Source organism: Sphaeramia orbicularis, chromosome 24 (assembly GCF_902148855.1).
Source record: "Sphaeramia orbicularis chromosome 24, fSphaOr1.1, whole genome shotgun sequence".
NCBI classification, from domain to species: domain Eukaryota; kingdom Metazoa; phylum Chordata; class Actinopteri; order Kurtiformes; family Apogonidae; genus Sphaeramia; species Sphaeramia orbicularis.
This window is the reverse complement of record NC_043979.1, coordinates 21,738,729-21,810,817: the sequence shown is the minus strand read 5'-3', so window position 1 is coordinate 21,810,817 and position 72,089 is coordinate 21,738,729. Positions and strand designations below refer to the sequence as shown.

General features: G+C 35.1%; 1 protein-coding gene across 3 annotated transcripts; it reads left to right on the top strand.

Annotated features, from left to right (window-relative positions):
* Nucleotides 1–18,785: 18,785 nt before the first annotated feature.
* LOC115415250 (triadin-like) lies at nucleotides 18,786–66,488 on the top strand. 3 transcript variants are annotated; one of them, XM_030128762.1, is made up of 6 exons: nucleotides 18,786–19,209; nucleotides 35,945–36,144; nucleotides 47,243–47,284; nucleotides 59,738–59,785; nucleotides 65,224–65,349; nucleotides 66,250–66,488. In XM_030128762.1, exons 2-6 carry the CDS (start codon nucleotides 35,958–35,960, stop codon nucleotides 66,270–66,272), a joined length of 426 nt encoding a protein of 141 aa, XP_029984622.1. In that variant the 5' UTR covers nucleotides 18,786–19,209; nucleotides 35,945–35,957; the 3' UTR covers nucleotides 66,273–66,488. The 3 variants fall into 3 exon arrangements, with proteins under 3 accessions (XP_029984622.1, XP_029984621.1, XP_029984623.1); XM_030128761.1 differs by having other exon boundaries at nucleotides 65,224–65,379; XM_030128763.1 differs by lacking the exon at nucleotides 47,243–47,284 and having other exon boundaries at nucleotides 65,224–65,379.
* The last annotated feature ends 5,601 nt before the right edge of the window (nucleotides 66,489–72,089 follow it).

Genomic DNA, 72,089 nt, shown 5'->3' with positions numbered 1-72,089 from the left:
CTGGTGTGTGACTCCTTATTGTAAATCCCTCAAGACAGCATCATTTTCCTGAATATGAACGTATATATGTCAGTCATTCAGTTCAGATTGTAACAGAACACTTGGTTTGACTGTTAAGTGCTCATCCCACTTCATACCTTGATATAGTCATACACGACTTGAAGTAGAACACTCGACATAGTTTAGATAACAAACAGGAAGAAAACTCCAAGATGCTCTCTTTAAACATTAAATTACCTTTATTTTATTCGACATAGTTTGATTCAAAGCAAATCATTGTGAGAAGAATGTGGTTGAAAATTTGCCAAATTTTGCTTGTTCCTTTCTTCATGTAGAAGGGTTGAAATAAGAGGAGCAAATGCTGGAAATAGAATAAAGAAAGATGTTTGCCTGGCCAAAAGACTGAATGTGAAGGATGAATCTGTCAGATCTGTCTGTCGTTCTCTCAGGCAGCTGGTCAGATGATTTATTTATTATTAATAATCAGAGGATTTATTCTCTTGTGGCAGCTTTTTTTTTCTCAGATTTTTGTGTGTGTGTGTATTCAACAGATGGTTCTAGAGAAGAGACAAGAAACAAGTGCAAAGAAACAGGTCACCCAGACCAGGAGCTGAAGTGAGGATGTCATGGTCATTGGCATTAACCACTGGACCAGGTCAGTTAATTTTGAACAGACTTTCATCAGGTTTAGATTGTTTGTCACTTCTTTTTAGAAGAGAATAAAACAGAACAACACAGCGTTAACATTACAGAGAACAGTGGTATAGTGGTCCCCGGGAAGTGGGTATACTCCTGACACGATTTCTCATAGACTGCAAGGGAAGCCTGGCTTCCCCTAAAATTGCGAAAATTAAATGGTTAAATATGTATAGTTGTGTTGACATTTCATTAACTACAAATGTGTTAAAACACGTTCATCTCAAAGACGAGTTCATTCAGAATCAGCTTTTTCACAAATCAACAGACTTGATGTTGTTCACTTCTCATACATTCCCGTTGCGCTGTTTTCTCATACATCTCTGCTCAGTGCATTTGTCCGTAGACGCTGGGCGTCTCTGGGCTTCAATGGGACTGAGTGGAACAGTTTTTTTCATTGCCTCAAAACTGGACGGTAATTGGATAAATGCCACGATGTTGTCCCGCCCCCAGACGCCGGGCATCTCTGGAGGTGAATGGAGCTGTGGGCGGAGCTCAGCTGGGCTGGACGCCAGAATCCCATGTGCTGATTGGAGGATCAGTTGAAAGGCTGAATCCCGTTTGATTGACAGCTATTTTGAGATCTACTCCTTCACTTGACAGAGTTCAGTTTAATACTGTCACACATTCTGCTGTGAAATCGAGAGAGAAGCCACTATGAAATTACTCGTTCATTTCTTACACTGTAAATAAAACACACTCATTGGACTTTCTTGTTTCAATTTAACATAATGTCAGCGTTTTCTTGTTTCAGTTCCATAATTTAATCATTCCTTGTTCGAGTTTAATATCGTTTTGAAGATAGTTAAATCAATCATACTGTTGGCTAGGTTGGAGAGAAAGGAGCATCTCTTGTGTAAAAAGGCTGAAGTCTTACACCCGCAACACAATGGGCCAAGGCAGTCTAATAAGCAGCCTAACTCTGCTGGCCATTGAGAAGACGTTCGTGAAGTCCCTGGAAAAGACACTGACTTGGTACGATAAGGTCACTGACCATTTTCTTAAAAAGGAACGGAGGGAAGAATTTATGTTTAAATGACTTGACAATTTTTTTTTGATGTAAGCCGACAATGAGCTTCCCCTCTCTGAAGGACAAGCAGCCGCCACTGATATACTCTCAATTTTTGGCTTTTTTTAAAGTAGTCCAGAAAAACGCCCTGTTTTAGAAACAGTGACATGTAAGACTACTATATTAGTTTACCCAAAAATCTGCCAGTAGTGTTTGCTCACTATTATAAAATTATCATGACTTGATCGGGAGCAGTTTGTAGGTATTATTGGTCACACAAGCAGCTGCATCAATGTTAAATGACTCATTTGGAAACCACCTTAAGACTTACCTCAGAATTATGTATTCCATGAAAACTTAAAAATGTCTAAAAACTTAAAAATATCTTCTTCAATTTGTCCATTTAAAAGGAAGTATAAATCCACTATAATAACAAAATATAGAACATTATAGAAATACACATAAAATAAGATATTATTGTAGTTAATTGCTTATCATGATAAGAAGATACTATCATATTTACTGTTCATTGTATTTGGAGTAAATATTTAAAGTGCATATGAATATTATAGTTTATATTAAAAAAGGTTGATTATGCAAATCTGATTGTGTGTGGGGTGACTAAGAAAGTGTATATGAATGGTTTGCATGGATGTTTTTTGTTATTGTAAAAAATATACAGCAGAAAATGTGTGTTAACAAAGCAAAGGAAGCGGATCTAGTTTGATTATTAGTTTGTAAAAAGCGGGTGGGAGTCAATAAGTTATACTTCTTCCCACTCCTTTTCGAGCACAGAAAAATTTTATTTATTTATTTGTTTTTTTGACTATGTTGTATGATTCTTTGTTATCTGATGATTCTATGTGCTCAAAATAAGCTACTACTATTACTACTGCTACTGCTACTAAAGTAGGTTCTCTCGATATGTGCCACTGACTTGAAAGACATTAATTCTGCCTTTCTCATTCGCATTTCCAATAATCGTGCATCTTTCAACAAGACGTGCAATGACCTGTCAATCAGCTGGGGTGGCACTGGCACCTGATGTGTCCAGTCAGGTTCCAGTGGTGGCCAGCGCTAAGTTAGCAATATTTTCCTCTGTATGACCCACCCTACTCTGCCTCTGATTGGCTCATCAGTCCTCATGCCTAAAGTAAACCAATCAAATCAGCGAAGGCAGTGAGTACTAGCCAATTAGATTCAGAGTAGGGTGGGTCATGGCCACACAATCCCAGGGGGAAAAAACTGGCAATTTATTGGCAGATATTACAGAATGGTGCGCATCAGGGGGGATTTACAAGTGGGTATACGCAATGCTGACTAAAAAATAAATAGGTGTATGCCGGATACCGCCAGATACTGTGGACTACACCAGTGGCAGAGAAAGTACGATGTTTAGTTTTTTCAGAATGGCTGACTTTTTGGCACTTTGACAGAACAAATATAAGCATCAACCAATCATTTGTGTAATGGTCATCACACGATAACAATGATATAACACACAAATGATATAGATCAGGGGTGTCAAACTCATTTTAGTTCAGGGACCACATTCAGCTAAATTTGATCTGCAGTGGGCCGAACCAGTAAAATAATGACATAATAATATATACAGTAAATAACGTCAACTCCCAACTTTTCTCTGTTTTAGAGTGAAAAAAGTAAATTTACATTATGAAAAGGTTTACATCTACAAACTATCCTTTAAAAAAAGTGAATAACATGAACAAACTGAAAAAATAAGTGTAATTGTAATAATATTCTGCCTCAGTTTATCATTTACACATGTACATTATAACTTACAGATCACAGTGGATCTACAAATACACAAAAACATTCAATAACATACAGAATATTGTTAAAATTGTACTTACTTCTCTCAAGACATTTCAGGTTTTCACATTTTTTTTGTAAAATTACACTTTGTTTTAGTGTAAATAGATGAAAATATTTACATTTACAAAGAGAAAAATTTGGAGTTGTCATTATTTTTATGTTATTATGATAGTATTTTACTGGTCCTGCCTACTTGAGATTGAATTGGTCTGAATGTGGAACCTGAACTAAAAGAATTGCTAACATCAAAGAGTAATTTTTGCATTTCACAAATTCATCCTGGACCCTTTGGTGGGCCGGATTTGGCCCCCGGGCACCTGCGATATAGGTGATGATGTGAAAGACTATGTATGAAGCATCAACAAACAGCTAGTCTGTCTGGATAGTGAGGAGTTTCTGTATTGCGAAGATAATATGCATCAAATACAGTTTAAATCTGTGTGTCTTTTTACTTGGATACTGGACATAGACCCATAGGACTGAATCAGACACACCGACTGCAGACGAATACAGGTGACACTGAATCCATCACTATTTCTGCTGAAGGCCTCGGTGCGAATATAATTTCATCTTCTATTGCAGTGTTTCAACTGTTACAAACTTGCACTGCTGTTGGTATGAACAGTATTTATGCAAACTATTAGTGGTTGACTATTTAGCACATTCCTATTATTTGCTCATTACACCCTCAGTGTTTAAACACTTTAAAATGTAGTGTTGAGGTGAGAGCAAAGCACAGAGTGTTTATGTCACATTCAGAACAGAGTAGAAATGATAACAATGATTCACTTTTGCACAATTAAAGGATGTCTGTGTGTGTTCTTGTTGTGCTGGGGTCCTGTTGACATTAGCTGACTGTGTTTCTGTGCTAAAAATGTCTACCGTTGAGGCTGTAAAGGAACAGAAGAGATAAACAGAAGAACTCAAGGGAGAGGATTTATCAAACCTAAAACCTAAAATAGAAATCAGTGCATTGTGGTTGCTATCATGGACGTACACAAGTGTGTCTTGTAATGGAGTTAGTCAATGTCAGCGAATGGCTGACTCCAGCACAAAACTCCAACATAAACTTTAAGTAGGCACATGAGCACATACAAACCTTCCATGATGCACATTTCACTTAATCACAAAGAAACATATCCAATATATATAATAAGTTTTGTCCACATGTACATTTTCAACACTTATAGCACAGCATAGCACTGATACATACATATACACTCATAGGATAACACTTATATGTATACTAACCCTAACCCTCAACAGTACAATCTCCATTAAATCTGAGGTAAAAAAAAAAAAAAAAAAAAGTAGCAGTAAGCAAATGAGAAAAGTAAAGTCTGTGGTAATGATGTCATTTAATTGCAAATAAGCAAAATGTTTGCTACACAGCCAGATTAACACAGAAATAAAACATTAAAGTTCCTGTGTGAGAAGATTTAAGAGGATTTAAGCACAGAAATTTCATAAATATTCAGAATTATGATTTTATCAGAATATCACCTTGAAATAAGAATCAGTTTCAAAACTCAGCAGCAGGCTGACTTTTCTAAAATCATTTGCAAAGTGTGGATGCAGAGTTTTCCCCAGTCACTATCTCCTCATCCTTACTGATGCAACTGTTTCTCTCAAATTCACCCCCTAAATGTGGACAATTTCCTTCATGTAAAATTACTCACAAGACTGAATATGTTTGGGATTAATTATTTGGGATTCAATTGATTTATTTATTTCAGTCTGTTTTATTTCAGTCTGATGAACAAACACAGTCCACAGATCCATCCAATCCATAGATCTAACAATCACTCCATGAAACAAAAATTCATAATACAAACTTCACTAATTAAATGATTAATTTATGCTGTGAATTTAGTCAGTTTAGGTCAGTATGTTGGATTGCAAATCTATTTTTTCTCTTCTGTGGAACTCAACTGCTTGGTATGAAATGAGCGACAAACTTGCTGTTATTTCCTGGTGCACAAGTCATGGAGACCTTACATTGTATTTGTATTTATTTATTAAGTTACAGGACAGTGTGTATTGGCATTAGCTGCAAAGAACAAGATGCATACAACAGATTTAGCAGAGAAGCTAATTTCCATCTGCTGTCCTGGATAATAAAACATCATATTTCATTGAAGGTATGGTACATCAAAATAAACATATTCAAGTAAAACTAAAATTGTGTTTTTTTAATGTTTAATACCCAGAATGTATACAATAGTCCTCCTCTTAACAGTAATTGTATGAATGACTTCCATGCCTGTGTATTGTATCTGTAGTTAATACTGAAGTGTTAGTGATATTGGTCCCTAATCAGTAAGTGTGATTCCTGACTCTGTGACTTTAATTTCCACATCTCCCTGCTCTCTGCTGTCTTTCCATCTGTCTGGCTGCTTCTGCCAATACTGCGATTGAAAGTGTGTGTATGTACGTTCATGTGTACTGTGCAATCAGCAGTAGGTTTCCAGGTCTGTGAACTTGTAACCACACACAGCTTGATTTGGCATCTGAGGCCGGGTTTGAGAAACACAAACCTGGCGGATCAGAGTCATGATGATGCGACTTGTACCTCCTGGCCGAGCCACAAAGCCACCTCTACTCTGGCAGAATAGAGGCCGCCCAGGTACTTGTTGGGTACATCCACCTGGCCTGCTTTCCCATCAGTCTGTTTCCTCTTAATAGCTGTTCATTTGTATTCAGCCAAATGTGTTTGTTAAGGCTGGCACGGAAAATGTTGTTAAGAGCCAACTTTTTTTCTGTCTTTCCTTTTTTTCTACATTTAGCTGATCAGAAATCACTGTAATTGTCTTTCATATAAAAAATAAAGCGATGAAAGCCTTTGTTTGTGAAAAGATTTTGTTTGCACTTTACATTAGCAGCTCAGCAATAACACTAATTACAGTAATAAGTAAGCCTGGACTGTCATTAATAATGGGTTTGTCTGAGTATAGACATTTGTATTTCTCATAATTTTCACGACATGCCACATACTCACTGTAACACCCACTCCAAGGCGATACCAGCTGCCTTCCACATCTATTCAGCTAAAATGTACTGTTGTTGTTTTTCAGTTGGATTCACATCTAAAGAATCTGTATTGAGAAAGAAAGTTCAGACACATACAAAAAGATTTACAATTCTACTAATGCTGCCATACATATGAATACAAATCACAGCTTTAATCTCATCTTATCCACATATACTCACGTTAAAAAACAAGTTAATACCTGGTTTGGCAATTACATGGTATTACCAAAGAACAAAAACTGCTGCTTGAAAGCTACAATAACAGAACTATCTATAAGTGTAATACCACCGATGGCCACTAGAGGCAAGCTCTCATAGACTTACATTAAACTTCCTCTAAAAATACTGTCAATAGTCGCTTTTCCATTTGACATATGCACAAAACTTTACAGATATTTACTAAATGTCAAAAAAACAGAAGTGCACAATGTCTGTTTTTCCATGAAATCACAAATGTGATGATTTGTTTATTATTGCGAGATGACAAGAGAAGTCATTCCATAAACATGGCGACAAATGTGAATATCATGTTGATTTACAGATATATTCATTATTTTGATATATTACCTTTCTATCCTGTACTAAATTTAAAAATGATTTGGTTTCCTGGTGTGTCCAAACATGCTGTGCCATCTTTCTTGTAAAACTTTTCATCTTCACTTGTCATAACATCTGTCAACATCCGTTTTTTTTTTTTTTTTTTTTAAATTCATGTGACTGTAGTTTCAGAAAAATGTCTTTCCATTGCAGTTTTGTGTGAAATACCAATTGCACCACACCCGAAAAACCGCCTCTTGCCAGCGCAAAAACTTTTAATCAAAAAACAAGAGTTTTAACAAAATTGTCATTTTTCCATTAGGTACAAGTTATATTTGCACAATTTTAGGGTCAAAGGAAAAGCGACTAGTTATTTTTATTCCGTTTATTAGGAGTCATTAGGGTCTCATTTGATTCATTTGTATTAGATGTTGTTGTGAACCTTTTGTAAATTATTGCTCCATAAAAATATTTTAGTGTTGAGAGAAGGCTTTGGTATGTGTTGATAGACAGGTGTGATCGACAGCTCTCTACCTGTCGCAGCTGCCGTTTGTATTGAGTTATTTATTTATTTATTTTCCCTTCCTGACAGACAGCTTGAATGGAGTTATAAGAAATAAGCTGCACAAACAGCACCATCTTATGATTTTATACAGATGTTTAATGGGCCTTAGCTCACCTATTCTATTCTATTCTATTCTATTCTATTCTATTCTATTCTATTCTATTCTATTCTATTCTATTCTCCACTAACACACTGTCAGTCTGTGACAGATATACAAAGCCTTGGGCCCATTGGATTTAGCAGATTTCATGCTAATACACATATCAACTGCACTGGTTGACATAATTATCTGAAACAGCAAGAAATTTTTCCTGGCCAGCGCGCTCGGCCTACAAACAGTGTGTGTGTGTGTGTGTGTGTGTGTGTGTGTCTTATCCCATCAGTAGTAGCTTTAGGCTGGTTTACATTTGCATAATGAAGTCAATAACACTGGCCTCCTGGGAGAGAGCATGGTGACATTATTACTAATTTAATAAGAAGAGTTGAGTATGTGTGTGTTTTGGGAGGGAGGGAAGATGGATAGGGACAGCATGAGGTAGAAATACCCAGAAATAGGTAAACAGAAAGAAGAGGAGCTGGGCTGAAAGTAAGGTAGGAAGAGAATCCAGGGGTAGATGCGAGAAGGGGAGAAGGTGTACTGTAACTAGAACAGGTAAAGAAAACAAAAAGAGGACAGAAAAGGTGAACATGTTCTAAGGGAAGAAAGAAGCAGAGGGGACCAAAGGGTGGAGGGTGAAAGGAGGACGCGAAGTAAGAGGGAGAAGTTTGGAGGCTGAGATCAGGGGAGAACGGAATAAGAGAGATGCAAAGAAGGGAGATGGAGAGGGGGGAAGGGGGGGGGGGGGGGGCGTTGTTGAACAAAAAGAGAAGCTGCAGAAACATGGGCGGAATGTGAAGGCGTCAGACAGGAGACGGAGATGCAGAGAGTTTTATAGAGATGCTAAGATGTAAGTTTGATGTGCTGAGCTCTTCACTTCTGCTTTAATCACAGTCTTGTGTCCTCACTGTCCTCTGCTGGTTAAAGGCCTGCAGCTGTGCACAGTCTAAAATGGGAAACATGGAGCATCAGCCAACGTTAAGTCCAAATGATGCATTCAAATTCACACTGAAGTGAAATATATATATATATATATATATATATATATATATATATATATATATATATATATATATATATGTATACTGACAGTCAACAGAAACTTTGAGATAGAAATGTATGCATATTTCTATTTGTAGGGGGATTGTAATTATTCATTGTGGATTTATTGATGACTTAGTGCTCGGGTAGTTGAGATAATGATGAGTTGTCATGTTGTCACAGTTCATTGCACATGTGGACCAAATACACATTGAGCAATACTCAGAGGATATCTGCACAATTTAAGGATTGGTTTTGAAGGCCTATATAAGGGCCCAAAAGGCCACCATTGTTAGTCCAGTGAACGGCATGATGCCACGTCTATCATGTGAACAACGTCTCCGGGCACTGGGTATGGTGGAGGCCAGTTTGAGCTACGCATATGGGCTGTTCCCAACCCACAATCAGAAACCTGGTTGAACGCCACAACACCACAGGCTCTGTTGACGATAGACCGCGTCCAGGGCGAGAGAGAGTGACAACTCCTGACCAGGACCGCTACTGTTGTGACTTTGTGTTTGTCAGGTGCCATTTTCTTTTGTTAAGTTTTTTGTTTTGAAATTATTCTTGAAACTTTAGATTTTTGTTTCTGTATGTCAATATCCTAAACAAATGATTCATATGAAAAAATTCCAGTTTAGGGTTTCAAAATAAAAATTATGTTGAAAAATATGGTCTCAAAGTTTTCATTGACTGTGAGTGTATGTGTTATTTTCTGATGTTTAAGACAAAAAAAAGTTTAGTATGTGAGGTTAGAAGTCCATGGTGCAGGACTGATACAGCCTCCATTCTCCGTCTTATAATGACTTACCCAAATTCTGACATATTACAACAATTTTGGTTATTTCTGTCATGTTGCTTCATTGGACACAAGTACATGGAAAACAGCAAACACACAAACAGATGTAAACTGCTTTGGTTGTTTGGTGAGTTCAGTCTGGACTGGTGTTCATATCTGTCCAAATCATGTCAATGCAGTCCAGATGAAGCAGATCAGTTGTTAGGTGAGTTTCTGGACTTTTATTTACCCATACATACCCAGTGCTACTTTTGTGGCAATTCCCAAATGAAATTTTATCTATTTTTTAACCTTTCTTAAGTGATTTATCTCCATTTATTCCAATTTTATCCTCTGTATTTGGCATTTTCAGTGAAAAATCAGGTGCTTTTCTATATTTAATTCACTGAACATGATGATCATAAAAGCTCAGATTGAAAGTTAAGGGTTATTATATCAAAAACAGAGAAAACTGAAGAAAAAGTGATATAACTAAACATAAACCAAGTGTCTCCATCCAATGTAGTTTATCAAAATATGTGGGTTTTACCCTTGAATACATGTTATAGAAGTTGACAGTGTTTCCATGTTCACTATGGAGCCTCCGAATGTCTAAATGGGTCATATCTGATGACCATGAAAAGATGACAAACTGAATTTTACAACAATTATTTACATGGATTGATAGGATTGGTGGATCAACAAGTATTAAACACTTTACATCAGTAAGTGGTTTTGGTTGCTGGTGGATGTTTGGGTCTTTAAGGGTTAAAAGTATAAGTACAATCATAGTGCAGACCTTCACAAAAGCCTGTAGTTCATTCTTCCAGTTCCGCAGTATTTTTAACCCAGAAAGACCCAAACATCCACTAGTGACCAAAACCATCTACTAAAGTAAAGTGTTTAATCCCTGTTGATCTACTGACCCATATAAATAACAGATGTAAAATACAGTTTGTCATCTCTTCATGGTCATCAGATATGACCCATTTGGACGTTCAAAGGCTCCATAGTGAATGTGGAAACACCGTCTTCTTCTACAATATTGATTCATCAGTAAAACCCATAGAGTTGGATCAATGACAGTGGATGGAGACACTGTTAATAATAGATTTTACCAGAAATGTAATTTTTTCTTCAGTTTTGTTATAATAACTGTGTTGAATTTACTGAGTTGTCATTAACATTTAAATTAAATATAGGAAAATACATGATTTACCGTAAAAAATAAATAAATAAAGAGGGTAATATTATAATAAATGGTGCTAAATCACTGAACAATGGTTAAATAGAGAGAAAAATTCATTTGGGAGATGCCACAAATGTAGTTCTGGGTCTTTATGGGTTAAATGAAAATGACCATATGGCTGTATTTAGTACCACACCTGAAACACAAAGGACATGATCTGCGAGGTTGATAATAACACTGAACAGTAGGGAGTGTCACACAGTACTAAATGAACAGTTAATTTAACCCATGGTTTTAATTGTCTCTTCGATCTGATTGGATTAGAGTCATAATGTGCTGCTGTTCACACACCTTGCCTTGTTCTCCCTCTGTCCTCAATGTGCAGACAAGATATCGACAAACCAAGACTCACAGACATATTTTGCCAAAACTATCTGCTTCTGTCTCCTTTAGGAATGTGCGTACGTGCATCAATTGCTATGTTTTCCTTAATGTTCGGCACAAAAATCGGACTATACAGACTCTGTACATGAGGAAGTGCATTCAGAACCAGATTCTTCAATTTCCTCTACTGAACAACCTATTCTCACAAGCTCGTTCCAGTAACTATTTCCTGAGTAGTACATTCAGAGTCTTCTGAGTGTTCCTCGGTCTCCAGTGTCTTTCTACACCTGCTCACAGAAAAATTCTCCATAACTGTGGCTGTAGTCAATTGTAATATAATAATAAAAAAAAAGAAAAACTGATTTTTACCACACAGCAGCTATTTGCAGACACAACAAGGCCTGTAATTCAGTGTCCATGTTCAATTTACAGCTTTCGCTCCCTAAAGTCTTGTTTTCTTTATGAAGTGATCATGTGACAAGAGCATGACCAATCAGGGGGCAAGGAATACAAGGATTTCTCGCATTGTTTCCAAATGTCTCTTTTTTTTTTTTAGTCTTTTTACATTACAGTGAAATTCTGGTGTTTCTAAACTAGAACAAGGTCAGCAGTGATAACGCAAGTCTTCATTTTAATGATGGTAAAATGATGAAGTTATAAAGATAGCAACAGTTATGCACTTTTAAACAAAATATAACCTTTTTTCTTTTTTCTCCTTAATTTAGCTGTTCTAAGTTTGCCTTGGATGTTTCTGTGTTAGAGAATGAAAAGCTATTCAACTCCGCTCCTTTTCATGAATCTACCTTATCAAGACAGCTGTATTTCATAAGATTCGCGATCACACAAAGTTGCCTTAACACAAGCTAAATACATTTACATATGTTTGTCCTTTAAATACATTCAAAGTCATTTTCATTGAATGAGAAAAGGATAAATCTGAAAGTAGATGTTTTTCTAATTGATAGACTCAGATTCTGCTTTGAGATGCTTTAAAGCACAGGTGTCAAACATTCAGCCCGGGGGCCAAATCTGGCCCGCCAAAGGGTCCAGTCCAGCCCCTGGGGTGAATTTATGAAATGCAAAAATTATACTGAAGATATGACTCATTTTAGTTCAGGTTCCACAAACAGACCAATTGAATCTCCAGTGGGTCAGATCAGTCAAGTACTACCATAATAACCTATAAATACTCACAACTGAAAATGTTTCTCTTTGTAAATGTAAACATTTTCATGCCATTTTACTATATTTACACTAAAACAAACTAACATTTCACAAAAACACAAATAACCTCAACAGATTTGAACATTTTGAAATGTCTGAAGTGTAATTTTAACAATATTCTGCCTGTTATTAAATGTTTTGTGTATTTGTAGATCCACTCTGATCTGTACGTTGTAATATACATGTGTAAATGATAAACAGACATAATATTGTTAAAATTGCACAAGTTTTCTTAAGGACTTTCAGTTTGTTCATGTTATTCACACTGTTTTAAAGGATAGTTGGTAAATATAATAGTTTTCATTGCATAATTTTACTTTTTTTGCTCTAAAACATAGAGGAAAGTTTGGAGTTCACATTTTTTCTATATTATTCTGTTATTATTTTACTGGTCTGGCCCACTGCAGATCAGATTTGGCTTAATGTGGCCCCTGAACTAAAATGAATTTGACACCCCTGCTTTAAAGGAACATTATTGTATACTTTTAGTAGCTTTTAAAATAATTGTGGCGTTTTATATGTATGTCCTTATTTTAGAGTTTTATGTATGGTTTTAGAACTGACTTTTATTATGTTTTATGTATATTTTTAATGTGGATGTATGGCTGTCATTTCTATTTTGTGTAACTTCTACTGCTGCTGTCTATCCAGGACACTCTTGATTAGAAGATGTTTAATTTCAATGAACTTTTTTCCTGGTTAAATACAGGTTATAATAATAATAATAATAATAATAATAATAATAATAATAATAATAATAATAATAATAATAACAACAACAAGACATAATAACTAAAGATATATTTTCTCTTAGGTTTTTCTTATTTAGGCCTTCTGTTATTTAGAATATGTTAATTTCATGAGCTAAATCAAGCTTTAAGGCACTATGAAAGTTTAAGCATATTTAATTATTTGAGATAAAGCCTGGAGAATGACGCGCTGAAGTTACTTTTTCACAGTTAATAAACATTGAGCTCTTAGTTTATATGTGTGACAGCTGGCTTGTGGGCTTTTGGAGAGTCATTTTGGTCCTGGGCAGCCCAGCTGTGTCTTCTGACAGAGACAGGTGTGTGTTTTTGCCTTTTCACTGTCCAAGGATCTGAAAAAACACTGGCAGGACTAACACCACTGCCACTTTCAGACACTCTGAAGCTCAGCCAGCGCCCGAGGAGCAGTGCAAGGTCTCCAAGCTTTTTCTCTTCAGTGTTTCAAAATGTCCTTTGATTTTGACAGTCATACTCAAAAGAACTGTCTCTAAAAACCTTTAAAAAAGTCACTATTACAGGATGCATAAGTCTATTGCCTTACTAAACCTTTACCAGGCAAGTGACTATTTTTGGTAATTTCTGCATACATAACAAAACAGTGACAGCAACGGTTACAGTGAGGATAGTGAGTCAGCAATCTCAGGTCCAATGGGGTCTACAGGGTCTGTAAGGTTCACCGCTGCATGAGTGAGTGCACCTACTTTGTTAGGTACCATGAAGTAATGGTACTAATGTAAGGAATGATGTTCAAAGGGAGAATGTGGATGTGGACAGGGGTCTGGATCAGCACTTATGCTGGTCTAATGTTTGAAAATACATGTTCCTTTTTACCTTACATGTGTTTTTCTTGTATTTTAAAAATTTGCTTCTTGTATTTTTTTCAGGACTGTAAAAATTAACACGTTAACGCAGATTAATCCATCATCGTGATTAATTAACTCATCTGGAGTGCAGAATGACTCTAAATGTTTCTGGCAACACATTTGAGGCGGTTTGTCCAAGTAGAGTTACTGTCATGCATGCTCAAATTGGCAGTTAATCTGGTAGTGACAGGCAGCAGAACCAACCTATAACGGTGGAAGATGCTAAACAGCATGTTGCCCCTCTTGGTGGGAAATATGAGGATAAAAAAACCCAAGACGGAACAGTCAACCGACATAAAGTATTATGCACACTGCAGGAGGGAGTTTTCTTTTCACCGAAGCACTTCCATCTTAAAATACCACATTAATGTGAAGTATACATTAGTTAGGGATTCTGCTAGCACTTCTGCTAATGTGTCACCCAGCTTGCAAGAAACACATTAAGTGCATATATATATTCCCTTCTTTATTGAGTCTGTTTGTTCATGCAAAATGAAACACGATTAATATAGATTAAAAATGAATGATATTTAATCATGATTAATCAAAGTTAATCCACAGCAACCCTGTGATCATTCATTCATTCATTATTTGAACCCACTTTATCCTCACTAGGGTCATGGGGGTCGCTGGAGCCTATCCCAGCTACTTATGGGCGAAGGCGGGGTACACCCAGGACATTTCGCCAATTCATCGCAAGGCTGATATATAAAGACAATCACTCTCACACCAATGGGCAATTTAGATTAACCAATTAGCCTATCAGTGCATGTCTTTGGATGGTGGGAGGAAGCCGGAGTACCCAGAGAGAACCCACGCAGACACGGGGAGAACATGCAAACTCCACACAGAAAGGTCCCACCCCCCTCGACTGGTATTGGAATCGAACTCAGGATCTTCTTGCTGTGAGGTACGAGTGCTAACCACTGCACCACCGTGTCGCCGCCCTGCACCACTGTGTCACCCTGTGATTAATCGGAATAAAATTTTATTGTTTGACGGCACTATTTGTTTTTCTTTTTTTTTTGTCACTTACAGGTAAGGAACCAAAAATGGTAACTTCATGGAACTTGATTCTCTACATTATAATATAAAAAAAAATAAAAAATTGGAAATTTTCGCAAACTAATAAAGTCTTGTTAGGATCCTCCCATAAAACACTAAGGTTGACATTTTGAATTTCAGAGTATTTCTACACATGCCCTATAAAGGGTTAATCTAGAGTTTCAGACTGAAGGCAGAATAGATGAGTCTCTTGCTGGTGCTTACACAGAGGAGCGAGACATGAGCGTTGTTCTTGTTGATTGCATTTAGTTTCATCAGAATTACTTTGGATGGCTGATTTCATCAGAGCATTTCTCATGGGTGTACGCATTTATGTGTGTGCATATAACAGCTAACAGACAGAAAATAAATGAAATGACACACAAGTATGCAAACATCAAAACGACCAAATGAGGATAAATGGTTATTAGTTGACTGAGATGAAGCACCTGATCCTGAGTTCAGATAAAAATAAGTATGTGTAACAGAATGAACACACACAGTCATTTCACAGAATGTCATATGTACACAAAGACTGCATGAGCTCTGTAAATATTTTTATTCTCTTTTATTCCTAGCATTTTGCATTATTAAAGGTTCAAGCTCTCGTTACGGCAAGTGTTGTTTTTGTTCATTCTGGGTCGTTTAGACAAAGGGAGAGTAAGTCAAACATAGTGGGTGACGGTAATGCACCACAACGCTGGATGTCATGTGGAAAAAAGGACGAGAGGAAGTCAGATCTGAGCTACTGTAGAGACATCACAGACTCAGTGGAAGGAGACCAGCTCCTAATATCTACAATATTAATAGCTCATTCTAAGGTAATCACAATACAACTTTCATGTGAAATCACCTCTTCGTGCATGATTTAGGGGATTCTAAAGCTTACAAATGGAGCTTTTAAAAGAAGACAGGTAATGCTTCACACCTGCCTTGTTAGATCTGGATTTATCAGTTGAATTTTAGCCAAAACTGCTGGTGTGAAACAGTTTTTTGGATCATTTTACAAGGTCAAAACCATGACTGCTATTAAATCAAGAGAGTGACACAACTTAAAATGTGCACAGATATTGAAAATCACCTGCAAATTCAAAAACCGAGAGCTGTTTTTTTTTTTCTTTCTCTTTATATTTAATTTTTTTGCTCGTTTGTTCTTTTTCTATCTGTCGTTTCTCTTCCCTGTGAAATTTCCCCATGATGGGATATATACAGCCTTCCCTTCCCTTCCCTTCCCTTCCCTTCCCTTCCCTTCCCTTCCCTTCCCTTCCCTTCCCTTCCCTTCCCTTCCCTTCCCTTCCCTTCCCTTCCCTTCCCTTCCCTTCCCTTCCCTTCCCTTCCCTTCCCTTCCCTTCCCTTCCCCCCCCTCCCCTCCCCCCCCCTCCCCTCCCCTCCCCTCCCCTCCCCTCCCCTCCCCTCCCCTCCCCTATCTTATCTTATCTTATCTTATCTTATCTTATCTTATCTTGTCTTGCAGAACGCCACCTGCAAGAACACAATTCAGCTGCAGGCATACTCAAAACCGACCATGCACAAGTGAGTCTGTTCTATGCCAATGTGAGTCCGTGTGAGGAAGCACTGCGTCTGTAAAATGATTGGTTACTTTCAACACTTTGTCTCCTCATGACGTCTGAATCTTAATAGATAGACACCTACCATTAAACATCAAAGAAGAAAGCTGTCGTTGGATCACAAAATGGAGCTGTAAAATGTTTATAGGTGAGAATACAGTTCTTTAGACTTTATAGTAGTGGTTGATTTATCAAGATAGAACTTATTTGGAAAGTTGGTGTGAGGTATTTGGAGGATTTCCCTCGGAGGGGGCATAAACCTCGACCTGCTATCAATGCTCAGGACAGTTACAGGAAGTTACAACATGCTATTTACATCCTTTATCCAAAACAAGATGATAAAGAACCCAAAGAAAAATAAGAAGTATGTTTTTAATTGACACATGGTCCAACGTAGTAATATAAAATCAACTGAAAAACACTTAAAAATGCAGAGAACCTGCATGAGTCAGTGAATTTTCTGCATTGGTGAGAAAGGACATGACATAGAAAGTTGCTTGTCACTGGTAGCGTCTGTACACTCATTTTCCTCCATGCAAAAAGTAAAGAATTGCAAAATTACAGCAGAGTAAAATCAGTTATACTCACACTGACAAAACACTCTATGTGTAGCTTATCATTATTATTATTATTATTATTATTATTATTATTATTATTATTATTATTATTATTATTATTATTATCAGAACTTTTATTTAACCAGAAAATAAAGCTCAATGAGATTAAAAATCTCTTTTTCAAGAGTGTCCTGGCCAAGACAGCAGCAGCAGAAGTTACACAAAATAGAAATCACAGCTATACATCCAAACTAAAAATATACATAAACACAATAAAAGCCAGGACTAAAAACAAACTTTAAACACTAGATGAGAACAGACATATAAAACATCACCATTATGGACACAAGGACTCAGAACGTCACACTAAGTTCTTTAGTGGACTCACATAATATGATGTAAAACTATACCTTGGTTCAGTCTTTTCGGTTGAAAGCGTCCTAAAATAATATAATATATAGGTACATTCCACCATCAGTCTTTTGCCATCTTGTGTTCAGTAACACAAGCCAATTAAACACTGATTTATTTATGTCGTGTCGGAGTGTTTTCAAGGGTAAAGATCTTTATCTTTACAAGAAGAAGAAGTTCATCCTCTCCTCATCCTGCTCATTTACATACAATCCCTCAGTGTTTCTCAAGCACATGCTATCATCAAAGACCTATATTTTTTGTACATTGTACATGTGTGCATGCATGTGTGTGCAGAGTGTCGACCAGGCCTCTGTGCGCCCTACATATAAAGCAGTCCAGTCCAATGTTAACACCAGCTGCTGTCTGTATCTCTAATTATAGCCTCTGCAGTGCAGGCTCTCAGGGCAAGACTGGGGGTCAGGTTACTTCTTCCCACAGCTCTCCCTCACATAGACACACACAACTGCTTGAAATGAGCCTCAAAAACAGGTTCTGACAGGGCTTAAAAACTCACAAGGGGCTCAGTGAGATATTTATTCATTTATTTACCTTTCACTTTGACCTCTGTTTGACAAGGCAGGGCACTTAGAGGAAATGCATTTCCCCATAGAGGAACTGAAGGAGGATCAAGAGATTCAGAAGTTTAAAGCGCTTTACTTTTCAAGTTAAGGGAAATGAAGTGTTTTGTCTTTTGATGAAGAGTTAGTTATGCTGTTGGGCCTGTTGGGAACGAGCTGATCGTTTAATATTATTACATTTTCAGGAACAGATTAAAATGAAACCGATTCACTGCAATTTTCAGGTGCACTGAAGTGTCTTGATCGTTTTACGGTAGGGAGGGCTGTACAGCTGACAAGTGGGATAAAATAATGGGGTCTCAGAGGAGGAAATGCTGATGTAACATCAGCTGTTAGCCGCCTGTGCTTCTATCATCGTAACATGATTAATAATCTCTGTGTTTCTGAAGCGCTGAACACCAGAGACCTTCAGACCTTTCACTTCTCACTTTGTCCTTTTCTCCTTTGTCTCCCATTCCCTCCATCCCTTGATCTTTATTTCCATTACCTCTTTACTCTCCTCCTGAAATCTTCCCCTTCCTCCGTCCTTCCCCTTCTTTATCCCTCTATTTTGGACCCTCAGAGGGGGGCAGGGTTACTCCGGGTGGGTCAGCCCCTTTTCCCTGCTTCACTCTATCAGCCTCCCTCTCTTTCTGTCTGGCTCTCTCCGGCATTTAACCTTCTACAAACCAAGTCCTAGAAACTTTTATTTACTTTATTGGTTACAAATAGGAAAGACAGAAAGAGAAGAGAACTTTGAAATTAACAAGAACAATAAAGAACCCTCTCTGGATTCCATTGCCCTTTTATCGTCTCCTCTGAAGAAGGTTTTGTGTATTTTTAGACCTGGTGTGATCCAGCTTAACACAATTCCTGTGCCCTTTTTTTTTTTTTTTTTTTTTTTTTTTCTTCTTTTGGATTTGAGCTTTGCCTCCATCATCTTCAATCATTTTGGGCCAAAAAGCATTTACCACTGGAGTTACACACTTGTTTCTATGGTAACACAGCATTTCTGAAGGTTGTCGCAACACCCAGCAAACTTTAAAGTCCAAGGTACTGTATTCTTTTGTTTTTTGCTGGATTTGTTCAGATATTGATGCTTCTGATTCATCATCTTTTTCATTTTTATCATAATTTAGGTGCCATTTTGTGTATCAGAAAACTACAGTTGCAGTGTTGGAGGACTTTAAATGATTATATTATGCTCTAAGGAGGACTGAGAAAGCAGCCTCACCATGTACTCCACTTGATAGCTGTCATGGAGCTTTCAGTCACATGATCCTTATCAGCGAATCCACCCAGAATGGATCAAAGTAGTTCAAATGAGCTCTTCTGATTGCTTCTGATCTGCAGCTACTGCAACACATATCATAGAGCTTGAATTAATTTACTTAATTCATTTCAAATCTGACATTTCATCTCGGAATGTGAAATCTGATTAGCTTCTTCACGTTCTGGTTGCATCTGCACTGGAGTGTTGGATGTTTTATACTTTTAAAGGAAGCTTTTTGGGGTACATATACTTGTCGTGATGAAACCGGAAAGAGCACGGTGACAGCTAAATGTTTGTCTTAGCATGTGGATGAGGAAAGCAGAGGAAAACAGCTGGTGTTTTTCTCTGCTTTCCATCTCTCAGTACCTCAAGAGGGCTGTTATTAACATTACTGTATCTTGTTTGTTTAGACGAAGAAATGCGAACATCACTAGTTTTGGTTTCACCAGGAGTTTTGTGCTTTTAATTGGTGACCGGTGGCTTCCTATGGGCTTGTCATCCCTATAAAGTTGCCAGGCAACTAGCAGGCCCTCCCATCTCATCCACAGCTGCACAAGTGTCTCCAAAAACTGTTTTATTCTTTTAATTTAATGCCAGGCTGATTGAATTATTCAACAAAATCAAACCTATCCAACAGGAATTCTCCCAAAGTAGCGCCATGGCTCTTTTTGTCCTAAAGTTGCCGTGCCTCTAACAAGTGCTGCATTTAATGACTCACATTCGCGACTGAGCCTTTGTCGCCTTTCATTTGCCCTCCTATGCGGTTAGTGGCCTGCACCCACATCGTTCTAATTCTGTTCATTCCTTTGGTGTGGAGGAGGCAGCAGCAGTTGGTGTCCTTTTGTATGTGTGAAGATCAGCGTAACACTTGAATCTAACAACAGGTGGACTGGGTCATTAGGTATTGAAAACAAGACCGGCGTATGCTTGATAAATGGAAAATGTTTGAAGACAGTGAGTCACACGTTGACGAGAATATAAAAACATGAGCTATATGAGAAAATATACAGTAATTGCATGGTTTCGATGTGAATTGTGAAGTGGGTGCTTTTCACAGAGGAGATTTTCTCTTCTATCTGCTGGAGGACATTTAGGTTGTGCTCCAGCTCTCTGTCATTGCAACATCGTGACTGTTTTACCTGCTGTGGATCAATATCTTGGCCTGACCAGCCGTTGCCAGGGCTTCAGTAGATCAATGGTCAGCTTTTATATCACACACACACACGCACCAGCATTCGCCTCTTTATTCCTAAACTGATACACATGCCAGCATCACCAGATCAATGGTTAGCTTTCTCGAACCAGACATACAGTCAGATGCACATTTGAGTGTGTGGGCAGAATTATGTTAAATTGATTTTGTTTGTTATCTGAATGTTGCAACGTGCAGGTCAGGCTGAGACCAGCTACAGAATCAAATGTGCGTATTCTTGGCAACATACAACCATGACTGACTTATATAATGATAGATAGATAGATAGATAGATAGATAGATAGATAGATAGATAGATAGATAGATAGATAGATAGATAGATAGATATGTAAGGCTCAGAAGTTAAAATAATTTATGTTGAAGGAATGTAAGGTTTAACAATGGAATAAATTACAGGGAAAAAGTTAATTCATGTATTTGTTAAAAAAATATATTGACAGTGTTTACACAAATAACTATTTACATTTATGTATTTTGTTGTATGTAAGCAGCTAAAACAACCTGTTGAATGTGCCTTTTCTAAATCACTTACATTTACTGATCTAGGTACTGGTAATTCCTAATTGGCTGGTTCAGTCATGTGAGATGATGTTTCAGGAAGTGTTGTCTCAGCTGTTACAGTATATGAAAAGTAAAGCACTGTTGTAAGAAGAAATCCGTCTCCATCCTGCAGTCTCATTTTATAAAGAATGAACTATTAACCACCAAAGAACCCTCACGTTACAGATAGATAGATAGATAGATAGATAGATAGATAGATAGATAGATAGATAGATAGATAGACATTACAATATACACAGTCTCAAATTGTGTGGTTTGTGCAACTACACTCACTATTTTCAGTGTGTAAGTGCGTTCACACTGCTCATTACAGCAAAATACAGTGCACTGTAACTACCCAGAGATCCTCATTCTCAACAATCATCATCTTGGATGTGTATGTTGGAGGCGTGGAATTGCTCAGTGCAAAATTACAGTCATTCACAAAAAAACAAAACAAAAAAACAAAACAAAAAAAGTTTTATTACAATGTAAAACAAATAGAAGTACAAGTTAATGCTATCAAACAGAAAGTTTAGCTTTGTGGCAAATACAGTATTATAAAACTATGTTGGTAATACTATTCCACGGTGAATGCAAAACAGAGATTTGATACAACATTAACTATTTGAATTTGTGCACAGGGAAGATATATTATGTATGTATGTATGCATGTAAATGGAAGTACAGGTTTGGGATTCCTATCTTTGGATGATTTCTTTTACTGACAGACTTAACAGACTTCAACATGATTTGTTCAACCCTTAGGGAAGTTACAAAGAACACCATACACAAAAGTTCTCCAGCTTTTTGCATGAATTTTATAATATTTGGTGCTACATTCATTCTGCTCTGCAGTAGCTTTTTTTATTTAAGTAAAGAGAAAATCAAGATAATGAGCTGGTCAAGTAAATATATTTCATAGTCAGTAGGTCGTTGTTGTTGACCTGCTGTTTATTTTCAGTAATGTGTATGTATGCATGTACTTATTTCTTTCTTTTTTTTTTTTTCCTGACACCAAGTAATTTTAACTGTAGCATTTTACCATTTATCAAGCATATAACAGTGCTCTCCTTCAAAGAATTAAGATGCTGAGATGTAGTGTAACTTAACCCTGTAAAGCCTGATCCATTAAATCACTGACAGAAAATTACAGTTCTTTAAAACTGGAGCCTCTATTGGTCCTTCTGAACAACTAAAACAACATTTTTTGAAATATCAATTTCCATTTATGAGTTTCAATTTTGTACCATATTTGATACACCGGGTCTCTATGCTCATATATTATTACTTTTGAACAAACAAAAACATAATATAACACAAATATGTCGAACAAATTGGTAATTCCTTTTCAAAATTGGCAAAGTTCTGTCTCCTTTCTCATTAATGACAATCTTGTAGTGTCACTGGAAAGGGCTCTGGTGAACAAATTTCTCTCCCTGGTGAGGGTCTAATTGTATACATCAGGTTTTTCAATAAAAACAATATCACACTGATCATATAGAGGGCTTCAACACTCATGTATCAAATATGATACGTTTGTTTTGTGTTATGGAAAAATATGAGATAATTCAGACAATCTGCATTAAATTTAAAGGTGTATTACCACTGGTGGATCTAGAAAAGTTATGGGGGGAGTACATCCATGAAGTTGTCCCCCCCTTGCACCCTTGAAGATCTGCTCCTGTTGTACAACTCTGTTATTAAAAGGCAGTTGGAAGAGAAGTGAGATAACTGGATAAAAATGTATTGTAGAATTAGAAGTGCCTGATATTATAGTTTCTGCGCCGGCAACAATGTCCTTCAGCAAATCACTTCACCACACTGTGAACTTATTTTAATTGTTAGTTAATATAAATATATATTTAAAGGCTTATTCTGTCTACAGGACTGCATAATGAACAGTAATTAAAAGATGTATGTAAATGTGTGCTAGTCGGCACAGAGCTTACCGGACCCACAAAGATCTGTATTCCTCAGGGCCTCATCAATAACCTTGAGAAGGGCATATTTCTTCCAAATGAGTCAAGCCTGTTTTTCACAACAGTGTAACTATCACTTTGTGTTTGGAGATAAGCTATGTGAGAGGCAGGGAAGGAAACAGAAGGAAAAATAAATCATCTGAGGCGTTCATCACAGCACATCACATAATGAACACAAACAACCAAACACGGCACATAATCATGTTATGGCACGCGGCTCCACTGGCGCCATACAATGATGAAAACTTTCTTCAGAGAAGTCATTTGTCTTGTTGAATAGATTTTTTCAAAGTGTGATGGAATTTAATCTCCTCATCACCTCGGGTAATCTCTGTCTGTCTTTCCCTCTCCCACTCTCTCTGCTGCTCATCTCCTCTCATCCCATCTCGCTTTAACACAAAAACACAACATACTTGAATTATTCTCTGATATCGTATCCATGTGCATAAACAGATGCTGTGTGTATGAATCATAAGAGAGGGTTACAAAAGATCTGCAGCTTTATTACAGACTTGACTGTGTCACAATGTTTTATGTATTCTCCTCTGTCAAATAGAACAGCAGATTAAAGTCACTTAAATCGGGCACTGGGGGCCATTTATAATGAAAAGGCAGATGTACAGTAAGGCTCTATATTTATTATTCATAGGTATATGTTGGAGTAAAATGAAAACAGTACTCAAGCATTTGTATTCAGAACATTTATATGCAGAAAATGACAACTGGTCAAAATGCAAGCAAGCAAAACTTGACTTATATACATTTCATTCCAGGTAGAAGCATAAAGTAATGCACAAAAATGTATGGTACAAATCAAGATTAACCCATAAAGACCCAAACATCCACCAGCAACCAAAACCATCTACTGATCCAAAATGTATAATACCTGTTAATCCACTAATCCTATCAATACATGTAAATAATTGGTGTAAAATACAGTTTGTCAAGAATTTAAGTCTTAAATAAGAGTAATAGCTGTAATTTCTTAAGATTCTTAAATTGAGAAGTTGTGCAAGTGGTTTCAGTCTTAAAATAAAGAAAACAATCTGGATCCTTTGCTGGGATCATGTGTAAAATATTGCCATACCTTGTTACTAGTAAAATCTGGCTTGATATTAGATGGAAAATCTTATTAAAACAAAGTTATATATATATTTTTAATAAGAATATTTTTGTCTCGTAAAATTTCTTGACAAGCTTTTTTTTTCTATTTTGATGAAAAATAAGACAAATGCTCTTGAAATAAGACTTTTTCACTTTCTCAGAAATCATTTTTTGCAGAGCAGGAAATATGTTCACAGCCTTAACACATAAAGACCCAAACATCCATCACCGACCAAACCATCTACTGATCTAAACTGTTTAATACTCCACTAATCCTATCAATACATGTAAATAACTGGTGTAAAATGCAGTTATTCATCTCTTCATGGTCATCAGATATTACCCATTTGGAAGTTCAGAGGCTCTGTAGTTACCATGGAAACATTGCCATCTTCTACAACGTTGATTCACCAGTAAAACCCATGGAGTTGGATAAATAACAGCAGTCATAGATGCTTATTTTATGTTCAGTTAATGATGTATTTTACTGAAAAAGTCACTTTCTCTCCAAGTTTTCTGTTTTTTAGTATGACAACCCTCCACTTTAATCTGAGCTTTTATATGATCAGTAAATTATACATTGGAAAATACTGGATTTTCACTGAAAAAATGCAAAAAACAGAGGATTATGTCATAATAAATGGTGACAAATCACTCAAGAAATGTTAAATATAGAGAAAAAAATGATTTGGGTAACTACCACAAAAGTAGCTCTAGATCTTTACGGGTTAAACTTAAAATAATTAAAGACAAGAAATTCAACTAAGATAATGACACTTTACAGTACAGCCTGGTATTAATATGGTAATAATGTGGTAATATGTGAGTATTAACCCATAAAGACGTAAACATCCAACAATGACCAAAACCATCTACTGATCCAAAATGTATAATATCTGTTGATCCACTAATCCTATCAATACATGTAAATAACTGGTGTAAAATACAGTTTTTCATCTTTTCATGGTAATCAGATATGACCCATTTGGACGTTCAGAGGCTCTGTAGTGAACATGGAAACACCGTCATCTTCTACAACATTGATTCACCTGTAAAATCCATGGAGTTGGATCAATGACAGCAGTTGTAGACACTTGTTTTAGGTTCAGTTAATTTCATATTTTACTGAAAAAGTCATTTTCTCTGTTTTTTGGTATAATAACCCTCAGGTTCAGTCTGAGCTTTCATGAACATCTGTATGATCAGTAAATTATATATTGGAAAATACTTGATTTTCACTGGAAAAATGCAAAATACAGAGGATTATGTTAAAATAAATTGTGACTAATCACTTAAGAAATATTAAATATAGAGAAAAAAATAATTTGGGAACTACCACAAAAGTAGCACTGGGTCTTTATGGGTAAAACCTATAATAATTAAAGACAAGAAAATCAACTAAGATAATGGCACAGCTTGGTATTAATATGGTAATAATGTGGTAATATGTAAGTATTGACCCATAAAGACGCTAACATCCACTGGAGACCAAATTATCTACTGATCTAAACTGTTTAATAACTGTTCATCAGTAATCCTATCAATCCATGTAGATAATTGGTGTAAAATACAGTTCTTCATCTTTTCATGGTCATCAGATATGACCCATTTGGATGTTCAGAGGCTCCATAGTTACCATGGAAACACTGTCATCTTCTACAACATTGATTCACCAGTAAAACCCATGGAGTGGTTGGAGAGACTTGGTTTATGTTCAGTTCATGATATATTTTGCTGAAAAAGTCACTTTTTCTGCAGTTTTCTCTGTTTTAATATATAACAACCTTGAACTTCAATCTGCGGTTTATTGAACATCCACATCAGTGAATTAAATATAAGAAAATAATAAGAAAATAGATAATTTTCTCTGAAAAAATGCAAAATGAAGAGGATAATATTATAATAAAATGGTAATAAATCATTTAAGAAAGGTTAAATAGAGAGAAACACTCAGGATAATTTCTCCATGATATGCGGTAAAATGCAAAACCACCTCTTTGTATTTGATTTCATGGTCATATAAGACAAAAAAGACGTAAAAGTCAGTCAGGACTTCAGATACACTTAGCTCTGCATTTTTGTCATATCGCTGCAATGCTTCAACAAAAACAGAAGGAAAATGAGTAAAGATCTTCAAGGGTAAGACTATTAAAATGAGAATATGTCATGCAATATGATATTTATAACAAATCTCAAGATGGAGGATTTTATTGACGGGAATCAAAACAAACTCCAGAAAAGATCAGCCTTTTTCAGTGTTTTATATCTTTGCTGCCTCTAGCTCTTATGTCTCAGTGTTAGTCTGTCAGTTAATACTAATATTAAGATGAATTCACTAAGGAACATGTCTGAGCTCATTGTATCGATACTGACCGTGACATCCTCAACACCCAAAACAAAATCATACCCACTGGTCAAATTCTGTAACTTGTGAACGATTAAATATTTTCTCACTGTTTTCACTTTGACATTGCTCTATCCTTAGGTTGAGAGGGTTAGACAGTTGAAGTTTCCGCCCTAAATCATTTGGAATTACAGAAATATTGACCGTGACTTTTGAGGACCCTGGCATCCAGTGGGAAGTTATTCCCAAAAGTCAAATTTTACACTTCACACACTGTTAAAACTGATCAAAAGTAACATTTCTACACTTGCCTTCATGTTAACACCCTTTAATTCTTAACTTTATAAGGTCACACAGCCCAGTCTTCTGCCTTCTTACCCATTGCATTGTGGAGCTACTGAATGTGACATTTGGGAACCCTATAAGTCCAATTGGAGGTAATACCCAAATGTAACTTATGCACTTTTAGCACAATTAAAGGTTCTCTGATCACCCTTTGGTAACATTCACTCTTTAGCTTGGAGAGTGAAATGTAGTTCAGCCTTCTGGACCATGAAATTGCAGAGACTTTGACTTCAATAGGACGTTAAACCCAAATGGCAAATTTTAGACTTTTACAATTGGCCCCAATAAAAACGTCTCTGAACTCCTTCTTTTTGACACTGTTTACTCTTTAGGTGAAGAGAGTCACACAGTTCAAATAGGAGTCCATTATGGAGATGTGGGTCATGATATTTGGGAACTTGAGTCACGTCAATCCCAGTGGTGACATTTTGTAGTTTGCGCCAAGGTTATTATCATAAATGAAAACTAACGAAATGACGAAAACTAGAACTGTAAAAACATTTTCATTAACTGAAATAAATAAAAACTATAACTAAAAGAAAAAAATGATAACTAACTGAAACTGTATTGTGTGTTTACAAAACTAACTAAAACGTATAAAAATTATGGATAAAATTCCCTTCATTTTTGTCTTGTTGGATTGATATGAAATCGATTTATTTCCCTCAAGCAATTTTAGCTGCTGGCACCATATGATATTTAACGGTCCGTCATTTCTCGTCACTTGTCGTTTAGAGTCAGCTTTTCGTCCCCACTCTACCTGGAAATGTGGAGACTAAAGTTGGGTGAAAGCAGCAGAGTCCTGTCTGGGATTTATTTGAATATGACGAAGAAGAAGAGAAAAGATATAAAGAAACTAAAACTAAACTAAAACTAAGCATTTAGAAAATACCAAAAACTAGCAAACCTGCTCTAAAAACTAATTAAAACTAACTGAATTACAGAAAAAAAAGTCAAAACGAACTAAAATTAAACTATAATGAAAAATCCAAAACTATAATAACCTTGGTTTGCACACAGTGATGATAAAGTTATCTCAAATGTTATTATATTTTGTACATTACACTGCAAAAATCAAAATCTTACTAAGTGTGTTTTTCTCATTTTATTCTCATTTTAGTCAAAATATCTCATCACACTTAAAACAAGACATAATCACCTAAAGAGTAACTTTTCAGTGAGACATAAGAACTTATTCTTAGACAATAGATGTTGAAAATCTAACTTCAAGAAATCATACCAAGATAATTTTCACTTGCTCTATTGTGAGATTTTTTTTTTTTTGCTTCAATTAAGCAAAAAAAAACAAAAAACAAAAAACAAAAAACATCTTGAATTAATCAAAAAAAATCTGCCACTGGAACAAGTGAAAATTATCTTGGTAAGATTTCTTGAAATAAGATTTTCTAGATCTATTGTTTAAAAATAAGTTCTTATATCTCACTGAAAAGTTACTCTTGAGGTGGTTATGTCGTATTTTAAGTGTGGTGAGATATTTTGACAAGAAATGAGAAAAATACACTCAGTAAAATTTAGATTTTTGCAGTGTAACCCTTTAACCCCTGACATGTCTGTGGTGAGCGTTCTGAATTTATGATTTATTTTAAATATTCCTAAAAATTCAACTGTTTGTTCAATAGGACAATTTCAATTTGCTGATAGAATAAACTTTGTGCTTTCCATAGACATCTGAGCATGCTCAGTACACCCCCTGCTGCCTGTGGAAAGGGGGGGTGAAACATAGAGCAGTGAGTGAGACCATCTCACTATAAAAATAGACGGTTTGGGCTTTTTTTTTTTTATTAACACTGCTTTCCTTGTCATTTTTGTTGTTGTTGTTGTTTGTTTTACTGTTGTTTGCAGTCTTGTTGTGATTTTCCTTTGTTTATTTAATTTTTTTTTTTTTTATTTTTTTTTTTACTGTGTTTTTGCTTAATTTTGACTGTAACTGCTTTTTGGAGTTCAACCAGGTGCCAAAAAGCAGCGGGACTGATTTAGAAAAAAACAGCCCCAAAACTATACTGGGCCAAAATTCAAATACATGTTGTTGTTCAGTGTGTTCCAGTTCACAGTTAATGTTCAACATCTTAAATCTCTTACTGATGTACATTCTGAGTGCCTTATTTAGTAAAAAAAATGTCAAACTTCACTTCCTCTCTTTGTCTTTTTCTGTTATTCCACCTTGTTTTGACCCTAAAACACACAGTAAAACAAAACCACTGAAGAAAAGGAACACCAGCACATACTCACAACAACTTTTATGACACTGAAACAGGTGTAAATTCACAGCAGCATGTTTACCTGAAATAATGTCTCAGGGTTAAAGGGTTAAAGTGGCAACTGGTCACAGTAAAAGTTCCTCTGATTCCATAATCTTCAGGTTGAGAGGGTCAAATCATTTTAGTTTCAGTCATTGAGCCCATGGCATTTTGAAGATATTGACTTTTCACTTCTTTTTTGTTTTATTACAGTCAGAGTCAAGCTAATGTCTTCTGGATAACATTAGCCTGAGGTTCAAACTAACACTGAAAAGCTAGTATTAAGTGACTAGTATAGCATATAGAAAAGACAATAAACCTCTCAGCAGGATCTAAAACACTGAAAAAGAAAGAGTTTTTCTTGATTTTGTACTGGCTTCATTCAGGAGAATGTCCATAAAATCCTCAGTGTTGGAGTTTCCTATAAATATGGTGTTGCATGACATTTCCTCATCATCACACAGTTCTTTGTGTTCTCTGCTCATTTCCCCTGATGTTCCTCTTCTCTCCTGTTCTTTATGGAATCTCCTGCCCCTGCATGTTTAGTTTAGTCCATTATTACTTATGGAAGTCTATTTGATCAAATAAAAACAGGTGTTCATATATTTTGCACCACTGATTAAAGGTTATTATATAGAAACAAGTGACAAGCATCAAACATATCAAGTGTACATTTCTATTTCTATGACCTTAAAATAAAGGGGAGCATTTGACACATGAGGAAAGATTCAATTTACCATGTTAATACCAAACTGTAAAGTAAGGTGCTACCAAATTAACAATTTATGAGAACAGGACATTAAAAAGGATAAAATATGAAATAAATAAGACATTAAAATAAATAAAACAATGTAAAAGACCAATAAAATATCACTACACACATAAGTTATCCTCATTAGTGCCACTAAAACATTTCAAGGTCTAACATTATTGATTAAATTGCCCATGGTTTTTACTTGTTTTTACTTTTAATGTGCATTTTTCTAACTTTTTTGTAGAAGTCTTTTATCTCATTTTAGCACTGTAAAACTGTGGTAACTTTTGCAGTTGTTACTGAATGTGTTGTTTCATGTTTTTACTTCTTTATGGTACATTTTCTCCCTCTTTTATTATATTTTTTATTTTTTTTAACTAAACTGGTAAATTTTGCAGATGTAACTGAATGTGTTGTTTCATGTCTTTCTCCTTTATGCCACATTTTGTCCCTCTTTTATTTTATTTTATTTTATTTTTTTTAACTAAACTGTGGTAACTTTTGCAGATGTAACTGAATATGTTTCGTGTTTTTCTCCTTTATGCCACTTTTCTCCCTCTTTTATTTTATTTTATTTTATTTTATTTTATTTTATTTTATTTTATTTTATTTTATTTTATTTTACTTGGCACCAGTGAAAGTGAGGTTTCCCTCATTCTTTTTCCAAAGGTTTGAGTGAATGATTGAGAATAATAAAATAAGATGAAATAATAAATACGGCAATAAAAGTATAGTGGCACTCCTGACATAAAACCACTAAAAGAAATAAAACACAATTCAACCGCATACAAGTTAAATAGTTGAACTAGATCACTGAAATGCACAGTTGAAAAATGATGCTTTCACTTTAAAAAGTTCTCATGACATTGAAATTTGAGTGGATGATTAAATGTCATACGGATAATTGTGATTAATGGTATTATTGTCTATTCTTTTAAGTGTGAAGAGGGTACGTGTAAAAATAGGTAGTATGCACACACACCTTATGAAGATTCAAATGAAAAAGTATTGGATTTGTTGGCATAGAAACACAAGGCATTTCTGGGTGTGTTCTGTTAATAATAATAAAAATTAAACATGACAGACGTGACATGACTGAAATATTCAGCCAAGGTTCAAAATCAAAATAAACCATGTAATTTGTCCAAAAAAAGGTCATTATTTAAAAAGTAAATTAGGCGGAAATAATAGAACTTCAATCCTCATTACTGAAATATTAGACAAAGGTACAAAATCAAAATAAGTCACCATGACATTCGTTTTCAATGTCATTAAAAGAACTACAGTCAAACAGGATTATTTCTGTTCAATTCACTAAACTCTTTTTGTAAAGAGAGGAGGCAATATTATAAATATTATAAATTGGTTTAGTACAGTTATACTGATCACACATATGCATTTCTCAGTCTTTGGATTAAAAAATACAATCTGGATATATGTGGAGTATATGCAGCAGTAAAAACAAAAATTTCTGTGAAAAACTTCAATAAACTAAAGTATTTACTTATTCCCTTTTCACTCAACATGTCTTTAATGCTTTTGCTCTGAAAAGATGAGATTTATTGCATTAATTTTCTGTTTTATACCAGGTTTCACTCAACACATGTCAGATGTTTCTAACTGTTTGTGCTGTTTCTTGTCATGGGGTCAGAGGTCACACTAAATAATGATTTTAACCTTTAGAACCCATTTAATTCCGTTTTTTGTGTCCATTTTAAGCCATAAAGACCCAGCGCTACTTTTATGTCAGGTCCCAAATGAAATTTTCTCTATATCTAACCTTTCTTAAGCAATTTATCACTATTTATGTATAATATCATGCTCTGTATTTTGTATTTTAACTGTATGAATCAGGTGTTTTCCTGTATATAATTTATTGATCATGAAGATGTCCATTAAAGCTCAGATTAAAGCTAAGGGTGATTACATCAAAAGCAGAGAAAACTGATTGAATTTTTCAGTCAAATACATCATTAACTGAACATAAACCCAGTGTCTTCATCCACTGTCATTGATCCAACTCCATGGGTTTTACTGGTGAATCAATGTTGTAGAAAATGACAGTGTTTCCACGGTAACTACAGAGCCTCTGAACGTCCAAATGGGTCATATCTGATGACCATGAAAAGATGAAAAAACTGCATTTTACACCAGTTATTTACATGTATTGATAGGATTAGTGGAGTGTTAAACAGTTTAGATCAGTAGATGGTTTGGTTGGTGATGGATGTTTAGGTCTGTATGTGTTAAGGCTGTGAACATATTTCCTGCACTGCAAAAAATGATTTCTGAGAAAGTGAAAACGTCTTATTTTAAGATCATTTGTCTTATTTTTCATCAAAATAGAAAAAAAAGCTTGTCAAGAAATTTTACATGACAAAAATATTCTTATTTAAAAAAAAAATATATAACTTTGTTTTAATAAGATTTTCCATCTAATATCAAGCCAGATTTTACTAGTAACAAGGTATGGCAATATTTTACACATGATCCCAGCAAAGGATCCAGATTGTTTTCTTTATTTTAAGACAGAAACCACTTGCACAACTTCTCAATTTAAGAATCTTAAGAAATTACAGCTATTACTTTGTTTTTAAGACTTAGATTTTTACAGCCAGTTCAGTCAGAGATTAATTTAAAGTAACTCTGTTTTAAATGAGTGTGATTTTATTTCTTGCTAAAATTCTTGCATTTATGTCCAATTTTCAGGCACAATATGGTTTTTTAGTTGATAGATTTTTTGCTTGTTTTAAGAATTCTAGCCAAGAATTTTTTTTCTTACCCCATTGACAGATTTTTTAGCTCAAAATAAGCCAATTTGACCAGATTTAGGGATGTTAGGCTTATTTCTAGCAGGGTATTTTTTGCAGCGTGCACTGAAAGGAGAATTAATTCATGCTCATTTAATCACTGCAAAAACAACAAACCTAAAGGTGGCCTTGGACTTTTGCACAGTACCGTATGTAAAATAATAGCGTTATCTCTAATGATTATCAGTTTGAAATAATAGTGACAACAAAGTACTGCAGTGAAAACAAATCCATATTCATTCTTTTTAGTTCTTCTGTGAAAAAAAATACAAGCAGTTCGTCTTTGTTTGACGGCTTGTGACCATCCATCTTCCTATTGATCTCATTCCAGAGGTTCAGGTTTAGAAAATTGCAGAGCTCTCCTCTGTTTTTCCATAGCTGTGTAGTATCAATAACATCATGTGCTGTCACCTCGCACATTAGTGGCTTGTCCGCCCACACAATACCCAACGAGGTTCCGTGTTAGGTCAGATTTTTGTAATACCTTTGTGTTGCTGATTGTTTTTGTGTTTGCAATCCATTTTTTTTTCTAAAAGTGCACGTCTCTCTAATCAGAGTTTTATAGCTATTGACATTTGGAAAGGTGAGGTCAGCAGTTCCTTAGACCTCCAAAAACCTGCTGAGGTTGCACTGGGGAATCTATATCATTAATGTCATCCAATCAAAAGGGCATACTGTCGAAAACTGATTACATGGGCGCACTTACACTTTACCCCAAACTCACAATGAAGAGGTAAACACAAAGTTTAGTTTTTTACTGCCGATTGTGAAGACAGCTTTCCTTAGCTGTGGATTTTTTTTCTTTTTTTTTCATTTTAGCCCATGGAAAACCTATCTCAGCCTCTGCTTCCTTTGTTTGGATGTTGATATTTATGCATCTTAACTCATAAAGACCCAAAAATCCACTGGCAACCAAAAGCATCTACTGATTTTAAATGATTAATAACTGTTGATCCACTAATCCTATCAATACATGCAAATGATTGATGAAATGTAATAGGTTTTTTTTGCTTATATGGTCATCAGATATGACCCATTTGGATGTTCAGAGGCTCCATAGTGAATTTGGAAACCCTCTGTCACCTTCTACAACAGCGATTCACCAGTAAAACTCATGGAAATGCTTGGAAACACTTGTTTTTGCATTCAGTTATTGACACATTTACTGAAAAAGTCACTTTTTCTTCAGTTTTTCAGAATTTCCTCAGTGTTTTAATCCATAAAAACCCAAACATCCACTGGTAACCAAAACCATCTACTGATGTAAACTGTTTAATACTTGTTTGATCCATTAATCCTATCAATACATGTAAATAATTGGTGTAAAATTCAGTTTATCATCTTTTCATGGTCATCAGATATGACCCATTTAGACGTTTGGAGGCTCCATAGTGAATGTGGAAACACTGTCATCTTCTACAACATTGATTCACCAGTAAAACCTATGGAGTTTGATCAATGACAGTGGATGGACAATTGGACACACTTGTTTTTATGTTTAGTTATTGATAACTTTGCAGAAAAACTCACATTTTCTTCAGTTTTCTCTGTTTTGATATAATAACCTTTGAATTAACTCTAAATTTTCATGACCATCTAAATGAAATATAACAAATTAAATATAGGAAAATACATGATTTACAGTGAAAAATGTAAAACATAGAGGATAATGTTATAATAAATGGTGATAAATATAAACAAAAAGTAGCACTGGGTCTTTATGGGTTAACTAGCGCATTGACCCGTGGAGATCCACTGGTTCTAGATGTGGTAGTTTGTATACTATTGTGTATTTGTACATGCTGTACTGCATTTGTCCAGCAGTCACCGCCAAAGCGTTCTGGCCATAGCAACGTGATTGTAAGGCTATTGTATTCCAAAATTACTAACATGTCCCAAAGTATTGGTCCTATCAACTTTCTGTTTTCGCTAGTCTCTTCCTTGACCAACAATACATAAGTATGCCAAACTGCAGCAGTCAGCTCTTTGCGGATTTTGTGTGAATTCCCGGACACACACACACACCTACACACACACACACCTACACACACACACACACACACACACACACACACACACACACACACACAGAGGCCACTTGGCTTTTATGTACATCTAAATCACAGGTGTTAAACATGCGGCCCAGAGGCCAAATCCGGCCCGCCAAAGGGTCCAGTCCGGCCCTTGGGATGAATTTGTGAAATGCAAAAATAAGATATTAACAGTCCTTTTAGTTCAGATTCTAAAATTCAGACCAATTCAATCTCAAGTGGGTAGGATTCAGTAAAATACTATCATAATAACATAAAAATAATGACAACTCCATATTTTTCTGTTTGTAAATGTACATATTTTCGCGTTTTTACACAAAAAAAAAGTATAATTTTGCAAAAAATGTGAATAACCTGAACAAATATGAATGACCTGAAATTTCTTAAGAGAAGTTAGTGCAATTTTAACAAGATGTTTTACGTATTTGTAGATCCATTGTGATCTGTAAGTTATAATGTACATGTGTAGATGATAAACGGAGGCAAAATATTGTTAAAATTACACTTATCTTTCCAGTTTGTTCATGTTATTCACATCTTTTGAAAGGTTTGTTTGTAGATGTAAACCTTTTCATGATGTAAATGTACTTTTTTTTGCTCTAAAACATAGAGAAAAGTTTGGAGTTGACATTACTTATATATTATTATGTTATTATTTAACTGGTTCAGCCAACTTCAGATCAGATTTTGCCAAATGTGGCCCCTGAACTAAAATGAGTTTGACACCCTTGATCTAAATTAAGTATGGGAAGTTCAATATAGGAGAATACATGATTTATAGTGAAAAATACAAATTAGAGAGGGTAATATTATAATAAATGATGATAAGTCACTTAAGCAAAGGTTAAATAAGGAGAAAACACTGGGTCTTCATGGGTTAAATGTATTTTTCCAGAAAGAACATGGTTGTTTGAGCATCGTCGTTTTTTCATTTCACTGTTTAGATGCTGTGTAGTATTTTCTCCCACTGTTTGCTGATGCTTTTGCCCCTGGCTGATCACGATTTATCACTTCTGGCTGTACAAACCCTTTATTCTCAAGTATAAACGTCTTCTCGTGTTGAAATACTGGGCCATATTCCCTTTTCTTCCACTTTTCTGTTTTCTACCTCCAGTTTCCTTTCACCAATGAGCAGCCAGACCAAAGAAAGGGAGGAAGCGGCTCCGTCTCGTTCCGCCTCCAGGACGTTTCTGGACGATGTGGTTTTAACCTTTACTTCACCGATGGCGTGGCTGCTGGTTGTGGCTCTGATCATCACGTGGTCGGGCGTGGCCATTGTTCTCTTCGATCTGCTCGACTATAAGACTCTGGCAGGTATGAGGAATGTTATATCAATCTTTTTTTTTATATATTTTCTGCATTCTCAATTAATGTTACCATGTTTACCACTGAAAAATGATTTGGATTCCATCATAATATAGTGATAACATACTTATAATGTGCTGCAAATACTTGACTATTTACTCATGCATTACCTGTTTTTTTTTACATTTCATTCAGACATCCATACTTCATCCATACTCTCAACACCTTTTCAGACATTTTTGATCATTTGAAAATGTTCCCATGAAGGTCATCATTTTCAACGCGTCTCTGCCAAGTTAGAGGACACACATTGGGTGCATCTGACTAGTCCTTTTAGCTCAGGAAGGTCCGTAACTGAATAAAATGTCATGGATGTATCTGAGTGTAAGCCATGATAAGAGCTATCTGAATTCTCTGAATGCAAAGGAAAAGAGCTTCAGTGCTTTATTTACTATCTCCTTTAGCTCAGGATACACTGGACCATCCTTTCCCAAATGATAGGACGGAATGCCATCCCACAATTCACTGCAGCGGCAACAACGGCCAACCTGACTGTCCACGAAAACAGGACACGTGTTTTCATCTCATGCCAAAACTGTCAAATACAATGATACGTTTTCGAATTTAAACGTTTTTTGGTGTAAAATATGAAATTAATGGAGCAGAACCTGCACTTAGTTTGCATGTGTTCGATCTTCAGTCTATATTTATATCACAGATTAATTTTTGGCTGCCTCAGCCCCAAACGCCTCTAAACATTAACTGGAAACAGAGAATGTGAACTGGATCTTCTGGAGGAGGAGAAATGCAGTCAAATTAGGCTGAAGGAGGTGTATCTGTGGGTTGAAATGTTATTAGAAATGTAGGCAAGTGATGTTTGATTCACAGAGTAAACTTTAGGACAATTTAGAACAGGGGTGTTGAACATGCGGCCCAGGGGCCAAATGCGGCCCCCCCAAAGGGTCCAGGTCAGCCCCTGGGATGTTTTTGCCAAGTGCAAAAATTCCACAGTCTTGAATTGAATTAAGAAAAAATAATAGCTTGAATTGAGGAAAAAATCTTCAATTAAGCCCAAAAAAAAAAATCTTCAATTAAATAAAAAAATCTTCAATTAAACAAAAAAAAAAAACAAAAAAACAAAAACAAATTTAGCAAAAAATCTTGAATTAAGCCAAAAAAAGAAAATCTTCAATTAAGTAAAAAAAAGATCTTGAATTAAGCCAAAAAAATCTTCAATTAAGTAAAAAAAAATCTTGAATTAAGCCAAAAAAATCTAGAATTAACAACTCAATTTTTTTCCTTTGTTTTAGTGCAAAAAATAACGTTAAATTATGAAAATATTTCCATTTCCAAACTATCCTGTAACACTAAAATGTGAATCACCTGAACAAATATGAACAACCTGAAATATCAAAAGAAAATTAAGCACAATTTGAACTATTTTTCTGCCTGTTCCTCAGTGTTTAGTGTCTTTGTAGATCTGATCCATAACATACATGGACAAATGATAAGCAGAGGAATAATATTGTTAAAATTGCACAAAATTTTCTTACGTTTTTTAATTTAAATTTCAGTTTTTTCATTTTTTTTTTTTTTTGATAGTTTATAAAAGTAAGTATTTTCATAATTTAATGTTGGTTTTTTTTTGTTTGTTTTTTTTTACACTAAAACAAAGACAAAAATTTGCAGTTGTCATTATTTATAGGTTATTATGTTATTATTTTTCTGGTCCGGCCCACTACAGATCAAATTTAACTGAATATCGCCCCTGAACTAAAATGAGTTTGACACCCCTGATTTAGAAGATTCAAATGGGCTTTAATATATGAGAATAGAACAAAATTGGTTTCCTGACATCCCAGCATAGGCCAGTGAACACTAAATAAAAAAGCAAAGTAGTAATGGCAAGGCAAAAATAAAAATAAAAAAAATGTATTTCTGCAAAACTAAGGGGAAAAAAAGACAACATATACAGTCCTAACATCTAGACACTAAGCAATCTTAGACTTAGACAAATTTTTTTGATCCACAAGGGACATTACTTGGTCACAATAGCTCAGTTGCATACAAAAACATTCTTGAAAAAACAGTAGCAAAAAAAAAAAAAAAAAAAAAAGACAAAAAAAAAGGAAAGTAAGTGTGAAGGGATAAAAGCATTAAATAACAGAAATATAATACATTTATAAAGCAGAAAAAAAATACAAGATCGGCATATGTACAATGTATAATCTAAAAATAATATAAAGCACCTGTAAAATGCATAATGCTAAATAGAGCAAATCCCATGTAGGCTAATAGATTGATAGGTTATTTTGTATAGATTTAGTATTTTAATACAGTCTTGCTAATTCAGGATTCATACTGACACATGAATGACACAGGAGCTTTAGCTTTAACCTTTATTTAGGCCTATATCAGTTCCAATTTATAATGAAGTCACATTTTTACCCATGTTCACATCCTGCATTCAATAGTAAGAACGCACAGAGAAGCATCCAAGATGTTTTTTTTTTTTTTTGTAGAATATTGGCTGATCCAGTACGGAAAATTTCTCTATAGTGTAAATGCACTCAGATGTTGTGCGTTTCTTAAAACATAATGAAACATAACATGAAACCAAGGCATGAGTTGACTATAAACATGATACAATAAAGTCCCACCAATCTGGACATAAAATATATAATAATAGACAGATGGGTTGATAAAATAATGATTGTGATAAAAGATAAAAATAAACATGTAGACTAAGACCAAGATTAAAAGAGTTTTGAAGAAGGTTAAAAGCCAGTAAAAAGAAGTTCAAAACCCTAATCAATACCTACAGGGTGGGGAAGCAAAATTTACAATATTTTGAGGCAGGGATTGAAAGACAGTGTATGACCAAATAGTTTATTGAAAGTCATGAGAATTTATTTGCCACAAGAAAACTGACATAATAGAAAATGTTTTTATTCTATGTGTCCTCCTTCTTTCTCAATAACTGCCTTCACACGCTTCCTGAAACTTGCACAAGTGTTCCTCAAATATTCGGGTGACAACTTCTCCCATTCTTCTTTAATAGTATCTTCCAGACTTTTTCGTAATAGTTTTGCTCATAGTCATTCTCTTCTTTCCATTATAAACAGTCTTTATGGACACTCCAACTATTTTTGAAATCTCCTTTGGTGTGACGAGTGCATTCAGCAAATCACACACTCTTTGACGTTTACTTTCCTGATAACTCATATGGGCAAAAGTTTCTGAAAAGGTATGGATAATAGTGTTAGGTATGATTATGACATCAATATATGTTTGGTTTCAAAACAATTGACGTAGTGCCTGCTGAGAAAAAACAACTAAATGTTCATTGTAAATTTTGCTTCCCCACCCTGTAAATATGATGAATTCATATATAAGTAAATAAATTATGTATTGTATTATGTATTGCTACATCTTGTTGAAAACAAACGGTGTCAGGCATAACGCACATATTGTAGCTTATTTTGGCATCGATCCAGCTGATGTCATCATGTCTCTGCGTGTGCTGATTTTGCCCATTATAAATAAATGGGAGAAGAAAAAAGATTTTAAAACTTCATCCAATAGTTTTGCTGCTACAGACATGTGAAGTTTCACCCATTCTAAGTATTTTGGGATTTTTTTTTTTTTTTTTTCAAGTTCATAAAGAATTGAAAGTTTGACCTACTTTTCCCAAAATGTAATGACGTCTATGCTGGGTCACTGGCAATCTATAAACCAAATTTGGTATGAATTCAACCGGTAGTTTTGCTGCTACAGACATGTGAAATTTTGCTCATTGTAAATAAATGAGGAAAAAAAAAAAGATTTAAAAAAATCATAAAAAATTGAAACTTTGACCTATTTTTCCCAAAATGTAATGACATCTATTCTGGGTCACTGGCAATCTATAAATAAAATTTGGTAGTAATTCAACCAATAGTTTTGCTGTTAGAGTGTAAACAAACAAACAAACAAACAAACTGAGCCAAAAACAATACTCCTTGCTTCCCCCTCAGGGGGCAGGGTAAAAATTAGATAGGAGGTAGTTTTATCTGGACTCTTTGGATGCACCCATTATCTCTCTTTTTCTTTTCAACACTTATTAACAACATACTGTGTGTTCCTGTTACTTGACAGACAGTTGGACTGAAAATGCCACGGTTTCTTCACGCTCACATGTCACTCAGTTTCTAACAATAGTGCATCAGTTCACAGTTTATGTACCAGCTGTGTACATACTGAGATGATCCACTCCTCCTCATTCTCACTTTAATATCTGTCTCATACGTTCAGAATTAGAAAAGACTGAACGGGCTCTTCTTGGTGTTAATACACACACGCACTGATGCAATATTAATGAATCTGATGAAAAAGTAAATTATTTCTTTAATTTCTTCACCGTTCTGCTGTTTCTGCATGACAGAGAGTTACAGAGCATTTCAGTGTCTTCCTATATTTCAATCCTCTTATCTCCAGTTTATGACTTAATTGGCTTGAGTGATCAAATTTCATTTTCTGTGATCAGACTTTAATTACGCCATTGTCGTGCGATAAGACTAAATGAATTTTCTTGAGATTACAGCCATTGTATGTCATTGATTAAAGTAAATTCGGATTGCTCCTTCAAACATTTTCCTTCTACTCCAGTCTTTCTGCTCACAGTCTCTCTAATCAGGCTTACAAAGCTCCAAAAACACTTTTTTTTTGGATCTGGAGATGATGAGGAACCTCTGTTTTCAGAATAACAGGATAAAAAATATGAACAGCCACTCTAAGATTCTCTAATGCTGCACTGCAGTGTGTTGGTTTACTTTTGTGAACACAGCATCTGGGTCGATTTTACCCAAAAAAAAAACAACAAAAAAAACTCTGTGCTGTGGAATTATGCAATAGTTATTATTTATCTCAATGAGATTAATGACGATTTCAGCAATTGGATTATTTCTTTAATTGCGTTAGGATCAATATACCATGTTAGTGTGTGTGTGTTAACATTCTCATGGGTCTATATTTGGATCTAATGTTGATGGAAATGTTAACATTTGTTCATACAGTGAGAAACACAGGCTCTCATTATTGATCAGGACTTAAATGCCACTTGAATGCTGAGTGACATTTAGCCTCAGAACAGTCTCATGTATTGAACTGATGTTAATTTAGATGTCAACATTTTCCCATTGAACTGTGTACCATTGTGTCAAAGGTTGATCGGATGCAGCTTCACCTCACTTCTGAATATTTTGATCACTTTTCTGCATCTTTTAAATTACTGTCAATCGACAAGAATCAGACAGTATATTGTCACTGCTGGGTGGAAACCTCTTATGTCCAAAATGGATATTTTTCAAGAAACTGGAAAATGATGTATATTCTAAATAAATAAATGGAGTTAAGAGATGTAATCACAAGATGTTTTCAGCACTTTTCATTGATTAAATATTCCTTTTTTTCATTTTATTTTTATTGAAAAAGGTGACAAAATATCTCCAACATTACCATTCATACAGATATTATCTATTAGAACCCTTTTTCGTATTTCTTATTTTATACATACAAAAGTGTAAAAAAAACTAACTAACATATGAACTGGGTGCTCACAGTTTCGGTATTTCTCACTTAAAAACAATCATAGCGTCACAATACCTCTGGGTTCTTTAACATTACACATATTTATGCAGAAAAACATAAAGTGAAGAATAAATACAGGGAGATTACAAAAAAGAAGACATTTTTAGAGGAGTGATACAAATTCTGGGTGGCTACAGGATACAAAGTTGATCCATTTGTCCCAAATATGATCAAATTTATCCCTCTGGATTCTGATAGAGTAAGCCAGTTTTTCCATTTGGACCAATCTCCTATTGTTGGTGGAGTTGGGTTTAACCACCTTCTTGTAATTCTTGCTGGCTGCTAAAAGCACCTGTAATAATTTTGTATTCTCCCTCTGTTCTTGTACAGCAATGCCACCAAGTTATAAGTAATATGAACCTTAAAGACTAATATTAAAGTCCCGTGGATACCACTCTAATATTGGGGCAATCCCAGAGCACATGATAATGATTAGCCTCCTTTGATCCACACTGTCTCCAACACTCAGAAGGGCCATTTCTGTGGTTAAATATTTCTAAAACTGCCAGGCCAACGTGAAGACTGACCAATAGACTTGTTTTATGCCAAAAAAAAAAAAAAAAATCGACTTATGAGGTTTCCACCTGATAGTAACGATATGCATATGTTTACAGTAGACATTACGACAAAGCATTATTATGCATTATCGTCAGCAAATTCAGTGTTAGTATCATATGTCTCTGCAAACCACAGATTTCACATTTCTGAACCAAAGCGTGTTTCAGATCTGTTTATGTAACTAATAAAGTGTTATATCTACTTTTGTCCAGAGGAAACAGAACAGGGTTATAATTAAAACTCTATCTCTCAAAACAAAACACTATTATTGGACTTTTTTGTGTGGTTTAGACCATGAAAGCACTTGGTTAGAATTAGTGAAACACAACAAGGCTTTGTTTAATGCTCAAAGCTGTGATGAAAAAGGATCATATTTATTAATATTTAAACTCTTCAAACAAAAATCTTTACATAACTTTTGCCAAAGAGCTTTTATTACCTAAATCATCCACTCACAAAGACTGGATTTGCAGTCCTCAGGTGGGTGGCAGATTATATTGGAGTTGCCAGCAAAATTTGCATTTATTAAAACATTCAACAAAAGGCATGTTTTTGGTTCAACTGAATGTTTGAATAATTCTGACAAATGGAGTTTGGATCTAGTACAGAAACACTAGCATGCATGCTGTTTAACAGATGAGAGGAAAACAAAGAGAACCTGTTAAAATGCATTGATTTGGTCTCATATAGAGTCAGGTCCATATGTATTTGGACAGTAGAATTGGGGCTTCCTTCACTTGCATTAACAATTCTTTGGGCCTCATATTTAGTATTTCAGTGAACAGCATTCAGCTTTTGGAATCAACTCCAGGCCTTTATAATTGGTTAATTTGTCATAAAATAACCAGCCTTATTTGGAATATATTTGTCAGCTAGACTCTGAAAATGGAGTGACTCAGATGAAAATGGTTGCAATTGTTAAACACGTAATGTTTTTTGTTAAAATCCTTGAATTAACTGTTCGGGGTCTGATACTACTTGGCCATCCTTAAACACTGATTTTGCCTTTATTTACCACATAAACCCCCCCCCCAACATACCCATGTTTAGTATCTTTATCTTTACTTATATCAGGGGTGTCAAACTCATTTTAGTTCAGGGGCCACATTCAGCTAAATTAGATCTGAAGTGGGCCGAACCAGTAAAATAATAACATAATTATATATAAATAATGTTAACTCCAAACTTTTCTCTCTGTTTTAGAGCAAATAAAGTTGATTTACATTACAAAAAGGTTTACATCTGCAAACTATGTTTTCAAAAGATGTGACTAACATGAACAAACTGAAAAAATAAATGTTATTATAACAATATTCTGCCTCGGTTTATCATTTACACATGTACATTATAACTTACAGATCACAGTGGATCTACAAATACACAAAACATTTAGTAACAGACAGAATATTGTTAAAATTGTACTTACATCTCTTAAAACATTTCAGGTTGTTCATATTTGTTCAGGTTATTTACATTTTTTGTGAAATTATACTTTGTTTTAGTGTAAATACATGAAAATATTTACATTTACAAAGGGAAAAGTTTAGAGTTGTCATTATTTATACGTTATTATGATAGTATTTTACTGGTCCTGCCCACTTGAGATTGAATTGGTCTGAATGTGGAACCTGAACTAAAAGGATTGTTCATATCTTAGTGTAATTTTTGCATTTCACAAATTCATCCTAAGGGCCGGACTGGACCCTTTGGCAGGACGGATTTGGCCCCTGGGCCACATGTTTGACACCTGTGACTTATATGATCTGATGATTACTGTACACTTTAACCTTCTTATTCAACATATTGGACCCAAAAACAGACAAAAACAAGTGGTGCCAGGCACAACAAACCCCGCCCCTCACATGTATTGTGGCTTATTTTGGCATGGATCCAGCTGATGTCATCATGTCTATGCATGTGCTGATGTCAGCATATCAATCACCTCTATATATGTGCCGAGTCTGAAGTAAATTGAAACAAAATTGTTGTCTTTATAGACATTTGAAATTTTGCCCATTATAAGTAAATGGGAGTGGAAAAAAAGATTTAAAAAAATTCATAAAAAATGTGAACTTTGACCTACTTTTCCCAAAATGTAGCCACATCTATTCTGGGTCACTGGCAATCTATAAACCCAGTTTGGTGTGAATTCAACCAATAGTTTTGCTGCTAGAGTGTTAACAAACAAACAGACCAACTGAACCAAAAACAGTACCCTTTGCCTCCCCTTCAGGGGGTGGGGTAATTGTCAAATCCAAATTTATTTATTTATTTTTTCTATTTATTACAATAAAAACCACAAAACATGCTCAATGAACTGTTTTGGAGCTTGAGAAAGTTCAAACAGGTTTCAAACATGAACATATAATAGTAGAATTGAAGAGTTTTGTATATTTGCATATCTTAGGTTTTACATGGCCCATCAAACAAAAACCAGAAGAAAGTGATCAATCTGCACTTTCAAGTGAAGTTGCAGCAGAGCTCCAACTGCTTTGAAAATGTCGTGTTGTCTGATCATGTCGGTGTCTTCATAGTCCCTGGAGGAAAGCTGAAAATCCACACTTTAACTCATAACGACTCAAACAGTAACTAGCGACCAAAACCATCTACTGATCTAAAATATTTAATAATGTCTGAATCATTAATCCTATCAATACATGTAAGTAATTGGTGTAAAATGCAGTTTGTCATCTTTTCATGGTCATCAGATATGACCCATTTGGATGTTCAGAGGCTCCGTGGTTACCATGGAAACATGTCATCTTCTAAAACATTGATTCACCAGTAAAGCCCATGGAGTTTGATAAATGACAGTGGATGGAGACACTGGGTTTATGTTCAGTTATTGATATCTTTGCTGAAAAAGTCACTGTTTCTTCATTTTCTCAGTTTTGACATAACCTTTGAATTTACTCAAGAACATCTACATGATCTGTTAATTAAATATAGGAAAATACGTGGTTTACACTGAAAAAATGCCAAACACAGTGGATAATATTATAATAAATGGTGATAAATAGTTATGAAAGGTTACATAGGGGAACAGATATAAAAGTAGCACCGGGTCTTTATGGGTTAATCACAACTTGATTGTTTTATTTCTAATTTATTGTGGTGGTATACAGAAGAGAAAATAGAAAATTTGTGTTGCTGTCCAAAGACTCGTGGCGCTGACTGTATGTTTACCTGGTTAACCTAGTCATGATAATACTACAAATGTAAAGTAGTTGAACTCATCAGGATGATGTTCATTTATGCGTAGGTTCTCGTATATTACAATTAAGCGCCTTTAGTGAGCTGAATCAACAGAGTTTAACCCATAAAGGCCCAGCAGAACCTTTATGTCAGTTCCCAAATGAAATTTTCTCTATATCTATTATTATAATATTATCCTTTGTATTTTGTACTTTATCAGTATAAATCAGATATTTTCCTGTATTAAATTCACTGATCATGAAGATGTTCATAAAAGCTCAGGTTAAAGTAGAGGGTTATTATATCAAAAGCAGAGAAAACTGCAGAAAAAGTGACCTTTTCGGTCTAATATATCATTAACTGAAAATAAACCAAGCAATTCCATCAATTGTCATTGATCTAACTCCATGGGTTTTACTGGTGAACAGGTATTAAACCACAGGTGTCAAACATGCGGCCTGGGAGCCAAATCCGGCCCGCCAAAGGATCCAGTCTGGCCCTTGGAATGAATTTATGAAATACAAAAATAGATATTAAGAAATTAACAGTCATTTTAGTTCAGGTTTCACATGCAGACCAATTCAATCTCCAGTAGGTCAGACCAGTAAAATTCTATAATAATAATGTATAAATACTCACAACTCCAGATTTTTCTCTTTGTAAATGTAAATATTTTCATGTATTTACACTAAAACAAAGTACAGTTTCACAAAAAATGTGAATAATCTGAACAAATGTGAAAAACCTGAAATGTCGTAAGAAAAATAAGTGCAATTTTAACAATATTCTGCTCGACACTATAAAAACTAAACAAAACTGTTTTGTGTATTTGTAGATCCACTGTGATCTGTACGTTATAATGAACATGTGGAAATGATAAACTGAGGAAGAATATTGTTAAAATTACACTTATTCTTTCAGTTTGTGGAAGTTATTGACAGTTTTTGAAAGGACAGTTTGTAGATGTAAACATTTTAATTGTTTAATTTTACTTTTTTCACTGTAAAATATAGAGAAAAGTTTGGAGTTGACATTATTTATATATTATTATGTTATGTTATTTTACTGGTTTGGCCCACTTCAGATGAAATTTAGCTGAATGTGGCCCCTGAACTACAATAAGTTTGACACCCCTGGGTTAAACAGTTTAAATCAGTAGATGGTTTTGATCCGTGATGGATGTTTGGGTCTCTTTGGGTTGAGAAAAAACAGTTTGGGAAACACTGACCTAAACCTAAAAACAGACTCCAGATGCAAACCCTAGTCTCCTCCTGGATTTTGTCATGACCCCATCCACTCCAACCACCTCCTATCTATCCAAAAAGCAGATCTTCAATAACAAATGATCCTGGTATTATCCGTGGTTTGCAGAAACATACGATGGTACAATTTGATTCCGGTGAACAGATCATGGTGTCCGACTGTTCCCAATCTTCCAGCCACACAGTGGGAAATCAGTCACTTTGATATCGACAGAGAGCCGGTGTATTCCAAGGCATAGTTCTCAATTTTCTGTAATGATGACCTTCCTATCAGTTCCACTCCTCACCGCTCTCACAGATCACCATGTATACGGTCTATCCTACAGCCAAAGGATAAACCATCCTCACACATCCACACGGTCATCTTTAACTCCTGTCCTCACTCTTCTTCTTCCTCCGACCCCAACACCCTTCATCTTCTTCCCCATCCTCATGCTGTCATTCACCTGCCATCTCATCCAAAGACTATACATCATACTGTGACGACCCCGTGTGTTTATCTCCTGGTAATGACAAAAAAAAACAACAAACCACCAAAACTGCTAAGGGTGTGAATGTACTGCATGCTCGTACTATTGATTTGACAAACCAGAGACCCTAAACATACAGTATTCTGTGTCCAGTATTTTAAAACACGATGCCATGGGGGGAAATTAACACTGAATCTATAAAAAAATACATGCTGCTGATGCAAAGTCTAATGAGTGAAAAAAAAAAAAATCAGTTTCACCAGCTGTTAAAAGTAGTATAATTGCAATGTGTTAGTTTTTCTAAGCACAAAAAGCATTGTAGCATCTATTTTTTAATCTAAATCATTTCAATAAGAGAACACAGATTAAGTGCAGTGCAATATTTCCAGTAGTTTTCTCTATATTTGATGAAGCTTTAAATATTTAACATGGGGATTTTTGCTCATTTACCTCATTGTGTTGGATCTTGGCTAATTTAATGCTTTAGTAGAAAATCGCTCCCAAAGAAAGATGTTCTCTGCAAGGTCTTTGGATAATCTTAATTAACTAGGCCATTGATTCTGGGGGAAAGAAAAAAAAAAAAAGAAAAGAAACATTGGTGTGAACAGACTCTAAGTGATTCTTAGTGAGTACACAGTCTTATTCTTAGTATGTGGTGTGACTGATCTAAGAGATTCAGTGGTGACTTCCCCTTTAGTCCAGCATTATTTGGCTATTTTTAAGAAAAACATTTACATGAAATAAAAATAAAAATAATCTTTGGATTTTACTGTGTGTCTGTATGTGTCCTGGTTTGGCATGTGAAAAGAGCTGGTGTCTATTGAGCTTCACAGCTAAAGATGGGTCACAAATTAAAGAAACTAAATAAATATAGAATAGAATAGAATAGAATAGAATAGAATAGAATAGAATAGAATAGATTGCCTTAAAGGTGTGCATTGGAGTTTATCATATTCGTCATTTTTTCAGTAATGTAGGATTATCTGAAATACAGGACTGTTGTGTTTTTATTATTGTTTTTCCCTTATAATGAGCTGTTTATAAGTGAGAGGATGGATCTGGTTCCCTCTATGGAGTTTATATTACAACACCATATTTTTGCAGTAACTAGTCCTTTTTGTCATTTCTCTTTGTACCATGTGTATCTTATGCTGCCTTCATGTGCTATGGGAATTATGGGAAATACTACTTACAAACTTTTCTTTTTTTTTCCACTGGGGAACTGGGAAATATTTTGATACACGAGTTGCCAAGGTGAAAATAACCTTTGAACTTTTCAGCAGGGCGGAAAGCAACCAGGGATTGTGAATGACAAACACTGCTTTTATTAATGTTCTGCAGCTGTTAGTTGATGATTTTGCACATTTATAGAATACACAATTTGCAAAAAAAAAAGAAAAAAAAGGAGAGTTTGCATGTCCTCCCTGTGTGTGTGTGTGTGTGTTTTCCAGGTACTCCTTCCAAAGATATGCATTAATAGGTTAATTAATTGGCTAAGCTAAATTGCCCATAGGTGTGAATGTGAGAGTGATTGGTTGCTTGTCTCTATATGTCAGTGTATTTGGGTGCTTCTATGAAACTGGGTACATTTTGGTACCTGGCACTTTGCCAGTTTTTTTTTTAGACCCAATAATGCAAGAGAAATGTAGACATAGTTCCCCCCAGGATGTACCTAATGATGACCTCAGATAAATGCAAAAAAAAATTTACTCTTGCTCTGAGCCATCCCAAAATTAATGAATTTTTAATAAAATATTGGGGCCAAAAATAGGACCAAAATTAGGACATGAAAAACTACCCAGATGTCAGTGCATTTGATCTTGAAAACATGGTTATAAATGGTCTTATATTGTGTTATAAATAAAGACACTGCGTTAAATTTGATGATCCTAGTGGTTTTTCTAATCCAGACATGCAGATTTTTCATGAATCTCATGCTCCCAAACTTGCTTCATAACATTAGTCTACATCTGGTTGGAACTTTTAGGCCCCATGTTCTGTTCTTAGGGACCAATTTCATAGAAGCACCCATATGTCCCTGCAACCCTCTCAGGAATAAATGAATGAATAAATGAAAATAAAATGCTGTAGCAGATGAATTAACACATTCAAAACTGTTTTACCCAAGTAGCAGGTCTCAATACATAGCGTGTCAGCCATTTTTCATTTAGTTATGACAACAAAAGCACTTGAACACAACACAGTGGTAATTTCAGATTCACAAGTGGAAAGGATCATCTTCCCGACAACACGTGAAGGCAGCATAAGATCATCCAACCTTAGAGTAGAGGAGTCGAAGAGGAGATAGAAGGATAGAAGAGGCAAGAGGCATTGATGGAATAAGACATCCTTGCCTTGGAACAGCAGTTTTAAATAAATGTTAAACATAATGTGGGTAATAACTGCATCATCGGTCTGTTATTTAGTTAGTGTTAATGCTGTGTTTTATGAGCTCTGAGTCTTCATATAAACATATGATTATCTTTCTGTTCAGTTCAGTGTAGTGTACTGTGTCCACTTTTGATGCAGGGATGTTACATTTTTGAGTTTAATGTACACATTTATTTTTTAATCCTGAATCAGATTATTTGAAAATAGTCATAAAACTTTAAACAAAGGAATGAATCTTTTGTTTTTAAAGTCCTTGAGCCATGGTTTGTATAACCCTTGTCACCTGTCATAGCTCCTCCTTGGTCCTTGATTTTCACTCCGTAATGTGTATTTTAGGGAATTAATTAGAGGTATAAGTAGCATTCCTTAAAATATTAAAGAATTACCTAAAATTCTAATTATAGTGTTAGAATAAAGAGCTCTGAATTATGCCAAAGACACCAGCATGTTGGATTGGACAGATATGGACTGGATATGGTCATACTTCAGATTGGATATGTGTGACCACTAGAGGGAGAAGTGAGTCTGCCATGGGACCTTTGACCAGAGTGTCAGAGAACGATGAGATGGGATGAGAACTACTAAGGTCCTGTCCATACAAAGACGGTTTCGACCCTATCTGCAAAAGTTTTGTATCAGATAGGCCTTTTGTCCACACAAAACTGATGTTTTCAGTCATTGAAACTATAACTTTTTGAAACCAGGTTCCAGAATGGATAAATTTGAAAATGCCGGTTTCATGTCTTCGTCTGTATGACCAAACTGCAACTTTTCTAAATTGATGATGTCATAGCCCCACCTCTCTAACCTTTCACCCCAGAAATAAGACGTCACTTCACAACAACAACAACAATAATGGCAGACTACAGAGTCGTACTCATGTTACAACAGCTACTGAACTTATTGGAAATATTGAATTAAAACTGCGGGAGACTTTCATCACCAATTTTTCAAGTATTACGAATCCGTAAGTCTTTCTGTGATTACTCACCTGAATCTCTTCCCTCACGGTGAACAATTTCGAAGTGCCATCCACCATAAACAAATCATGTGTTTACAAACAGAGCTGGGAGGTAACTCTGGCATCTTCGGAATTTTGTTGCAGTGTGCATTGTGGGAAGCAGAGGCTCACGCTGCCGCCTGGCAGTGGCAGTACAACCATATGATATATGGATGAAACAAACATGACGTGGAAACGGCTGAAAGGAAGCGGAGCTCCAGCCGTTTCTGCATCGTATTTCTTGCTGCTGTCATTGCCAGGCAGAGCTCCGCTTGCTCCGCTTCCCTCCAGCAGTTTCCGCGTTTCAGCCGTTTCATCCATCCGTGTTTGTTTCATCCATATAATATCATATTGTTGCGCTGCTGCTGCCAGGTGGCAGCGTGAACCTCCGCTTCCCACAATGCACGTCGTGACAAAATTCCAAAGATGCCTGAGTTACCTCCCAGCTCTGTTTGTGAACACATGGTTTGTTTATGGTGGATGGTACTTCGAAATTATCCACCGTGAGGGAAGAGATTCAGGTGAGTAATCACAGAAAGACTTACGGATTCGAGATACTTAGGCTATGACTGAGGTTTTACAGATTTAATGAAAAATTGGTGACGAAAGTCGCCCGCACCTTTAAAATCTTTGACTACTCTTTCATTATACTGAGCAACAAACAACCATAGTTAACAATATTCACTACATGCTCTTGGATTTACCGCAGAGAGGGGCAACCAGAAGGGAATATCGAATATCGGATCAGACCTGGTAGAACCAAGCAATGCTCCACGTTTTCTTCTCCATTTTTCGCAAGAGCATTACAATACCACATACAGGCCTGGCATTTGTGCTCCATCGCTTTCAGTCGTTTTCACTGGTTTCGTGTGTACGCAGATATTTCTTGAAATGATTCCGTGTTTATGGAGCGCTTTTTTGAAAACGACAAAGAAAAAGATTTGATTGGAAAAGTTATGGCTTTGTGTGGACATGGCCCAAGAAACAACTTTTTAGAGTCCAAGAATGTGACAAAGGGATAAAAACTAAAAGCAGTGGTGTTGTTTTCACCACTTGACACAGATCTAAATGAAAAGAATGGAGACTGATGATGAAATCACATTGTGAGGCTTATGAAAGCATAAAGTTGGGATGTGATGTTATTGTCTTTGCTAAATTGTCATTTGTTGATCCACGGTTCAGGCTAAACTGTGACAGTTCTGAGACGATCCCACACAGATCTTTAGTTCAGCTATTGACAACACAAACCTGAAAGAAAATGGAGGTGATTTGTGATTTTACTGTGGCTGTTTAATGTCTAAAAATAGAGCTAAGCTAACAGAGCTGTAACATAAACTATCAGCTTACGCAACATGTGAAGATTATAAGACATAATGTTATTTTGGCCAAGTGTCAAAATAACCAGCTATGAGTTTTAGTTTAAAGAAGAAAACTTGATGATATCACAATACAGATGTGTGTAAACAATTAGCTTTATACTTTATTCAGTGAGTGATGCAGTCTGTGATTTATTAGTGGTTTTTAGTAGCTATGAGTGTGTATATATAACCTCTTTAAGTTCGCCAAAGCACAGACTGATTTCCAAGTGAGAAGTGAGGCATTAAAATGAAAAATAAGGAACTGATTGTTTGTCTTTCTGTTTTCTCCATTTGGGTTTGTTACAATAAGATACTATGTTGACTGTGGATAAAATTAATATCGCCTTAACCAAAAAACAAAAAAACAAACCAAAAAAAATCAAGGGTAGTTCAAACATATACTGGTTGTAATGAAGGACCAGCCACCATAGGGGAGGGTCAGGCGAGGGGTTTTGATTTGGCTTCAATTTGCAACCATTAGACGCCATTACATCTCATACGCTGAACCTTTTATTCGCCTGTGAAGGATAAATATTATGCTTCCCCAGTAGATGTATATTTCATTGATGATTTTATTGAAAAGGCTGTCTTATACACTGGTCCAACTGACATTTTCACTCATAACATGTTCAATAGCTTATATTTAATAAGTATTAAACAGCGACCCTTTGTGTCTCATTATTGGAAATTGTTATGTTTCTTTAGTTTGTTCCCCATCTGCATACTCTCCAATTTGCTCACTGAATGACAAGTTCAAGTGTGTGTTGTGTGTGACTTTTTCTAACAAAATTGCATGTGATTGACAGGTTTCTACTGCGCTGCAGCTGTTGTGTCTCATAAAGACAGTCACTCTGTATGGCTGCGGAAGTTTCTTATTGAATCATTTATGCCTTTTTTGCAGATATAGTGTATATATTCTATAAGACTGCTGACAGTGACAGATATATTTAAGTATAATTTGTCTAACATGATATAGCAAAAACAATTCAAACAATGAGAATGGAACACTGAATGAGGCTGATTCATTTAGAACTCATATTTCATCAGGGGACATCAATAAATGGTGCAAATATTCTATCCTGTGAGTCAAGGAAATATTTCTGTCAAGGCTAAGTAAAATCCACGGCTGAGGAGGAAACGCACATCAAACACAAGTGTCCCTTTCAATGTAGTTATCTTCTATTTTCTGAAGCAAATATTTGCAAGTCGACAATGACAAAAGGCTGGGCTGCATTTTTAATCATGAGGCTTTTCTCTCAGCATGACATTTCAATAAAGGCCAGTGTGTGTAAATGAAAAAGCAAGGAGACATTTCTGGACAATAAAAGACGGAATGCAATTCTATCTATTCTTTTGAAAAAGCGCAGGGATTTTTTTTTTTTTTTTATTTGTTCTTATGTGTGTGTGTGTGTACGTCAAAAAAAAAGTCAAGGTATAAATACAGCTATGGAAAGAGGAGACTGAGACAAACACTTTCATACTGTATATATATATATATATATATATATATATATATAAATACAACTTCAGTGGAGATAAAGGCAAAGGGTATTGGAAACTACAGGAAGGGAAATGCAGAGATGCCAAAATATGAGAAAAAAGGTGGAAAAGGTGGAGGAGAGGCAGCGCCAGGTGACGGTTTAATTGGTCACCTTGAAAACCTCTGTTCTTTATCTCACAAAGTCCTGCAGTAATCGAAAGAAAGAAAGAAGGAAAGAAAGAAAGAAAGAAAGAAAAAGAATTGTAGCAAGAAAGAAAGAATGAAAGCTCTTCCTCATCTTTCTCTCCTCCTGAGAGGTTTCAAGGGCCTTTCAGTCATTTTTAACTCATCCCTGCTACACAATTTGTATTTTTCCTCACTTTTCTCTATGTTTTGATGTGTCTAAACATAAAACTGAAAAAAGAAAGTAAAAAAACAAAAAACTCTAAAAACGTAGTAAGGAGCACAGAGAAGAAGGATCAGGACATGAAAGTAAGACTGCAAGACAGAAAATAGATTTGAAGAGAAAAAATTTGAAGCACTGAATGAATTCAAGAGAAACAGAAAGAAGAAGAGAGGGTAGAAAAGGTGAAGTAGGGACGAGGCTGAATGAATGCGTAACCGCTTTATAAAATAAAAGGGCGACACAGATGTGGGAGGGGGGAAATACCAGCTTTCTATTTGTGGCGTCTTTGACACGGTGTCTGGAGTGCCAATCAAAGAAATGTCAGTGCATTAATGAGCTGTTTATGTCAATCTATTATACAACTCCTCCACACTGGGCAACAAACAGGCAGTAGTATTTTCCACCCAGGAGACTGAAAATTCAAGAGATCCAGCGAGGAAATCAAAACAATGCATTTAGCACTTTTGAGCCCACAGTTATCATAATACACACAGAGGTGCAATGAATGTGCTAATTCACACATCCCTCTGAGAGACAAATGCAAAACACCTGCACTGCAGTAGTAGATGCACACACACACACCTCAATGAAATGTATTCAAATGCAGCTTTTCACAATTCTGAATGTCACATTACAGTGTGTGTGACCTCTTTGAGTCAGGACACCCCATCTACAATAGTTTCTCATCTTTCATTTTGATCACATTATCAATTTTTTTGGCAGGATTACATACATTTTGTTGTGTATTTTGTTGACTTATATACTTACATAAACCTGTTTTATTCAGTATTATGTTTATTTCATTTGATCACCTGTCACTGGTATTATATCCCCTTCACTAATGATGGTGGTAATGGTTGATTTTACATGTGGCTCTTTAGTTCAGCATGTCCTCAGATGAATGACTCAGCAACATCTATGCATATTTGAGAACAAAAATACCATAAATAATGTGAAGGACAATACAAAACAAGTGGTGCCAGGCACAACAAACCCCGCCCCTTGCACGTATTGTAGCTTATTTTGGCATCAATCCAGCTGATGTCATCATGTCTATGTGTGCGCTGATATCAGCATATGAATCGCCTCTATATATGTGCCAAGTTTGAATTAAATTGAAACAAAATTGATGTTTTTATAGACATGTGAAATTTCGCCCTTTAATAGTTAAATGGGAAAAAAAGATTTCAAAAAATTCATTAAAAATTTGAACTTTGACCTATTTCTCCCAAAATGTAATGACATCTATTTTGGATCACTGGCAATCTATAAACCCAATTTGGTATGAATTCAACCAATAGTTTTGCTGCTACAGACATTTGAAATTTCACCCATTATAAGTAAATGGGGGGAAAAAAGATTTTAAAAATTAATAAAAAATTTTAACTTTGGCCTACTGTTCCCAAAATGTAATCAGATCTATTCTGGGAAACTGGCAATCTATAAACCCGATTTGGTATGAATTCAACGAATAGTCGTGCTGCTAGAGTGTTAAGAAACAAACAAAGAAACAAGTGGTGCCAGGCACAACAAACTCCGCCCCTTGTACATATTGTAGCTTATTTTGGCATCGATCCAGCTGATGTCATCATGTCTATGTGTGTGCTGATGTCACCATATGAATTGCCTCTATATATGTGCCAAATTTGAAGTAAATTCAAATAAAGTTGATGTATTTATAGATGTGAAATTTCACTCATTATAAGTAAAAAGAGGAAAAAAAAGATTTAAAAAATTCATAAAAATGTTTGACTTTGAACTACTTTTTCCAAAATGTAATGACATCTATTCTGGGTCACTGGCAATCTATAAACACAATTTGGTATGAATTCAACCAATAGTTTTGCTGCTAAAGTGTTAACAATCAAAGCAACAAGTGGTACCAGGTAAAACAAACCCCACCCCTTTATGAAGTTTAAAAATTCTGTAAAAAATTTGAACTTTGACCTACTTTTCCCAAAATGTAATGACATCTGTTCTGGGTCACTGGCAATCTATAAACCCAAATTTGGTATGAATTCAATGAATAGTTTTGCTGCTAGAGTATTAACAAACAAACAAAGAAAGAAACAAACTGAACCAAAAACAATATCCCTTGCCTCCCCTATGGGGGGCGGGGTTATAAAAACAGATACGTATGGGTTAATTCTGCTGTCGGTACTCCTGACCACGGTGTTAATGAAGATCTGGAGTTGGTCCCCAAGAGCTCACTGCTCTGACCGTGTCCTGTTTGCTAATACTATGCTAGATTCCTTGTATGTATAATGATGGGTAAAATGCAGAGACTGAATTTCCCTACGGGTACAGGAAAGTGAGTTAATCTTAACTTTAAATCGAAAATAAATGTGGTGTTTAGGCTGTTACATTAGCTGTGTTTCCATAAAATGTCAATCTAATTTGAAGCTAATTGTTCAGGTCAGTGAAAATGATTATTTCTGACTCTGTCCAAAGTGTATGTTTTGTAAAACTGTTGATGTGCTTGTGTGTGTACTGGGGGAAACAGAAAATGTCATAGTATGTGACAAAATACATCAATGTCATGTATGCAGCCTTTGTTTATCCTAACCCTAACCCCATGATGGCGCTCTACAGCCGGAATTATGTGGGTTTATGTAGATGAAAACTTTTCTGAAAATGATCTGATGTTTACGATGTTATTATTGAAAACAGAGATGAGGAAATATTTGTCTCTATAATATGTAAATTCATGGCCTCTTGCAACAGAGCAGCCCAAAAATATGTTCACTCCAGGGCTTCAAAGTTCAGGATGGGTTTTTAGGGTCAATACAACTATGTGGTGCCTTTGGTGTCCCCCAGCAGAATCTAACTGTCACCATGAACACATCACAAAATAATGAAATCCTGGGTTTTAGTATGAATGGGCAAACACTTACACATATATCAGTATAATTTTAAACCTCTTGAAATGTGATTTTACTATTCTAGATAAATTTCTTTGAGGGAATGTACATGATTTATGCATGTCCCTCACACTGCCCTTCTAACTTTAGTGAGACTGTTAAGTGTTTAAATGAAAAAAAATGTAAATGCTTCTTAGATGTTAGAAGTTTTTCAATAAAACAAATAATTTTGATCAGTTTAATTTCATTTTCGTAATACTTAACATTCTACACGTATCCTTGAAATTGCTGTCCACCCTGTCACTTTGGGGGAACTTCCTCTTTAATAATCTGGTTGATGACATCACTGATCATCATTTTTCTTCATGGGAGGTGGAAACATTGTTGACGAGAGCATTTAGTATTTACATTTACATTTCAAGATTTTCATCCTTTTCTGTTTGTACTTAGATGTAGTCAAGCTTAGCATGTCCACCCTGTCACCACAAAATATCATTTAATATAAAACTATTCAGAAATTCTAAATATATTTGTTTAACATTATACAGTCTTCTTCAAAGATGACTTACTTTGCCAACTCAAGGTCCAGCATGTGGACATTCAGTGCTAATTTTAACCAAAACTGTCCACCCTGTCTGTCACTTATATTTGTATGTATTTGTCAGTGACAGGGTGGACTGACAGTATTTGTTTCATATTTTGAGGAGTGCTTGTGCTGCGTCTGCTTGCAAAAAAATTATTAAAAATGTAGGATCTTGACCAACATACATTTCTAACAGCCTACAATCAACTTAAGACATTGACCATAATGTTAAGTAGACAATCTTATTATGATATGATATGATATGATACGACATGATATGATATGATATAATATGACATGATATGATATATGACATGACATGATCTGATATATGATATGACATGACATGATATATGACATGAGATGATATGACATATGATATGATATGATATGATATGACATGATATGACATGACATGACATGATATGATATGACATATGATATGATATGACATGATATGATATAATATGACATGATATGATATATGACATGACATGATCTGATATATGATATGACATGACATGATATATGACATGAGATGATATGACATATGATACGATATGATATGATATGACATGATATGATATGACATGACATGATATGATATGACATGATAAGACATGATATGACATATGATATGATATGACATGATATGATATAATATGACATGAAATGATATGATTTGACATGATATGATATGATACATGATATGCTATGACATGTTATGATATGACATGAAATGATATGATTTGACATGATATGATATGGCATATGATATGATATATGATATGACATGATATGATATGACATGATATGACATGATATGATGTAATATGATATGACATATGATATGATATGATATGACATGATATGATATGACATGACATGATATGACGTGATATGATATGACATGACATGACATATGATATGTTATGACGTGATATGATGTGTGATATTGATAATAATTAATAATAATAGATCATTTCAGCATCTTTACTCGCTCCCAAACAGAGTCCCTTCTCTATCCTGAATATTCAATAGCTTGTGTATGGTTCCCTTATGCTCATATTAGTGTATGATTGTCTGTGCAGATGACTGCAGTATCTTCAAATATTTGGAAGTGTCTCCCATGGGCAATCCAAGAAAGAAGTCAATAATTTGATTTATTTTTTTTTAGACTTTCCCATGATGCAAAGAATACAGGATGCCGTAAGATACAGACATTTACAGGGTTCAGAATGACTCAATTGAATGGCATCTTCAAGTTCCTTAAGTCATGACATCAATTTCTGGAAGCCCCGGGCTGTTTAAAGACACAGTGAACTTAGTGAGTGTAAACTCTGGCCCCTCTGAGAAAGAAATAAATAAAAGCTAGATTTAAAAGTTACATCTGTCATTGGTCTTATTGTATATTTTACAGCAGTATTAGAAATTGTGAAAAGTCTGAATGTATTGAGGGAAGGTCAGACTGGAGTTAACTTAACAGCTCGAGTAAAGGGTTATAAAGCCTCATAGCGACATATAATTACAGAAATACAGTACAGGAATGTTAATATGTGTGCAGAAACAATATGCATGGCACATTACCGGCAATAAAAAAAAACAAAAAACACTTTAACAAAGACATTCATTAGAACAGTAAATGCTCCTGCAGCTGTTAGTTCAGTAATAAATTGCTAAAAGAGCTGTGACAACTTCAGGGTAAAAGAATGGGATTTGATTGGTTTTGTTTGATTGCAGCCACTGAGACGAACACAAATGAAAAACATGTAGAAATACAAAGTACAAAGAAGATAATGTGTGTTACTGTGAAGCTGAACTTTTTTACCTTCCAACCTTGACATTATCTCTTGTAACATGTATTTACCAGCACAATCATAATGATAAATGGGGAGAACATCCTGATCCCATGTGACCCAAAATAACAGCAATAATGTAGATAAGGGACAACAAAATGTTAGTGTGTAATAATAGCGTCATCATTCCGGAGCAGACAGGTCAAACAAAGCATGGTGGAGATGTTGAAATGCTACTGATGTGCTGCTGCTGTTGTTGTTGCTGCTGCATGTTTCCATCTTTTTGCATGTCTTCTGCCTCTGCATCACGAAGGGATAAGTCCGAACATGTCCTGCGTAATGAAATACGTGCTCCCTGTGATGTTTTTCATTATGTTATGGCCTTTAGGGTTGCAAAGCAATAAATGCAACGCTGTATGGTGACTATAAAAAGCTCCAGTGAGATGAATCATTGCTCTGTGTTTTTTTGTTTTTTTTCTATTTATGGGCTTATGTGTCTTTCAATTTCTCCAGCCACCATTTGCCATGTTTTCTCTTTTTTTTTCCCTCAACCTGTACATTTCACATCACTCTATCCCTGTTAATATTATGTTTTGTGCATCTCTCCCCCTCAGGTCTCCCTCCTCCTCCTGCCATCGCTAAGAGGGGTTTGAAGACTCGAGGCAAGTAGAAACTCTTAAGCCATCACATTCACTCTTCGGTGCTAAATTGAAATCTGCCTGACATTGTAAGTTAGATTATATATTGTGGTCTCCTGTGACTACACTGAAACTTAAAGTAAACAGCATGAACATCACCTCTGTGCCTGAGTGACAACAGTGAGACCACCTACACAAACAGCACTGTAAATACATAACACTGCAACCTATTTTCTCCTGCGTTTTTGCCTTTCATCCACATGAAAGTTGTGGTTTAAGTCACTGAAAATAGTTATTTCTGAAAACTCCAGCCGTGGTGTACACTTTGGAAAACTCCAGTTTGTGGAAACAGACTTTTAGAATCCTGAACATCACAATTAGGGATGTAACGATATGAAAATTACATATCACGGTTATTGTGACCAAAATTATCACGGTTATCATTATTATCACGGTATTATTGAAATTGTGCTCAAAATGTTCAAAAAGTACTTTATACACACACTGAAATAATTTAACCAAGTTGTATTAAAAAAATAATAATGAAATAAAATAATAGGCACAATGTACCTTCTGTTGCAGAAACATTCAAATATTAACCCTTAGTGGTCTGAGCCTGTTTTGTCCGTTTTTCAGTCCTTTTGATTTTGCCTTTATATACTATATAAACAAACGCTTACTATACCCATGTTTGGGATCTTTTTTTTTCCAGCACAATTTCATCAATATCATCTGTCTATTATTTTTTCACTTTAACAACTATATCAACATAAAAGGACAAAAAACACACAAAAAAAAACATAAAATCCGATTACAAAAATGTGTATATTTCATTGCATAAATAACACACCGATGCTTAACGAACCTTTTCAAAGACTTTAAAAGTGAATATTGGTTTCAAATATTAGGTATAGAAAATGAAAACTGTAATAAATTAAAATTATACTCAAATATTTGACATAAAAGCAGATCTTTACATAGGGTTTTTTCCCCTAAAAGTGCGGTAATCAAACACGGTTATCATGATAATTAGAATTTAAACGGTAATACTAACCGTCTGCAATTTTACCCCGGTTTATAGTTTGTAGATGTAAACCTGTTCATAATGTAAATTTACTTTTTTTGCTCTAAAACATAGAGAAAAGTTTGGAGTTGACATTATTTAAATATTTTATGTTATTATTTCACTGCTTCGGCCCACTGCAGATCAAATTCAGCTGAATGCGGCCTCTGAACTGAAATGAGTTTGACACCCCTGTTTTGCTGCTACAAACATGTGAAATTTTGCCCATAATAAGTAAATGGAAGAAAAAAAAAGATGAAAAAAAATTCATAAAAAATTGGAACTTTGACCTACTTTTCCCAAAATGTAATGACATTAATTCTGGGTCACTGGCAATCTATAAACCCAATTTGGTATGAATTAAACTAATAGTTTTGCTGCTACAGACATGTGAAACTTCGCCCATTATAAGTAAATGGAGAGAAAAAAGATTTTAAAAATTCATAAAAAATTTGAACTTTGACTTGCTTTTTCCAAAATGTAACCCGACCTATTCTAGGTCACTGGCAGTCTATTAACCAAATTTGGTATGAATTCAACCAATAGTTTGGCTGTTAAAGTGTTAACAAACAAAGAAACAAACAAACTGAACCAAAAACAATACCCCTTGCCTCTCCTTCAGGCAGTGGAATGAAAATGAAATAAGATAAAAATACTGGAAAATGTACAAAATGCTGAAAACAGGCCTGTTTTCTGAGCTCATGAAACGTTGACCTTTTAGAGATAGAATATAAACTACCAACAGAGTTCAGCTTTAACTCTCTACAGAAATAAAATGAAACATACACATTAATACAGTGTTTAAATTAATCCAAATATTAGAATATTTTAACACGGCACACACACCCACACATATTTTACCCAACAATAACTATTTCAACCAGAGGTATGACTAGAATGTAATGTGTGGGTGGGCATTTTGCTTGTTTGGGGGTGCAGAAACATAATGTCGGACGGGGAGGGGGGCAGGCAGAGCTTGTCCCTGCTTTCAACATTTAATAACCTCAAAGTACTTCATTGTGTGGTATAAATATGTTTTATTTTGAGATACTGTGCTTGATCATTTTGTTTTTTTGTTGTTCACTAATTCCATTTCATCGTAATTCAACTTGTCTGACAGAACACAAGACGTCTTCATCTACTCCCTGTTTGTGTTTTCAGCTGTGATGCAGATTTTACAGACATGGTGGGAGGGTTAAATGCATGACTGACAGCTGTTATTACCCATCACTGATTAGATTCTCTCTAACTCTACTGCTTTACTCCATCTCCGAACGCAGAGGCTTAGAAAAGTGGCTTCACTCGTCAAAAAACAGCATGAAATAATGTCAGGATCATCTATATTTATGTATTTAGTCTTTTGATTTAAACCAAGAGGATGTAGGTATTTTCCATCTGATATTCATACACGTAGGAGGATCACCACGCACATTCACTCAAGATCTTATTTTGCATGGTGTCCCAAAGATACTTAAAATATTAAAGAAATCTGTGTAGAAATCGTACAACCTTTGACCATCCAGAATAGATTATTTTCTGGTCCTAGATCTTACACCGTACACATACATGATAAGTTTGAATCAAATCACAGGTATTCTGACCAAGATGTATAAGTATGAATTTGTGGAATTTGAGGAATTCTTCATGACCTTTTCAGCTTAGAATGGTAAAAATTGGAATCATCTGCATCAAAACTTCAGAATCTTTAGTTGTAAACATGTTATAGCCTTGAGTTCTATATAAGGAGACCAGAGGTGCTTCTATTTGAATTGAGTCCTGGGAAAAGTGGCTCAGTTCACTGAATAAACATCTATTTTAGAGAAAACTGTTGGTTTGATGACCTTTGTGATGATCTTTGACATGTTACCCATAGACAAGCAAATTACACCATCTGATAAGCGGTTAAATTAACTAAATGATTATTTTGTAAGAAAAGTGATGATTTGAGGTTACGTGTGCAGCTCTACAGCAAGGTTATAATAATTTTGGATTTTTCATCATAGTTTCGTTTTATTTAGTTTGGACTGTTTTCTCTCTAATTCAGTTAGTTTTAATTAGTTTTTAGAGCAGGTTTGCTAGTTTTTATTAGTTTTCATTTTTTTCCTAAATGCTTAGTTTTAGTTTAGTTTTAGTAATTTTAGTTTCGTCAAATCTTTTATCTTCCTCGCCGTTATATTCCCATAAATCCCAGACAGGACTCTGCTGCTTTCTCCCAACTTTAGTCTCCATGTTTCCAGGTAGAGTGGGGACGAGAAGACGACTCTAAACCACAAGTGACGAGAAGTGACGGATTGTGAAGTATCATATGGTGTCGCTAGCTAAAATTGCTAGAGCAAAATAAATCAATTTCATATCAGTCTGACATTGACAAAGATGAAAACGAAGGGAATTTTATCCATAATTTTTATACGTTTTAGTTAGTTTTATAAGCACACAATACAGTTTCAGTTAGTTATCATTTTTTCTTTTAATTATAGTTTTTATTTATTTCAGTTAACGAAAATGTTTTTTCAATTCTAGTTTTTGTCATTTCGTTAGTTTTCATTAATGATAATAACCTTGCTCTACAGTCTGTCATGTAGCCAAACCATGGATCAAACACACATACATTTTTATTTATTTTTTATTTATTGTAAAATTAAAACAAAACTTAAAAATAACCAAAATATCCCAACATGTCTCTCACATCACAGCTTAGAAAACCACAAGACTGTTGAAAAAAATTTGGAGTCAGTTGGTGATGGTCAGTAACAGTGGCGGCTCGTCAATAGAGGGCGCTAGGGCGTCCCATCTGCCTCACATGAAGGAGAAGATGAGAAGAGTAACGTAACATACCTTTACAAAAACATGAATATTTAAATTAACGAGCTATACATGATATAGCCGTTGAGTACCGTGTATAATCTGCATTCAAGTGTCAAATGTTAAGACTCAAGTGATGTGTTTCCTGTTTGGGGCGCAAAAACTGCACCTACAAGGCTCTCCATTAACTATATAGATTCTCTTTAAATGGAGCATACTCAGTAGACCCCCTCCAATACAAGAGATAGAAGAGCCTTAAGCACCGCCCACAGGATTAAACGTCACAAAAAAAATCGAGACCTTCCTCAAAAATGCAATATCACGCAAGATTGTCTAAACCTGGGGTGCAAATACTTTTTCGGCTTGAGAACTACTTTTAAAATGACCAAGACAAAATGATGTACCTTAATATCAGTAAGTAGCACTACCGAGCCTTCCACGAGTGGATGAATAGGTCTGTGAGAAACACTAATGACTATGATGCAGGAGATTGGGGTTTGAATCTGGTAGGAGTGGTAATAATAGTGTCATTTAGGCTAATTTCAATTTTTTTTTTCTCCATGCAATCTACCCACATTACCTTCATCCCTGGTCTAAATGCATTGGCCATATTATTAGTAGAAAAGACAGTTGTCAGGGACATGTCTGACTTTAAAAATAGAGTCATAGGAAAATGTGCATGTTTGAAGGATAGATGAAATTTACATTTAAAAAATAAGTGACTGAAAACACATACTATGTATTTTTATTTTAATTTAAATTAATATTTTTAATTAGTGGTGCATGTGCTTTGGCATATCCTAGTGGTGACATATGGTTATAGCGCATCCGAAAACTGACTTGCATAATACACCCCACCAATAAATAATTTCACCAGCCGCCACTGGTCAGGTTCACAACAGTTTAATTGGACTGGAATTTTTCCCCTTTAATCAAAATATCTTTGCTGTCTTAACCCTGTAAAGCCTGAACCATTAAATCACTGACAGAAAATTCCAGTTCTTTGAAACTGGAGCCTTTATTGGTCCTTCTGAACAACCAAAAAAATAATTCAAATATCAATTTCCATGTATGAGTTTCAATTTTGGATCATATTTGATACATCAGGTCTCAATGGTCAAATATTATTATTTTTGAACAAACAAAAGCGTAAGATAGCACAAATATGTCTAACAAATCGGTAATTCCTTTTCAAAATTGGTAAAGTTCTCCCTCCTTCCTCATTAATGACAATCTTGTAGTGTCACTGGAAAGGCCTCTGGTGAATGAATTCCTCCCTCCTGGTGGATTATTGGTGTATTGCATGTATATAATTGTATACATCAGGTTTTTTTAAGAAAAAAATATCACACTGATCATGTAGAGGGCCTCAAAACTCATGTATCAAATATGATACGTTTGGTGTAAAGAACCCACAGAAAAAAAAATCACACTGAATTATAGAGGTTTGAGTACTACCACTAACAGATTAACACTGTGAAAACATAACCTCCTCTGCAACATTTACCAAACCAAACCAAACAAAAAAAAAAAAAACCTTACATCACATGACTTATTCCTTCTCTGTTCTGTTTTTTTTCTCCTTTATTTCCTTCAGGTGGAGTTCGTCCCATAAAGTCTGCTGCTGCTGCTGCTGTGGTCTCAGCTCCAGAGAGCACCGACTGGTTGGACATGATCTGGACATTCGCAGCCAGTTTGGTAGCTCCCGATGAGGAGGAGGAAGGTATTCACCAGCTAACTGAACCCTTCACATGTAAGAAAACATCACCTAATTAACCATGTCATAATTAGACGACTAATAATTAATATTCTGAATGTGATTATTACCCTGTCTAACCACATACCCCCTCCTCCAAACAAAACAAACAAAAAAAAACAACAACCCAAAAACCTAAAAAATGCCATTTATGTGTGCCAAATTATGACTGTAACACTTTTACAACTATTAATTTGCATAATTGTAGTTAAAAGCATACTGTGCATCCTCTCTTCTCATCACTATGGCTGCAACCAGACATTTCAGTGCAATAGCTCATCACAATAATATAGGCAAAGCGGATAATAATAATAATCATAATAATGGAGCTGTCAAAAATGTAATCACTCTCTGACTAACGGAGTTATGATGAATGCGATGCACTTTTAACCCTCTGAATTAAAGGAATACATTAGGCATAAAATAAACTTCCCATCTTATCTCCCTCATTCAATTATCAGAACCAATGGTCCATTAAAAATACTGTTAATTAACTGCAATAAAAACCTGAACTTGAACTGTTTCACTATCCTCCCACAGCAATAACTAAATGTTATCATCAAGACTGACAGTGAGAACCACAGATGAACATTATCGTGAACATAAAAAGCAGCTGCTTCACTTTGGAAAAAGTTCATGGCCAACAGCTCTAATCAAGCAGAAAGTATATTCTTTTAAGCTGACAGTATGAGATTTACAGTATTACTTGTACAAAATGTGAGTTTTTTTCACGTAAAGAGCTGGTTTTGCTGAAAGAATGTTTTTTTTTTTGTGGGGGTTTTTTTGGCCTGTAAAAGGCAACCTATTTCTGAAATAATTGGAATTCAATAAACACCTCGATGGTCTTCTTCTTTTTTTTCTGCTCAGTGTTCCACTCTGAGGAACTCTGAGGAAGAAGAAGGAGAAGAAGAAAACAAAGATGAAGAGGAGGGTGAGGAGGAGACAAGTACGGGCAAGTACGAGCAGCTGGAAGGAATAAAGAAAGAGAAGGTGAAAAGAGAGAAAGTGTCTAAAGAGAAGCTGGAAAAAGAAATCCGAGGCGGAGGATGTACAGTGTATCATGGCGATGTTTCTTTCTTTCTGTTGTAAACTGGAATTTGATGAATAAAAACTACCACTTTGAAATATCTCTGCTGAATTTTTACACATTTAACCCATAAAAACCCAAACATCCACCGTCGGCCAACAGCATCTACTGATTTAAACTGTTTAATATCTGTTGATCCATTAATCCTATCAATACATGTAAATAATTGGTATAAAATACAGTTTGTCATCTTTTCATGGTCATCAGATATGACCTATTTGGACGTTCAGAGACTCTGTAGTGAATGCGGAAATACTGTCATCTTCTACAACAGGGGTTCCCAAAGTGGGGTACAAATACCTCCAGGAGTACTTGGAAGAAGCCCAGGGGGTACTTGAAATTTTTGGGGAAAAATATAATAAATAAGTCATCATGTACTGAATACAAAATCAATAATGAGAATTAATGCTGAAATATAAAACACAATATATTCATTCATATAATAAAATTGACACTCCTGATTGTATTTCATTAAATATTTTTAATATTATTATTGTCAGTCATCTTGTTTTAAGCTTTGGTAATATGTCAAGAACATTTCTATTTTATATTATTCAAAATTAGTTTATTTGAGCAATTTTTGTTAATGAAAGATTAATTTATTCATTCATGACCATTTAATTTCTTTTTCTCAGCAATGAAAGAGGGTGCTTTTCAGTTTATATTTTGCACAAAATTTGCTTATAAAGATTTGTTATTTTTAAAATATTAAAGTTAAATATATGTTGTTTCTTTACAAAGTTTTGAAAATAAAAACAGACACCTTTGACACGAGAACAAAATTTGCCTCATTTTCAATCAAAATTGCTGAAGTGAGAGTTGAGGGTACTGCGCTAAAAAGTATATTTCAAGGGGTATTCCACTGTAAAAAGTTTGAGAACCACTGTTTTACAACATTGATTCACCAATAAAACCCTTAGAGTTGGATCAATGACAGTGGATGGAGACACTTATTTTTATGTGTAGTTAATAATATTTTTGCTGGAAAATTTTTTTTTTTCCTCATTTTTCTCTGTTTTAATATAATAACCTTTGAATTTACTCATGATCAGTGAATTAAATATAGGAAAATATAAGATTTACATTGAAAAAAATTCAAATAAAGAGGATAATATTACAATAAATGGTGGTAAATCACTTAAAAAAGGTTAAATATAGAGAAAAAAAATCATATCATATGTATCATCACAGTTTTTGTCAAATTTCTTTGCTGTTAAATTGCCACCCTCAAACATATCTCAGTATCTATGACTTAGAACAGTATTTTATTTCATATACAGATAAGACACTAGGATCAGGTGAGTACATTCCTCCCCCTTCCTCTGCTTCAGTTGCTCTGTGTGGAAGGTGGTCTTAGTCCGAAATGACCAATAACCCCATGTCGACATTAGGCAGGTTATGGAATAATATGAGGTTACTTCCAGGCAGAAAGATAAACATTCATGCCAGGAGGAAGCAGACATGGAGCAGATAAGGACCGGCTTCCCTGCAGCTACCGGAGTAGGTGAGTCCAGCAGGGAGCTTGAACATGAGAAGTAGACCATGAGGGGAGACAGAAAAAAAAAAGAAAACACTGAACTGCATATTCATATTTCTTCTTGAGGTAAAGAGGACAACGTGAACTGCAGTTATAAGAAAACAAGACTGAATTAAAGAGGTAGGAAAATAAGAAAAATGGGCTGTAAGCACGAGCATTAGATCATCAGCAAGATATATGGACGCTTCATGTGACCTCATATAACATTAGCAGTTCAAACAAAACAATAACACTGAAAAAAAACAGGGATATTACTGCGTTTTCAACAGATTCTTAACCCTCATATATACTCTGAAACTCAAAATTTCAGCCTTAGTGTTTTATTGCAGATCCTTATAAAACTTTATTAATTTTGTGAATTTTTTCCAAATTTTTTATTGTCATGTAGAAAAACAAGGTCAATAAAGTTACCATATTTGGTTCTTTACCCGTAAGTGGCAAAAAAAAACATAAAAAAAAAAAAAAAAAAATGTAATTATTGCTATCACTTTAATGTAATGTGTGCTGAAATGACCAAAAATAGTCACTTGCCCAATAAAGGGTTAAAGTGTGGCTGCGTATAGTTGTCCACTAAAATTTTTCAATGCATTCTATGAGAATATTTCTGTAAATATAAATAGAGTAATACTAACTGATCCTCTTATTGAAATGAGTCAAATGCAATATTTTATTTGTTTTAACACTAGACTTTAGAAAATGTCAACTTCTGACCAAATAAGGTTTGACTGCACCAGTATTCAACAGAACAGAATCATATTTACTGTCTAAATTGTCTAGATCAGGAGTGTCAGGCTCATTTTAGTTCAGGAGCCATTATCGGCCAATATCAGGGGCCAATGTAGATCTGAAGTGGGCCGAAACAATAAAATAACAGTAAAAAAAAAAAAAAAAAAAAAAAAAAAATTACTATTACATTATGCAAATGTTTACATTGATAAAGTTTCCTTAAAAATGTGAATAAAATAAACAGCCTCAAATATCTTCAGAAAAATAACTGCAATTTTCATATGCTTATCATTTACACACAACTTACAGATCATAGTGGATCTAAAAGTACACAAAACATTCATTAACAGGCAGAATATTGTTAAAATTACACTTACTGTACTTGAGACATTTCAGGTTGTTCATATTTTGTTTGGGTCATTCACGTATAGTTTGTAAATGTAAGCATTTTCATGTAAATTTGCTTTTTTGCATCAAAACAAAGAGAAAAATTTGTAGTTGTCATTATTTATAGGTTGTTATGATAGTATTTTACTTGTCTAACCCACCTTACATCATATTGGTCTGTATGTGGCCCCTGAACTACACTGATTCTTGATATCCTCAGCGTAATATTTGCATTTCACAAATTCATCCCACAGGTCAGACTGGACTCTTTGGAGGGCCGGTTTTGGTCCGCGGGCTGTATGTTTGACACCTGTGGTAAAGACGGATTGTTTAAAAAATAGCTTTAAAGACAATAAAATGCTAAAAAACTAAAAAAACTAAAAATTGGTGTCTCTTTGTGCCCAGAGTTACAAAAATGTGTCATGAATTTGCTGATTCTTGGCATCCTTCTGTTTATATCTATTGTATTTTTATATTTTTGCACCTTTTACATGTCTTCTGTCTTGTTACATCATGGACGTCATGCCTCTCTCATTATGACAGTTTCATCTTGTTACGTTCTTACATTATTTTCATTTTGTTGCATCTTTTACAACTGCCACCTCTCCTCTGCATTTCACACGGCTTTGTTGAGGTCGTTGTTTATCACACATTTCCTCTGTTCTAATGAGAAGATTCACATCATATTATTACCATATACAGTATTTTCTTTTGCCAGTTGGTGACCCAGTAAGAACAGCTTCATGACTCAAAGTACAAATGGTTTCCTATACTGCAACAGAATCTGCTTCTTCTTTGTAAATATATATGTATATATATATATATATATATATATATATATATATATATATATATATATAAAACCCAACATTATAAAATCCACTTTGAGGACGCCCTGTTGCCACCACCCTCATACCCCTGGACGCCATGTACCTCAGTGTTCTGTGCTTCATTATAGCAGATTGTTACCACTTACATGAGTTCTACAAGAAGCTTGGCTGGATGTTCCTGTCAACTCATCAACTTCCCATTTACACTGTCATCTACGACACCCTGTCATGCACATTACCGACTTACTTACTGGAACGACTTGCCGTAGAGTTTGAACTAGATATTCATCATTCATCTTTGACACTTTAAGGCTCCACGGGCCTGTTTTAACTAGTTTTGCAAATTCTGCATTAATATATGTAAATGTATGAGAGCCGAAGCCCCACCTTTCTGTCTTTCTGTTGTGCCTTTAGTTTAGTTTAGTTTAGTTTATTTCAGACACTAACCTAATACAAAACATAGGGGAAAATAATAATAATAATAATAATAATAATAATAATAATAATAATAATAATAACAAAACAAAAATAAAAAATGGAATAATAGAAAAAAAAACAACTGTTGTGCCTTTCTGACCTAACTTCAGAAAAAATATGACTTAACCCATAAAGACCCAATGCTACTTTTACGTCATTTCCTTTATGAATTGTTTTTGTAGACTTTTTAAAAATATTTATCACCATTTATTATTATATGATCCTCTGTATTTTGCATTTTTTCAGTGAAAATCAAGTACTTTTCAATATTTACTTCACTCATCATGTAGATGTTCAATAAAGCTCAGAGTAAATTCAAAGGTTATTAAACCAGAAACACATAAAACTGAAGAAAAAGTGACTTTTTCAGCAAAGATATAAATAACTGAACATAAAAACAAGTGTCTCCGTCATTTGTCATTTGTCAAACTCTATGGGTTTTACTGATGAATCAATGTTGTAGATGATGACGGTGTTTCCACGTTCACTACAGAGCCTCTGAACATCCAAATGGGTCATATCTGATGACCATGAAAAGATGACAAACTGCATTTTACAGCAATTATTTACATGTATTGATAGGATTAGTGGATCAGCAGGTGAGCATTTTAGATCAGTAGATGGTTTTGTTTACTTGTGGCTGTTTGGGTCTTTATGGGGCAAGCCACCATTAATACATATGGTGTTTGTCAATTTAGAATATAATTTTACACAGCAATAAAGCTGCTGTTTGTGCTGTTTGTTCAATGGTCTATATTTCTAATCGCACGTGATACACACCTCTAACACCAAAACAACCACCGCCTTGGTATACTTTACTTTATTACATTTTACATCTTTGAAAGTGAGGTGAATAAACATTAGAAGAAAAGAAAACCCCTACAGTCCAGTCATGTTGAAGGTGCAGAGATATCTTCAGCAGAGAGAGGCTGTTATATTGATATCATCTCCATTACTTTTGGGTGTGTGGTTTTTACATTTACATATTTTCAATGTAACTTTCTTGGCTTGTAAAAAGATCTTTTGATTTGACAAACATCAAATGTCCAAATGATGACATAATACAAACAGGATCTAAAAGTAATTTCTCTCATATGCATATATATAATTTTATTTTTTTATTTTCTGACCACTCCCAGGCTGTGTTTTGTTTTATTATTTTGTTTAATCTGTGTGTTTAAAAAAGAAAAAAACCCAATAGACACACACATAGATAGATAGATAGATAGATAGATAGATAGATAGATAGATAGATAGATAGATAGATAGATAGATAGATAGATAGATAGATAGATAGATAGATAGATAGATAGATAGTAATTTGTCTCTCACCATTGACTGTAATGTGATTTCTTTCTGAAATTGGGTCCCATGGGACACAACTGGAAGGAGGCTCTCTGTATGTTATATATATGTTGTACTTGGGTCTTTCTTGCAAATGAGATTTGGATCTCAATGAGTAATCCTAATTGAATTTTAAACATAAAGGTCCTCCACAACCCTTAGCACTAACATTCGGTGCATTAGCATTAGCACAGTTAGAGCAGTGAGCTGCCATTGAAGGCGCTCAGGGACCAACTCCAGCTCTTCATCAGTTTCTTGGTCAGTGGTTGTGGCAGGAGAAATAACTCATGTGTACTCGATTTGACCATACCTATGAAAA

What these genes read in the sequence shown, in the direction of transcription:
- LOC115415250 (XM_030128761.1), top strand. Translation starts at nt 35,958, where the DNA reads ATGAGCAGCCAGACCAAAGAAAGGGAGGAAGCGGCTCCGTCTCGTTCC. An exon ending in GAGGGGTTTGAAGACTCGAG is followed by an intron (nt 59,786 to 65,223) that starts GCAAGTAGAAAC and finishes TATTTCCTTCAG; the next exon opens with GTGGAGTTCGTCCCATAAAG. An exon ending in GCTAACTGAACCCTTCACAT is followed by an intron (nt 65,380 to 66,249) that starts GTAAGAAAACAT and finishes TTTTCTGCTCAG; the next exon opens with TGTTCCACTCTGAGGAACTC.